This window comes from Coregonus clupeaformis, chromosome 3 (assembly GCF_020615455.1).
Source record: "Coregonus clupeaformis isolate EN_2021a chromosome 3, ASM2061545v1, whole genome shotgun sequence".
NCBI lineage: Eukaryota > Metazoa > Chordata > Actinopteri > Salmoniformes > Salmonidae > Coregonus > Coregonus clupeaformis.
This window is the reverse complement of record NC_059194.1, coordinates 15,478,082-15,550,170: the sequence shown is the minus strand read 5'-3', so window position 1 is coordinate 15,550,170 and position 72,089 is coordinate 15,478,082. Positions and strand designations below refer to the sequence as shown.

Below are 72,089 nucleotides of genomic sequence, written 5' to 3'. Positions count from 1 at the left end.
ACTCGTTACCTGTATAAAAGACACCTGGGAGCCAGAAATCTTTCTGATTGGGGGGGGGTGTCAAATACTTATTTCCCTCATTAAAATGCAAATCAATTTATAACATTTTTGACATGTGTTTTTCTGGATTTTGTTGTTGTTATTCTGTCTCTCACTGTTCAAATAAACCTACCATTAAAATTGTAGACTGATCATTTCTTTGTCAGTGGGCAAACTTACAAAACCAGCAGGGGATCAAATGCAATACTTTTTTCCCTCACTGTAAGCACTGTGTGTCAAAACTATACACTAAAGTCAATGGTCAAAATGTATCCTCCAAGAGGCAAACCCAGGACCTTTAGTTCCAAAGGCAGTGACACTATCCATTAAGCTACAAACCTTGTTATAAACACCTCAATTTGACACTCTATTTAACTGAACTGTCTGGTGATGACAGGAAGCTTTCGTTGCACAGTGTTTTTGTTGTTCATTCACTCAGTACTGATTGAATGTATATTTCTCTTGCTTGGTTAAAAATAAATTGTCTAAAACAGTTGATGTGTTGAAAGTTTCATTTATTCAGTTAGGGCATTTATAGAGTTAGCGCTAACCAAGTTAGCAAGCATGGCCTTTTCTTTTGACTGCGCACAGGTTTGGTTGCGCTAGCAAGCAATGATGTTGTTGTTTTAACTGGGTGCACGCGTGCACTTGCACAAAGTGCTACTTATGTGCATGGCAAATTCTGAATTTTGGTAACAGACTGAAAGGTAATTTGACACTGTGTTGATCAGTCAGCACAAATTTGGATTATAATGACAAGAAGACAATTGCATTGAGAGGGGAGGCAGTATACTGAATTAATGCGTAATTTAAGGTCTGTAACGTTAGCTAATGTTAAATTGCTTTGCTTGGATGGTCGAAAAGCAAAGTGTCTGTCTGGTGTGCTAGCTAGCTAACTTTTTCTTAGCAAGGCAATTTTATCAGCCACAGATTGTGTTGTGAGAGGCATGGCTGATCTTGGTCGAGGCTAGCTAGCTAGCAGCTGTTATCGTAAGAGCTGAAATCATGCCCATTGCATGATGTATTATAAATTAGCAGCGTGGCAGTTTTGTGTTGACTATGAACTTTACTTAGCTAGGTAGCTATGCTTTGTGGAAGAATATGGGATATAGCTAGCTAAGTTATTTTCAACATTGATTTGTTACTGGCTGACTAGTTGGCTAGCTAACTGGCTATAACAGGCAAGGACGTTCGCTAGCTTATTTGTTTGTTTGCACAGATGACTTCAGCCTTATATAAAAAATCACTACAGCCCTGTCGATGAGAATGGGGGCGTGCTTAGTCCTCTTTTTTTTCCTGTAGTCCACAATCATCTCCTTTGTATTGGTCACGTTGAGGGAGAGGTTGTTATCCTGGCACCACACGGCCAGGTCTCTGAACTCCTCCCTATAGGCTGTCTCATCATTGTCGGTGATCAGGCGTACCACTGTTGTGTCGTCGGCAAACTTAATGATGGTGTTGGAGTCGTGCCTGGCCATGCAGTCATGGGTGAACAGGAAGTTCTATCTGTGATATAACGTTACGTTAGCTAGTTAGTTAACGTTACAGCTGCTGGCTAGCTAGCTACCTAACGTTAGCTAATCAAAACAGAACCACATTCAGCTCACTAATAACAACCGACACATTTTTCATGTTGGACAATTATCTGTATGCATTTATTGATTAACCTCAGCTTGAGTAGCAACATATACACTAGCTATCTATTGTAGCCTAGGTTTGTCCTCAACCACTTCTTATCATGGCTGTCTGCTGCCTGGCTAGTGCAGGCGGCGAGCTGTTTGTTTTGCTGAGCGACCGAGTTGCTGGCCTGGTTTGATAGAACTCTGAGATTAGGCTGAAAAAATATGTTAGCATTGTCAGAAATGCTACAAAAAGGTAGCACATCATTGTTTCTTAATGGACGGAATTTAATAAAAACTGTTGCACCTACAAACTTCGTAAATCAGGCATTCTTTAAATCCAATGGTCACTTTATGGACGCTATAGTCTCATATTAATCCGACGTCTAGAATTTGAGCTAGGTAGCCACAAGAAATACTCTTAAAACTCAATTGTTGGCCTCCCGAGTGGCGCAGCGGTCTAAGGCGTCACAACAGACCCGGGTTTGATCCCAGGCTGTATCACAACCGGCTGTGACCAGGAGTCCCATAGGGCGGCGCACAATTGGCCCAGCGTCGTCCGGGTTAGGGGAGAGTTTGGCCGGGGGGGCTTTACTTGGCTCATTGCGCTCTAGCGACTCCTCTACACTACATTGGTGCAGCTGGCTTCCGGGTTAAGCGGGCGGGTGTTAAGGAGTGCGGTTTGGCGGTTCATGTTTCGGATGACTCGACCTTCACCTCTCCGGAGCCCATTGGGGAGTTGCAGCGATGAGAAAATATTGAAAAAGGGGGTAAAAAAATATACGAAAAAAACTATTGTCAATTTCTAACGACCCTGTTAAAGAATCCGGTATATGGTTCTCGGTAACGGACGGACGGCTCATGACGAATTTTCATCTAGATTGGTGTCATATTGGCTTAGATATGATGGTAGGGAGATTTGAATTTAACATTGAGCTTCAACCAAACCTATATAGTAGCGTCTATTACATTTACATTTACGTCATTTAGCAGACGCTCTTATCCAGAGCGACTTACAAATTGGTGAATTTACCTTGTAAAAAAAGGTGCCGTTCCCCTCACAGCTCCGTAGGCAAGCACCATGGTCTTGTAGCAGATGCGAGCTTCAACTGGAAGCCAGTGGAGTGTGCGGAGGAGCGGGGTGACGTGAGAGAACTTGGGAAGGTCGAACACCAGACGGGCTGCGGCATTCTGGATGAGTTGTAGGGGTTTAATGGCACAGGCAGGGAGCCCAGCCAACAGCGAGTTGCAGTAATCCAGACGGGAGATGACAAGTGCCTGGATTAGGACCTGTGCCGCTTCCTGTGTAAGGCAGGGTCGTACTCTCCGAATGTTGTAGAGCATGAACCTACAGGAGCGGGTCACCGCCTTGATGTTAGCGGAGAACGACAGGGTGTTGTCCAGGGTCACGCCAAGGCTCTTCGCACTCTGGGAGGAGGACACAACGGAGTTGTCAACCGTGATGGCGAGATCATGGAACGGGCAGTCCTTCCCGGGAGGAAGAGCAGCTCCGTCTTGCCAAGGTTCAGCTTGAGGTGGTGATCCGTCATCCATACTGATATGTCTGCCAGACATGCAGAGATGCGATTCGCCACCTGGTTATCAGAAGGGGGAAAGGAGAAGATTAGTTGTGTGTCGTCTGCGTAGCAATGATAGGAGAGGCCATGTGAGGATATGACAGAGCCAAGTGACTTGGTGTTTTGAGAAGGGGTGCAACTCTCGCTCTCTTGAAGACGGAAGGGACATAGCCAAGGATGAGTTGATCAGCGAGGTGAGGTAAGGGAGAAGGTCACCGGAGATGGTCTGGAGAAGAGAGGAGGGGATAGGGTCAAGCGGGCAGGTTGTTGGGCGGCCGGCCGTCACAAGTCGCAAGATTTTATCTGGAGAGAGAGGGGAGAAAGAAGTCAAAGCATAGGGTAGGGCAGTGTGAGCAGGACCAGCAGTGTAATTTGACTTAACAAACGAGGATCGGATGTCGTTAACCTTCTTTTCAAAATGGTTGACGAAGTCATCCACAGAGAGGGAGGAGTGGGGGGGGGGAGGATTCAGCAGAGAGGAGAAGGTGGCAAAGAGCTTCCTAGGGTTAGAGGCAGATGCTTGGAATTTAGAGTGGTAGAAAGTGGCCTTAGCAGCAGAAACAGATGAAGAAAATGTAGAGAGGAGGGAGTGAAAAGATAATCTACATTACAACATGGCTCTTTTATTGTTGTCTGTCTTATAATTGGATTCCTACATTAAGTCGATTTGATGAGCTTCATTCTCAGGTCATCTAGAAGCAAGAACTGACAGATCCCTAAAATAAAATAAAATATATTTTTCAAGCGATGTTGAGATTGTTCTTGTAATGAAAAGTGCTATATAAAGTAAATGTAAATCTAACCCAGGTTTCAGTTATATGCATTAATTAAAGTCCCAGTGCAGCCAAAATTCAGTTTTTCATATGTTTTATAACATATTGTACAACAGCTGATGAAACTAACACTGTAGACGTGTGATTTTTTTTAATCAGTGTTATTTCCTGATAGATGCTGGTTGAAAATACAATATACACAGGACCTTCTAATCAGCATTTTTGCATGGGCGGGAGTTTTGGCTTTTCATGGTGATGTCCCGGAACCTCCCGAGTGACGCAGTGGTCTAAGGTAGAGCATAGCTGTGCCACTAGAGATCCTGGTTCGAATCCAGGCTCTGTCGTAGCCGGCCGTGACCAGGAAACCCATGGGGCGGCGCACAATTCGTCCAGGGTAGGGGAGGGAATGGCTGGCAGGGATGTAGCTCAGTTGGTAGAGCATGGCGTTTGCAACGCCAGGGTTGTGGGTTCGTTTCCCACGGGGGGCCAGTATGAAAAAATAAAATAATAATAATGTATGCACTCACTAACTGTAAGTCGCTCTGGATAAGAGCGTCTGCTAAATGACTAAAATGTAATGTCGCCATGCGGTAAATTGGATAATAAACCAATAACAAACCTCTCTGCCAATAACAGCTACTTTGCCCCTCCCCACTCAAATCACTCCCAGAAAGTCCTAGCAAAATTCTTGCATGAGAAATAGTTTTTTGTTAAATAGCAATTTTTGCCCATTTTAATGGAAATCTATTACAGAAAGGTACTTAATTGTTACCCAGAAATTATTTGATATTGATATAAAAACGGTTGTATTTGGCCTTTAAGTCTTGTATTGGAGGTGGAAATGGTTTTGGGTCTGTGAGGTAGAAAAATAAGTGTACTTTAGTTGGTGCGTGTCACGGTTTCGGCCGAGGCTGCTCCTCCTCCTGGTTCGGGCAGGCTTCGGCGATCGCCGTCCCCGGAGTACTAGCTGCCACCGCTCTATGTTTCGTCTTTCGATTGCTTTTGTCTGTCTGTATCACCTGTGTCCATTTGTGTGTTGATTGCGTGTCTTATAAGTTCCTTGTTTTGTTCTAGTATGATTGTGTGTTGTTAATTACTGCCACAGTGTCGGAGCTACGTCTTTGCTCCCTGTTTTGTTTTGTGTTTTAGTGTTTATGCGTGTGCGTAATTCTCCCTCGCCTCTTTGTGTTTTTGAGGTCGGAGGTTTTCCTATTATACTTTGGACTATTAAATACTGTTGGACTTAACCTCAGTGTCCTGCGCCTGACTCCTCCACCACATCCACATCGGTTTAGTGACAGTGCGAAGACAAAGTAACTTAATGGTGGTTAGGTTTACAAGAATGTTAACGCTAAAAGATTTACAAAAACCTGTCAGCATGTTCTGTATATCTAGTCTGTTATTATTCTAGGCCAACTTCGAACCTGGTTTCTCTCTGAAGTTCAAAGTGAAGTGATCAATATACAAGGAGTCTTGGCTCAAGGCTACAGCTCTGACAGATCCAATCTGAAAACCCTGAAGTGTTTCAGAACACTATGTGGCACATTTGTCGACATTTTCTATCGCTCTGACTCTTTGCTCCCAACAAGTACAACTTTAAGCATTAAAAGTCCCCTAGAGAGAGACGAGCACTGAAAAGAAAGAGTGCAGACATTGATCTGACTTCGTAACATTATGCAGTTCACAACAGGTCAATGGAATTCCATTAGTTTTTCTCCTCAGTCAATATCCTTCCATCTCAAGAGTGTCTGTGGAATAAGAGAATTTCCTCCAATGGGGTGCTATCTTCAGCCAACCTACAAGCTGTCTTTGGGTCAGAAGTCTGTCCAGAGCTTGGAGCTCTGCCAGCTAAAACCAAATTACTCCCGCACAGCGCTGAATCGCTAAATCAAGCATAATGAGAGGCCTATGCCCAAGTCTGTCAGAGGTTAGTGTGGAAAAATGTAATTGCTTTAGCCTTTTTTTAAAGAGCATTTCAGTGAAGCATAGTTTGGACATCCTATCTTGGATTGTACATTCAATATGTACTGTACATTCTATAGCCTAGAGTACAAGAAATAGACACAAAATGATCCAACCAGCAGTTTTTTATTATTTACCCTCTTTTGAAGCCTTGGGGTCCTAGAATACAGTGAAAGATATTGGTCAGCAGTGCACCATAGCCTACTTTGCATCGTCTGTTAAACAACTTGTTTGAGACATTAAGATACGATCTTGAGTTGCGTTGTTGTTTTCTTCGCATTGTTTCAAACAGGAAAATACAGAAATTGTTAATTTTATTAGAATAACCATAAGGACCCATGTTGAATGATAAACTACAGTGGGGAGAACAAGTATTTGATACACTGCCGATTTTGCAGGTTTTCCTACTTACAAAGCATGTAGAGGTCTGTAATTTTTATCATAGGTACACTTCAACTGTGAGAGACGGAATCTAAAACAAAAATCCAGAAAATCACATTGTATGATTTTTTAATAATTAATTTGCATTTTATTGCATGACATAAGTATTTGATCACCTACCAACCAGTAAGAATTCCGGCTCTCACAGACCTGTTAGTTTTTCTTTAAGAAGCCCTCCTGTTCTCCACTCATTACCTGTATTAACTGCACCTGTTTGAACTCGTTACCTGTATAAAAGACACCTGTCCACACACTCAATCAAACAGACTCCAACCTCTCCACAATGGCCAAGACCAGAGAGCTGTGTAAGGACATCAGGGATAAAATTGTACACCTGCACAAGGCTGGGATGTGCTACAGGACAATAGGCAAGCAGCTTGGTGAGAAGGCAACAACTGTTGATGCAATTAATAGAAAATTGAAGAAGTTCAAGATGACGGTCAATCACCCTTGGTCTGGGGCTCCATGCAAGATCTCACCTCGTGGGGCATCAATGATCATGAGGAAGGTGAGGGATCAGCCCAGAACTACACGGCAGGACCTGGTCAATGACCTGAAGAGAGCTGGGACCACAGTCTCAAAGAAAACCATTAGTAACACACTACACCATCATTGATTAAAATCCTGCAGCGCACGCAAGGTCCCCCTGCTCAAGCCAGCGCATGTCCAGGCCCGTCTGAAGTTTGCCAATGACCATCTGGATGATCCAGAGGAGGAATGGGAGAAGATAATGTGGTCTGATGAGACAAAAATATAGCTTTTTGGTCTAAACTCCACTCGCCGTGTTTGGAGGAAGAAGAAGGAGTACAACCCCAAGAACACCATCCCAACCGTGAAGCATGGAGGTGGAAACATCATTATTTGGGGATGCTTTTCTGCAAAGGGGACAGGACGACTGCACCGTATTGAGGGGAGGATGGATGGGGCCATGTATCGCGAGATCTTAGCCAACAACCTCCTTCCCTCAGTAAGAGCATTGAAGATGGGTCGTGGCTAGGTCTTCCAGCATGACAACAACCCGAAACACACAGCCAGGGCAACTAAGGAGTGGCTCCGTAAGAAGCATCTCAAGGTCCTGGAGTGGCCTAGCCAGTCTCCAGACCTGAACCCAATAGAAAATCTTTGGAGGGAGCTGAAAGTCCCTATTGCCCAGCGACAGCCCCGAAACCTGAAGGATCTGGAGAAGGTCTGTATGGAGGAGTGGGCCAAAATCCCTGCTGCAGTGTGTGCAAACCTGGTCAAGATCTACAGGAAACGTATGATCTCTGTAATTGCAAACAAAGGTTTCTGTACCAAATATTAAGTTCTGCTTTGCTGATGTATCAAATACTTATGTCATGCAATAAAATGCAAATTAATTACTTAAAAATCATACAATGTGATTTTCTGGATTTTTGTTTTAGATTCCGTCTCTCACAGTTGAAGTGTACCTATGATAAAAATTACAGACCTCTACATGCTTTGTAAGTAGGAAAACCTCACTGTATATATACAAGAGTATTTGGACAAATTAGTGGATTTTGCTATTTCATCCACACCCGTTGCTGACAGGTGAATAAAATCGAGGACACAGCCATGCAATCTCCATAGGACAACATTGGCAGTAGAATTGCCTTGCTGAAGAGCTCAGTGACTTTCAGTGTGGCACCGTCATAGAATGCCACCTTTCCAACAAGTAATTTCGTCAGATTTCTGCCCTGCTAGAGCTGCCCCAGTCAACTGTAAGTGATGTTATTGTGAAATGGAAACATCTAGGAGCAACAACTGCTCACCCACAAAGTGGTAGGACACACAAGCTCACAGAACGGGACCGCCGAGTGCTGAAGCGCGTAGCGCATAAATATTGTCTGTCCTCGGTTGCAACACTCACTACCGAGTTCCAAACTGCATCTGGAAGTAACATCAGCACAAGAACTGTTAGTCGGGAACTTCATGAAATGGGTTTCCATGGCCGAGCAGCCGCACACAAGCCTAAGATCACCATGCACAATGCCAAGCATCGGCTGGAGTTGTGTAAAGCTCGCCACCATTGGACTCTGGAGCAGTGGAAACGTGTTCACTGGAGTAATGAGTCACGCTTCACCATCTGGCAGTCTGATGGACGAATCTGGGTTTGGTGCATGCCAGGAGAACGCTACCTGCCCCAATGCAAGTGCCAACTGTAAAGTTCGGTGGAGGAGGAATAATGGTGTAGGGCTGTTTTTCATGGTTCGGGCTAGGCCCCTTAGTTCCAGTGAAGGGGAAATCTTAACGCTACAGCATACAATGACATTCTAGATGATTCTGTGCTTCCAACTTTGTGGCAACAGTTTGGGGAAGGCCCTTTCCTGTTTCAGCATGACAACTCCCCCATGCACAAAACGAGATCCATACAGAAATGGTTTGTCAAGATCGGTGTGGAAGAACTTGACTGGCCTGCACAGAGCCCTGACCTCAACCCCATCAAACACCTTTGGGATGAATTGGAATGCCGACTGCGAGCCAGGCCTAATCGCCCAAAATCAGTGCCGACTTCACTAATGCTCTTGTGGCTGAATGGAAGCAAGTCCCCGCAGCAATGTTCCAACATCTAATGGAAAGCCTTCCCAGAAGAGTGGAGGCTGTTATACCAGCAAATGGGGGACCAACTCCATATTAATGCACATGATTTTGGAATGAGCTGTTTGAAGAGCAGGTGTCCACATACTTTTGGTAATGTAGTGTATAACACTAGGTACTCTACCCTGCACCGTAGAGACTGCTGTCCTATGTACAGTGCATTCGGAAAGTATTCAACTGTGGGACCTTATATAGACAGGTGTGTGCCTTTCCAAATCATGTCCAATCAATTGCATTTACCACAGGTGGACTCCAATCAAGTTGTAGAAACATCTCAAGGATGACCAATGGAAACAGGATGCACCTGAGCTCAATTTCGAGTCTCATAGCAAAGGGTCTGAATACTTATGTAAATAAGGTATTTTTTGTTTTTTATTTGTAATACATTTGCAAGAATTTCTAAAAACCTGTTTTTTTTTTGCTTTGTCATTATATGGTATTGTGTGTAGATTGATGGGGCCATTTTTCTATTTTATCAATTTTAGAATAAGGCTGTAACGTAACAAAATGTGGAAAAAGTAAAGGGGTCTGAATACTTTCCGAATGCACTGTACATAGTCATTGAACAAATTATGTTGACATAATGTCTATTGTTCTGAAATCGCTTCTGTAGTTAGTAACAGATAAGATTAGCATTGCTGCAACATTATTCTGTTGAAATGTAATTTATTCTCGACATAGCTGATCCTATCTAACAACTGCTGTACACACTGCACCTTTTCCTTCTTCTTTACTGTCTATACACACAATGTATTTACAGTATATCCCAGACTTTTTTCTTCTTTTTTGTTTCTTTTTTTGTTTTGGGATTATTTGTGTAATAGTATTGTACTATTAAAAATGTTCTGTACTGCTGGAGCTAGGATCAAAAGCATTTCGCTGCACCTGCTTTAACATCTGCTAATCTGTATATGCAACAAATAAACGTTGATTTGATTTATATCATAAAGGAAACATTTGACAGAACTGGTATTGGGGGGAAGTAGATTGTTTGTTCAGTATTTGTGTCGATTGTTACTGGGCTGACCCTGATAAAGACTAGGATCTCCACCCTGGCTAGTGTTATCTTACTGGACAGAGGGCTTATGTCATTGGACACTCCCAAAGCTTCGTCATCTGGTTTAATAGGCAGGGTTATGGAAACATCAACATTATACATTCTCATTGCAATTTCAAACCTCTCTTTTACAGACGGTCAGAGTCTACCTCTTTTACAACTTACAACCATGGATTGTAGGCTATTCTGTTTGCTGTCTCTGTTTTGATGTTAAAAATCAAATCAGCATTGTGGAAATATGAGGGTCAGTCGTTCCACGAAAAGAGTGCCTTTAGCGTCCCTTTGATATTTTAAGGAGGAATTGTGCAGCAATATTGAATTTTAAAAGGGAATAGGGTGTATTTAATTAAGTGCCTTTTAATGTAGACCACGTGGAGAATTCAATAAATCCTATTTTTTTTAGATGAATAAAGACTTGCTAAAGTGCCAAAATTCTGCAGAATCTCTCCAAGTTTTATTTTGTTGCTTTGACAAAGTCATTTCTGAAGAGCATTATTTATTTAATGTGATTAGGGATTCATTTACTGTACGTCTGTCCCTCATTTTAAGGTCAACCCTGTTACGTGAACTGAACTCAATTCTTAATATGATGAAACTTCTCCTTTTTAAGTATTTCTTTCCAAAATAAACATTGAACATCTAATAATCAAATCATTGTGTAAAAGCAGGTGAGCTAGTTCTACTATTTTTGGCAACTTTCTGGTGTTTTGTGGTGGAAAACTGAGCGGGTCGAGCATAACAAGTCAACCCTGTTACCCATAGATAGACAAGCTAGAACGTTTTTAGCAATTGCATTTTTTGGGTGAGGCTTGCATTCAATTGCACACAACAAGCTTCCATTCCCCCTCACACGAGGGGATTTATGGCTGATTTAAAATGAAATCATCAACTCTGTTGTGGTTAATCCTGTTACTTTATTTAGTACTTAATAGACACGTACTATAGTAAATGTTTTATTTAATCTCTTGATTAAACACATGCTTTTTATGAAGATGAACATTTGCTCTTTAAGACAGAATGTTTTGACTAAGACACACTGAATTGGTGGAACAACCCATGAGTATTCTCATCATTTTTCTATTTTATTTGCTTACACAAAATGTACACCTACTGTACACAAGAACAGATACAAAATGTGCAGATCAAAATATTTCACTTTGGATCCATTACCTAAATATAATTTATTTATTTAATTGTATGGACAATATTAATTTCCTACCATCATATGCATGATTCACTGACAGTATGTGAATCCAAGTCCAACTTTCCACTTTCCTACTTCTTTCTCTCACAGTTCTAGAGTATAAAGAGACTATTTTACATATTACCTTGGCAACTGACTCTTTTATCATTAGTGTAATGAACAGAATTTCCTTAATAATAGTGTCATTCTGTCCTCTACGTTTCGTATGTAAATGTTGCTCCTCCCTGCATTGACAAAGTTAGGGTCTCAGAAAGAGGGATTTTGTTTGTAACTCACACACATACCCCCATATTAACTCACACACATACCCTCATATTAACTCACACATACCCTCATATTAACTCACACGCATACCCCCATATTAACTCACACACATACCCTCATATTAACTCACACATACCCTCATATTAACTCACACACATACCCTCATATTAACTCACACACATACCCTCATATTAACTCACACATACCCCCATATTAACTCACACACATACCCTCATATTAACTCACACACATACCCTCATATTAACTCACACATACCCTCATATTAACTCACACACATACCCCCATATTAACTCACACACATACCCTCATATTAACTCACACATACCCTCATATTAACTCACACACATACCCCCATATTAACTCACACACATACCCTCATATTAACTCACACATACCCTCATATTAACTCACACATACCCTCATATTAACTCACACACATACCCTCATATTAACTCACACACATACCCTCATATTAACTCACACACATACCCTCATATTAACTCACACACATACCCTCATATTAACTCACACACATACCCTCATATTAACTCACACACATACCCTCATATTAACTCACACACATACCCTCATATTAACTCACACACATACCCTCATATTAACTCACACACATACCCCCATATTAACTCACACACATACCCCCATATTAACTCACACACATACCCTCATATTAACTCACACACATACCCTCATATTAACTCACACACATACCCTCATATTAACTCACACACATACCCTCATATTAACTCACACACATACCCTCATATTAACTCACGCACATACCCCCATATTAACTCACGCACATACCCCCATATTAACTCACACACATACCCTCATATTAACTCACACACATACCCCCATATTAACTCACACACATACCCTCATATTAACTCACACATACCCTCATATTAACTCACACACATACCCCCATATTAACTCACACACATACCCTCATATTAACTCACACACATACCCCCATATTAACTCACACACATACCCTCATATTAACTCACACACATACCCTCATATTAACTCACACACATACCCTCATATTAACTCACACACATACCCTCATATTAACTCACACACATACCCTCATATTAACTCACACACATACCCTCATATTAACTCACACACATACCCTCATATTAACTCACACACATACCCCCATATTAACTCACACACATACCCTCATATTAACTCACACACATACCCCCATATTAACTCACACACATACCCTCATATTAACTCACACACATACCCTCATATTAACTCACACACATACCCTCATATTAACTCACACATACCCTCATATTAACTCACACACATACCCTCATATTAACTCACACACATACCCTCATATTAACAAAACATACCCCCATATTAACTCACACACATACCCTCATATTAACTCACACACATACCCTCATATTAACTCACACACATACTCCCATATTAACTCACACACATACCCTCATATTAACTCACACACATACCCTCATATTAACTCACACACATACCCTCATATTAACTCACACACATACCCTCATATTAACAAAACATACCCCCATATTAACTCACACACATACCCTCATATTAACTCACACACATACCCTCATATTAACTCACACACATACCCTCATATTAACAAAACATACCCCCATATTAACTCACACACATACCCTCATATTAACAAAACATACCCCCATATTAACTCACACACATACCCTCATATTAACAAAACATACCCCCATATTAACTCACACACATACCCTCATATTAACAAAACATACTCCCATATTAACTCACACACATACCCTCATATTAACTCACACACATACCCTCATATTAACAAAACATACTCCCATATTAACTCACACACATACCCTCATATTAACAAAACATACTCCCATATTAACTCACACACATACCCTCATATTAACAAAACATACCCCCATATTAACTCACACACATACCCTCATATTAACAAAACATACTCCCATATTAACTCACACACATACCCTCATATTAACAAAACATACTCCCATATTAACTCACACACATACCCTCATATTAACAAAACATACCCCCATATTAATATATTAACATATTAACTCGCAAACAGACCCCCATATTAACATATTAACTCAAACATACCCCCATATTAACTCACAAACATACCCTCATATTAACAAAACATACCCCCATATTAACTCACACACATACCCTCATATTAACAAAACATACTCCCATATTAACTCACACACATACCCTCATATTAACAAAACATACTCCCATATTAACTCGCAAACAGACCCCCATATTAACATATTAACTCAAACATACCCCCATATTAACTCACAAACATACCCCCATATTAACTCACAAACATACCCTCATATTAACTCACACACATACCCTCATATTAACATATTAACTCAAACATACCCCCATATTTAGCTGCTAGGAAGAAGTACCATACTGTGCCTTCAGACAGTATTCATACCCCTTGACTTATTCCACATTTGTTGTGTTACAGCCTGAATTCAAAATGGATTAAATATTTGTTTTTCTCACCTATCTACACACAATACCCCAGAATGACAAAGTGAAAACATGTTTTTCAGAAATATTTGCAAATATATTGAAAATTAAATACAGAAATATCTTATTTACATAAGTATTCAGAACCCTGAGTCAATACCTTGTAGAAGCACCTTTGGCAGCGATTACAGCAATGAGTCTTTCTGGGTAGGTCTTTAAGAGCTTTCAACACCTAGATTGTGGAACATTTAAATGTAATCAATTTTAAATTCAGGCTGTAACACAACAAAATGTGGAAAAAGTAAAGGGGTGTGAATACTTTCTGAAGGCATTCTTAACGTATAATACCAAAGCTTATTGTATAATACCAATGCCTTGATTTTTATTGAATTAGAATTAGATTTACAGTATACAGTTATAATACGTTAAAGATGCTTTTTACAACCCACCACCACTCCTCTACAATGGAAGTTGGCTAGGGTCAACAGCAGCACTCTGGTTGAGAACTACCACTGTGTTAGTGTGTTGGCGGGAGTCTATAAACTTTTTTGGGGGAAGTTGAAAATTGAGTTCATCTTGCTCAACTGTAACTCTCTGCTGTCATATAGATTTATTTGTTTTTGCACCTCTAAAATAAACTTTGAGAAGAACACCTGGTTACAATATGTCTGCAATGAATCTGATGTGAGCCAAACAGTTTGTTGGCGAAGAGTATATTTTTTCATCTTAACATTTCTTGGCAGTGAAATGCTTCATCCATAACCTCATTGCAATTGTATTACCTATACATCTCTTAATATTGTCAATAACCTTTGCTTACCCCTGCAATTATTGTTTAAGATTGCACAGTTATGTCAATTGTTTATATGGAAGAGTGTAGTATATTTAAGCAAAGAAGCTCGAGGGAGTGTCTTATATAGGCCATTATAAACTGGGTAGTTTGAGCCCTGAATGCTGATTGGCTGACAGCCATGGTATATCAGACCATACACCACGGGTACGACAAAATATTTAATTTAACTGCTGTAGTTACATTGGTAACCAGTTTATAATAGCAATAAGGCACCTCGGGGGCTTGTGATATATGGCCAATATTCCACGGCTAAGGGCTGTGTCCAGACACTCCGCGTTTCGTTGTGCATAAGAACAGCCCTGTTGTGGATCTCCAGCCCTGTTGGTGTATGATAGCGGTCCCTGGGCTCTGGGGCTGCATTAGCTGCTGTCTGGTCTGTGAGAGCTGGGTGAGGGGGAGTTGGAGAGTGACTTAATGTCTGTCCACTTCTATTTCCCTCTTCATTTCACACACTGTTGAGTCGGCCCAGTGACTGACTGCTTATGAAGGGCTTGGTTTTTCACCAACACTGCAGCTGCTGGTGCTAGGGTGCTATAAATCCTCCTAGCTGCTTCATTTCACTGTGTATGATCTCTACCCCACCACTTAATTAATAATCTGATGTGTGACCCGTTCTCAGTCATCCGTGTATGATCTCTACCCCGCCATTTATTTAATAATCTGATGTGTGACCTGTACTCAGTCATCCTTATTTCATAATCTGATGTGTGACCCATTCTCAGTCATCCTTATTTAATAATCTGATGTGTGACCCGTTCTCAGTCATCCTTATTTAATAATCTGATGTGTGACCCGTTCTCAGTCATCCTTATTTAATAATCTGATGTGTGACCCGTTCTCAGTCATCCTTATTTAATAATCTGATGTGTGACCCGTTCTCAGTCATCCTTATTTAATAATCTGATGTGTGACCCGTTCTCAGTCATACTTATTTAATAATCTGATGTGTGACCCGTTCTCAGTCATCCTTATTTAATAATCTGATGTGTGACCCGTTCTCAGTCATCCTTATTTAATAATCTGATGTGTGACCCGTTCTCAGTCCTCCGTGTATCTTTCCTTATTAATGTGCCAGTGTGTCTGCCTGCCGCTGTGTGTGTGTCACTGAAATGTCTGTGAAAGAGCATATTTCCCGATTTCCCTGGAAGTGTGTGTGTGTGTGTGTGTTCATGTGAGAGAGAAAGAGAGATACAGAGAGTATACAGAGACTCTCTAAAAGGCTCTTAGCACCTCATCGTCCCCTGTGTGCTCAGCCTTCCAATCAATAGTCCTCCACTATGTCATTATGTATTTAGTCACGAGCACTTTTCAGGTTTCAGACAGAACACATGGTCACCTCGCTCCAAAAAATGCATTGATTTTTGGCCTTGATTTCCCACCAAAGTGGGAGATTTGATAACCCTATGAGAATGTTACTAACAGACTCCATGGTTATCCTGAGTGCATGACGGTTCCAGCAGTCGACCACCATAGATCGCAACCTTGCCAAAGTCGAAATTGTTTGGCTCGACGACAACAACAAAGGACTTTGCCAACGCGGTGAGAGAATGGCAAGGCAAGCTACTTTACATTATCATGCGATGATCGGCATTTACTTCTCAGATCCGGCAGGGTTTTGTTTATTTGTATTACCTGTTGGGAAAATCCATCCAGAACCATACAGGGAAAGGTTTTTTTCAACATCACAAGAGAACCGTACGGTAATGCATTAGGAACATTCACTCCATTGCAGATAGCATAGTAAATCAGATTGTATGTGCATGGAACAACACAGTGGATTGAAACACCACTTTTTCTAGGTCACATGAATAAATATTGTAAATCGCAGTGTTATATTAAGGTTTCTGTCACTCTGTTCCCGTGGAAGAGAGGCCCTTATCGGGATGGAAAACGCCGTAGCCGTTTTGTTTGCAGGGTATAAATCACATTACGTTGGTCATGAAACAAGATAAGCTGTTTTATAAAAATATGAACTGCCTTGACAGGTTCTGACAAGTGGCTGATATTCCATCAAAATATATATTTTTTGCACTCTGAGATATGAGCGGGAAGTAGTGTTGGGACTTTTCCCTAATGATACTGAGAAAATGTCAAGGTCATGATGGTGTTGAACGGTGACATTAATGTGTTCTCCCATCAGAAGGATCTCCAGTTTATTAATTTGAAGACCTTTGGTGTAAATGTGACTTCACAGTGTGAAAATACCCATATATTTACCCAAAGCCTAAGTGGGAGCATATTGGAATGAAAAGGTTTGTGTGTGTGTGTGTGTGTGTATACGTGTGTGTAAGTGTGTACATGTGTGAGTATGTGTGTTTTTTCTGTCCCCTCAGGCAGCATGGCCCCTGTGTTTGTGTTTTCCCTCTCCCAGTGATAAACCACAGTGTTACAGGCCCAGCCTCCTGTGATGGGAGAAGCTCCTTGCAATCGGCTTCTTTAACAGGAGGGAAAGCAGTGTCTGCCCCCGTGATTTGTTATTCAGTGAACCGCGTCGCCAGAGAAATGGATTTACTTCGTGTGCCCTTCGCAGAGAAATGAAGGTCCGCCCCAACCTCGGAGATGCCATTTGCGGCACGGGGCGCGATTGTTAATATGCCGCTGAGAGAAAAGCCGGCAGATAAAATTTGGAATTCCAGTGGTACTGTGATGGGGAGTGGAGATGAAAGGCAGGGTCTCTGGATTATGAAAGCAGAGGGAGTTAGGGAGAGCTCTGTTTAAGTCTTCGGTTTTCTCCTTTCACAGATTCACTGTTCAGTAGTTTAGCAGTGGTTCTACTTCTGCTGTGTGGTAGAACTGAATGTAACCAGACCAGAGTCAGACTGTAAAGCAGGGATCTCCCCCAACTAGAGCAGGTATACATTTTTACATTTTTAGTCATTTAGCAGACACTCTTATCCAGAGCAACTTACAGTTAGTGAGTGCATACATTTTTCATACTGGCCCCCCATGGGAATCGAACCCACAACCGTAGCACTGCAAGCGCCATGCTCTACCAACTGAGCTACAGGAAGTATCTCCAACTCTGGTCTTGGACAGCTACTGGAGACCATGAATAGTTGATGATTTGAAACAGGTGTGTTAGTTCTGGGATAGTCTCTTGTGACATATGAATTGAATAGTTGCCATGTGTGCACACAATATTTGGTTGTTGAGGCCAAGATTAGTGTCGGGATGGAATAAAAGCCTGCCCAGTAGCTCTCCAGGAAAAGGGTCGGAGATCAATGCTGTAGAGAGTCTATATGAGCTATGACTCAATGTAAAGATTGGACTGCTATAAAAGGGGAGGTGTAGTTGTGGTAACCATAGAAACAAAATAACTAGAACGAACATTCCCATTCAAGTCAATGTTCTGTGATAGGTGGAAGCCGTATTGATGGAATAAATGCAGGATATTCGGCATTCTAATAATTATATTTTTATGGTGGTAACCTATGGCCTTTTGAATGAGTGAGGCCTCAAGAATATGATCATAGATACATCCAATAATCATTGAAGCACGGGATGAGGCAATATGTGTTATGACATGAACTGGAACTAAATGGCATTATCATGTAATGGTTCCCTCAACATAAGCAAGCTCACTGTATGTTTTTCAAATGCATTAAATTTGATGTAATAATTTCACAGCTCTGCTCCAAGAGGTTTCAAATTGAAAGGATAATGTTATGCTTGGAAACCCTCACTATCCGTATAGCCTCAAAACCCATCCTTCTCTCACATACCCTGTTGTACATCTCAGTAAAATGACATGGTCTTTTCAGACATGCAACAACAAGCTAGAGAAATGAAGAGCATTTAATTTGTACATTTTCAGGATCATGGTAGTTGGAAAAAGGTGTAGCTTTGGGTATCGACTGTAGTGTACCATTTATAGCTTTTGTGATGCCGCCATGCTGTATCTTTAAGTCTCAAACTTTAACAGTTGACTTTCAAGTATGAAGCACATACCTGCGTTCGATAGAAGGTGGCTACATTTGGAATATTGAGTGGGCTAGTAGTGGTTTGGGCAAGAGTTGGAGCTTGTAATGATCCATGTTAAAAACAGGGCAGGATTAGGCAGATTGATGAGGGAGGCATTTACTGAGCTAAACTGACCAAGACGCACCTCCAACAACACATAACTCATATTATTCTGCCTAAAAACAATAACTTCTCTCACCCAGTGGCATATGGGCTATTTAGGTGAGCGCTGATGCCACCCCATTATAAGCAGTGCCGCAGTGGCGCAAAATATTTAGCTTATCCATGCCCAGTTGCTACGTGCCTCCACCAATGATCCGTCAAAGTAATCTAACATAAATCATGTATCCTACAGGCCTACAATAGAAAGAGTAGTAGCCTACCGTATGTGGTTTTTCTGTAGCCTACAGACTGGAGACCAAATTTATGACAATGTAATGAGACAGACAGTTTTTACATCATACACTTGTCTCTGATCAAATAGCCTAAATCAGGGTTCCCCAACTGGCGGCCCGCAGGCCGATTTTGGGTGGTTTTCCTTTGGCCCCCAAGTTTTCTGAGCAAATAAAAATATATTCTAATATTCTTGTTGGACATGAAAGACTGTAAAAACACCAGGAAATCAGCTCCAAGGGATTTTAATTTTGGAAATCTGTTCCGAAGAATTCCCACGCATAATAGAGATACACGTGATCGTATACAAATGTAAGCAAGTTTTTAAATGATTATGTTTTAGTCAAATATTATATCTGTTTGGGCTTCTTGCAGTCAATTTGCAGTCTACACATGATTTGTAATTGTGTTTCGGCCCCCCGACCATCCGCTCAACAAAAACATCGGCCCACGGATGAATCTAGTTGACAACCCCTGGCCTAAATGGTGTCCTATCAAATAAAAATGCACTTCGATGGAAATATGTATTAGCATGTTAACAAATGCCATATCGTAAAAACAGGACAGGCCAAAATGACATGGACAACATGGAATGAAATTAGGCTACTCACGACTGGTTTCCGGGAGTTTCACTCTGTGCTAGATTATCATGATAATCAGTGATTTCAAGTTTGTATTCGTAAATTCTTTACGAGCAGATCATACCGAAGACGATAATACTTCTGCATAATCACATTGATTCTCATTGCGAATAAGGTCAAGATAACTCCTGATAAACGTGTATTGCTGATATTCAGATCTTAAATACGCAAATGGATTAGTCTTAAGCTTTTGTCAGGAATCAGGACTTGGAAAGCCAATGCAACTGCATGTTTAACGATACCACATTGATGGGCATTAATAAAATGGGCATTAAAAAAAGCATTTTTTTGACTTGCCTAGGGTGGCAGAACGTCCAGGACCGAGCCCGGTTAAAAGTATTTATGTTCTTGGGTTTTAGACATATCCATCTGTGATTCTCAACTTTGTGGTATAGGAGACTACAGAGAAAAGGGAAAATGCAACAAAACCTTTCATGATAGGGCTCCAAATCCATCACCTTGTTCAAAGTTGACAAAACTGTCGATAAGGGCACAAAAATTCAAACTTATTTTCCAGTTTAGTGTGTGTGTGTGTTTGCCACGTTTAATGGTGCTCGCCACAGGCCATCCTTCTTCTTCCAGGGGAAGAGACTCTTCATCCCAGTTTACTCTGAACACCACAGTTCAAAGAAGGCCTCATCCTGGCTTACAAAACCTCACAACAGCCTGGTTCAAATAGGACATTCTTAACGTTTGTCTAACGTTCAGCCAGGGTTAAAAAAGTTTGCCCAACTTCCTGTCACCTATGTAATTCAACTGTAATAGGGTGAATTGGGGTAGTTTTATTGTTTCTCGTCACGTTGAGACAGCAAAAGCGTGGGAAAGAAGATACATTTGTGCCTGTAGCTTACTAAAATCCATAAGCCCTAAATTGACCAACTATGGCATTTTTTTTTCTTCTACAAGAGCTTTATGTCATTATCACCCTGTTGTTGTCCACCTTTATAATGTTAGATTTTAGCGTTGTACAAAACTTCAACAAATATCATTTTGTATGGTAGCTCAAGGCTTCAGCTTCTGAATTCTGATGGAATGCTTCGGAATGTTTGGATCAGACATATCAGTAGGATAAGTATGTCTACTATGACCACATCTAAATATTTATGTCTGTCAAAATGTTGCCAAAATAAGACTTTCCCCTTTTATAAGAAGTTAAACTGAAGGAAGTGTGACTTGTAAATTAACACCACCCAGTGGTAGTAGGGAGTAGTGAACAAACACAAGATCGCCAAACAATGCCACTGTCCAAGTTTCTTTCAAGATGCCACAGCCCATTACAGTGATGAAGTTGAGTGAGTCTACTCAGCCTAACCCCTCTCTCTCTCACTATTCAGCCTACAATCATGGAGAAGGCCTTCAGATATGATCACAGCTTACAGTACATTTCTGTGATGGGTGGACTGGAGGCTATATTTAGTGTACCCATAGGAGTAAAGCAGGAAATAAACGCAGGAAGTTCAGCGTTCAGATTGCCGTGGTCTGGGGGGCTTTGGCACTTCTAGTCATTCTATTTCTATGGTGTTCCATGATGCAACAGGATCCTGAAATATGACCTGTCAGCAGATGTTCTCTGGCCAGATCTGATAGAACACATCCAGAGGCACTTCCAGCCCAGGTGTCTGTGCCCTACAAACGTTCCAGGGCATACTGCCAACCGTGACTTCCTTTGAGACTTCATTTATCACTGTTAAGTCAATGTGTCATTTCACAAATTATTATTGTAATACACTGTACATCCTGCAAATGGCTACTCTCCATCTTATGCCTGTTTATTTAAAATCAAATCTTTAAAACCACATTCCTAACCATTCATTTATATTCTCTAATACCCTCTCCTTCTTAGAGGTGTACATACTACAAATCAAATCAAATCAAATCAAATGTTATTGGCCACATGGTGCAGACATTACAGTGAAATGCTTACTTAAAGCCCTTAACCAACAGTGCATTTATTTTTAACAAAAAAGTAAAAATAAAACAACAACAAAAAAAGTGTTGAGAAAAAAAGAGCAGAAGTAAAATAAAATAACAGTAGGGAGGCTATATATACAGGGGGTACCGGTGCAGAGTCAATGTGCGGGGGCACCGACTAGTTGAGGTAGTTGAAGTAATATGTACATGTGGGCAGAGTTAAAGTGACTATGCATAAATAATTAACAGAGTAGCAGCAGCGTAAAAGGATGGGGAGAGGGGGCAGTGCAAATAGTCCGGGTAGCCATGATTAGCTGTTCAGGAGTCTTATGGCTTGGGGGTAGAAGCTGTTGAGAAGTCTTTTGGACCTAGACTTGGCACTCCGGTACCGCTTGCCGTGCGGTAGCAGAGAGAACAGTCTATGACTAGGGTGGCTGGAGTCTTTGACAATTTTGAGGGCTTTCCTCTTACAGTACAGTAAAGTAAATAGGCCCACCCATAGTGAAACCATTGATTATGTGGATTGAATGTCTGTCCTGCTCTCAGACACTGAGTGGGGATGAACAAAGTTCTCCCTGCTGAAGTTAATGTGGATGGATTGGGACCAGGGTGATGTAGTGGTACTTATACTGTACCCTACAGCAGAGTCTGAGAGCTGGACCACAACACCGTTGGGAGAGGGATGACTAACTCCCCACAGTCTATTTAACATGTGACCAGAGTGGAGGTGGTCAAGCTGGTAAAGACCAGAGTGGAGGTGGTCAAGCTGGTAAAGACCAGAGTGGAGATGGTCAAGCTGGTAAAGACCAGAGTGGAGGTGGTCAGGCTGGTAAAGACCAGAGTGATGGTCAGGCTGGTAAAGACCTGAGTAGAGGTGGTCAGGCTGGTAAAGACCAGAGTGGAGGTGGTCAGGCTGGTAAAGACCAGAGTAGAATGGTCCAGGGGCTATAGAGTTGATCTCAAATGGCACCCTATATTCCCATAGCAGGGCACTATTTTTGACCAGGGTCCATAGAGATCTGTGCACTACAACAGTAATAGGGTGCCATTTGGGACGCATCCTAAGTAATTAACCTGAGCCTCAGACTCCCCGTCAATTATAGCTGATATCTGCTCATTGGGAGCCACTAAAGCTGAGCACTCTCTACTCTCTACTTGACTGTTACTGTAGCAGGTGACTCACCCCACATGAAAAAATTACACAATTTACTATAGAATGGTACATTTCTTACTATAGAATTCTGTAGTAAACTGTAGTATACTGTAGAATACTATACTAGTATCTCAATCATGTGTAGTACTTTCTATAGAATGTTGTAGTATACTGTAGAATACTATAGTAAATACTACAGTAGTATCCGCAAAGAAACACTGTAGTAAATACTACAGTAATATCCGCAAAAAAAATCTACAGTCTGCAAAAATACGACACTTTTTTCAACTATAGTAAATACTACAGTATTTCATTTGCATATACCCTGCCCACTCCCCTCCCCATATCCCAATGTGTAACAACCATAAGAGTAGAAACCTCAATGCGAAGTACAGACCAGATATTGTGTTCCCTATAGGTTATAGAAAATATCTATCAGCAAAAAAAGAAACGTCCCTTTTTCAGGACCCTGTCTTTCAAAGATAATTCGTAAAAATCCAAATTACTTCACAGATCATCATTGTAAAGGGTTTAAACACTGTTTCCCATGCTTGTTCAATTAACCATAAACAATTAATGAACATGCACCTGTGGAACAGTCGTTAAGACACTAACAGCTTACAGATGGTAGGCAATTATGGTCACAGTTATGAAAACTTAGGACACTAAAGAGGTCTTTCCACTGACTCTGAGAAACTCCAAAAGAAAGATGCCCAGGGTCCCTGCTCATCTCGTCCCTGAACGTGCCTTAGGCATGCTGCAAGGAGGCATGAGGACTGCAGATGTGGCCAGGGCAATAAATTGCAATGTCCATACTGTGAGACGCCTAAGACAGCGCTACAGGGAGACAGGACAGACAGCTGATCATCCTCGCAGTGGCAGACCACGTGTAACAACACCTGCACAGGATCGGTACATCCGAACATCACACCTGCGGGACAGGTACAGGATGGCAACAACAACTGCCCGAGTTACACCAGGAACGAACAATCCCTCCATCAGTGCTCAGACTGTCCGCAGTAGGCTGAGAGAGGCTGGACTGAGGGCTTGTAGGCCTGTTGTAAGGCAGGTCCTCACCAGACATCAACAACGTCACCTATGGGCACAAACCCACCGTCGCTGCAGGACTGGCAAAAAGTGCTCTTCACTGACAAGTTGCGGTTTTGTCTCACCAGGGGTGATGGTCAGATTCGCGTTTATCGTCGAAGGAATGAGTGTTACACCGAGGCCTGTACTCTGGATGGGGCGGTGTGTCACAGCATCATCGGACTGAGCTTGCTGTCATTGCAGACAATCTCAACGCTGTGCGTTACAGGGAAGACATCCTCCTCCCTCATGTGGTACCCTTCCTGCAGGTTCATCCTGACATGACCCTCCAGCATGACAAGTCATACTGCTCATTCTGTGCGTGATTTCCTGCAAGACAGGAATGTCAGTGTTCTGCCATGGCCAGCGAATAGCCTGGATCTCAATCCCAATGAGCACGTCTGGGACCTGTTGGATCAGAGGGTGAGGGCTAGGGCCATTCCCCCCAGACATGTCAGGGAACTTGCAGGTGCCTTGGTGGAAGAGTGGGGTAACATCTCACAGCAAGAACTGGCAAATCTGGTGCAGTCCATGAGGAGGAGATGCACTGCTGTACTTAATGCAGCTGGTGGCCACACCAGATAATGACTGTTACTTTTGATTTTGACCCCTCCTTTGTTCAGGGACACATTACTCAATAATTGCTAGTCACATGTCTGTGGAACTTGTTCAGTTTATGTTGTTGAATCTTATTATGTTCATACAAATATTTACACATGTTAAGTTTGCTGAAAAAATAGCCGTTGACAGTGAGAGGACGTTTCTTTTTTGCTACTACAGTTCTCTCTGCAAATGCACTACAGTACATACTACAGTATACTACAATCCTAAAAACACTACATTAGTTACTATAGTATATACTACAGTTTTCTTTTACTACAGTATTTATTCTATAGTTAACTGACTTTAGTCCGCAAAAACATTACAGTGTATATACTACAGTAAAGTCTGCAAAAACCCTACAGTGAATACTATAGTATTTATACCATAGTATACTACAGTATTTTTTCAGGTGGGACAAGTGGATAGTGATGGCTGGATAGGGAAGTGTGTGGGTACATGCAGTGTTTATAGTTGAATAATGTATGAGAGCTTTGTTTGTTTGAGGATTCACAATGCTATAATTTAGTTTTGTATATCTCTCTCTCTGTGCAAATCTGTTGACTGTTTCCCCCTATATAGAGCTGTTTCCCCTATAGAGCTGTTTCCCCCATATAGAGCTGTTTTCCCCTATAGAGCTGTTTTCCCCTATAGAGCTGTTTCCCCCTATAGAGCTGTTTCCCCCTATAGAGCTGTTTCCCCCTATATTTTTCCCCTATAGAGCTGTTTCCCCTATAGAGCTGTTTCCCAGCTCCCCTATAGAGCTGTTTCCCCCTATAGAGCTGTTTCCCCTATAGAGCTGTTTCCCCCTATATAGAGCTGTTTTCCCCTATAGAGCTGTTTCCCCCTATAGAGCTGTTTTCCCCTATAGAGCTGTTTCCCCCTATAGAGCTGTTTCCCCCTATAGAGCTGTTTCCCCCTATAGAGCTGTTTCCCCCTATAGAGCTGTTTTCCCCTATAGAGCTGTTTCCCCCTATATAGAGCTGTTTCCCCCTATAGAGCTGTTTCCCCTATATAGAGCTGTTCAGCTGATTTTGTCTCTGCTTACTTCACTTGAGTAGAAAAAACATGAACTCAAAAGCTGTTTACCAAGTACTGCGTGCAAAGGAGGATATACATGTTTGAAACAGAACAGGGCTTGCTTGCCTCCGAAAAAGCTGTTTTGGGAAGTGGATCTTTTCTTCTTAAGGTTTGGTGATTTGTTTCCCCACTTTTAGAACTCCTAGTTCTAGCTCTACAACTAGTCCCTATTCTCTCTTCTACAGATGGAATCAATTTGACCCAGCCTTCACCAGAGTTTCATTACATTCTAGGCTCAGTCCTGAATACCAGGGGCTGAGGGGTCGGCGTGTCCAAGAAAATCATTTCCTGCAATTCTACAATTCTAATATTTTTTTATATCACACAAAATGACAAGCTACTCTGACTCATTGACATACTGAGATCAATAAGACGAACGACCCATGTCTTAAATGCAACCAATAGCATAGGCCAATGAAAAGTGTGGATACACAGATCTTAGGCCTGCAATATGAGGAGGAAATTATAGTCCACCAACTTTCCACTGGCACTCACTTATCCAAACAGTTTTTTCCCGCAATTATATTTTGAAATATTGCAAAATACCTTTTAGCTGCTGCCTGATGTTCATTGACAGCCACAACTCAACAATCAGCTGTTTTATAGTTGCCGCGCAGGCAACTAGTTGTGGGATTTCCAACTGTTGGCCAATAATGTGACAAAACACAATCTACAGAAATTTTGTAAATAAGCTATTGATCCTCTATGGCTAAAGGATGCTCTCTGGTATAGTATTTTCAATGATTTCATTTATTTCTGTAGAGACAGTAAATGTATTTCAATTTATCTGCAGCACTTCCAGCACCCATTCCTGAGATGCTATGTTTTCTTCCATGCACTGTGCCAAATAATCAACACTTCTTCTTATTAATTCAAATGGATTTTTTGTCAGTAACCCCATATGAGGTTATTGTGTAGGTAGGCCTACTGTTACAATAATATAACAAATAATCGATCAGCAAGTAGCCTACAATTACAATTACAATAAATTCAGTAAGTCAATGAAGCCAATAGGTTGGTGGTTTCAGCTATATTGTTATTGAAACGATGTAGGCTTCATGACATTTTTAATCAATAAGAAAATATGTCAAATTACTTGAATAGCCTATGGGAAAATAGTAAAAAATAGGTGATTGAAATGCATCAGAAAAGTATTGGAAAGTTCAGAAAAACATCAGGGAAGCTCATCAGATAGGCTACAGGCCTAATGTGTTCATTTTTTTCAATTGCTAGACTGATGATCATGAGCACTCACCTCAATTTAGCTAACATTTCCCAGCCTAATTGTAATCAAATATCCAAACGGAGATTCAGTAAATTCTCAAATCTGACATTGATAATTTTCCAATGCTGGCCCAATCAAAACGGAGCTGGAATTATCAGTTGACCACACATGGCAATTGCTTTACATTTATTATAACCAGTGGTGTAGTGCTATTTGTTTAGGTAACCTACCGGAGCACCATTTAAAAAAGTATTATTACGTCATCATGTCTGAATGAAAGTTGGTACCAACATGTAGCCTATTGTATAAAATCATTTTAGAATATACATACAATGCATCATCCAAATTGCACAATTGCCTATGCCTACACATAAGTGTCTCAATTAAAATGTTATATTTTTAAAATCCTAAAACACTAAATTAGGCCTACCTTATTATAAATTAGGCCATCACTGTCAATTGTGAATGATAATTATTCACGTTTTACAGGTGAATGCATGCCAACCATTTGATCCCAATCAGTTCCATGGGAATATGCATTTTGATTTTCTTGAATGATGTTGGCTAAGTAGCCTAACTACTGTTTTAGAGCAGATGGAGTTAAACACAGCAAAAATGCAACATTTCAGCACAATCATCCTAAATTGTCATAAGAAATTACGTGGTGTTTTTGGTATAAGAGTAGCCTAACATTATCTATGCTATTATATTCGGTTTGTTATGTAGATTACTAATTAATTATGATCTTGCAAGACATACCACCATCCCGAGAAGTTGCAGAGTGTGGAAGTGGCACTACACTCCTTGGGTAACTTCAGGAGTTTCAGGTAACCACAGCTCTATGAACTAAGCAGCGCATTCTGTCGACACATTCTTTTTTTTACACCATCGCAGCAGCGCAAAAGATTCGGGGCTGACACAAAATAATTTGGGGCTAAATCCCCGAAAACCAGATCCTGGTGACGTCCCTGCCCAGCATAGCAAGCTTAACATTTTGAATGTATGTACAGTGGGGAAAAAAAGTATTTAGTCAGCCACCAATTGTGCAAGTTCTCCCACTTAAAAAGATGAGAGAGGCCTTTAATTTTCATCATAGGTACACGTCAACTATGACAGACAAAATGAGAAAAGAAAATCCAGAAAATCACATTGTAGGATTTTTAATGAATTTATTTGCAAATTATGGTGGAAAATAAGTATTTGGTCAATAACAAAAGTTTCTCAATACTTTGTTATATACCCTTTGTTGGCAATGACACAGGTCGAACGTTTTCTGTAAGTCTTCACAAGGTTTTCACACAATGTTGCTGGTATTTTGGCCCATTCCTCCATGCAGATCTCCTCTAGAGCAGTGATGTTTTGGGGCTGTCTCTGGGCAACACAGACTTTCAACTCCCTCCAAAGATTTTCTATGGGGTTGAGATCTGGAGACTGGCTAGGCCACTCCAGGACCTTGAAATGCTTCTTACGAAGCCACTCCTTCGTTGCCCGGGCGGTGTGTTTGGGATCATTGTCATGCTGAAAGACCCAGCCACGTTTCATCTTCAATGCCCTTGCTGATGGAAGGAGGTTGTCACTCAAAATCTCACGATACATGGCCCCATTCATTCTTTCCTTTACACGGATCAGTCGTCCTGGTCCCTTTGCAAAAAAACAGCCCCAAAGCATGATGTTTCCACCCCCATGTTTCACAGTAGGTATGGTGTTCTTTGGATGCAACTCAGCATTCTTTGTCCTCCAAACACGACGAGTTGAGTTTTTACCAAAAAGTTCTATTTTGGTTTCATCTGACCATATGACATTCTCCCAATCCTCTTCTGGATCATCCAAATGCACTCTAGCAAACTCCAGACGGGCCTGGACATGTACTGGCTTAAGCAGGGGGACACGTCTTGCACTGCAGGATTTGAGTCCCTGGTGGCGTAGTGTGTTACTGATGGTAGGCTTTGTTACTTTGGTCCCAGCTCTCTGCAGGTCATTCACTAGGTCCCCCCGTGTGGTTCTGGGATTTTTGCTCACCGTTCTTGTGATCATTTTGACCCCACGGGGTGAGATCTTGCGTGGAGCCCCAGATCGAGGGAGATTATCAGTGGTCTTGTATGTCTTCCATTTCCTAATAATTGCTCCCACAGTTGATTTCTTCAAACCAAGCTGCTTACCTATTGCAGATTCAGTCTTCCCAGCCTGGTGCAGGTCTACAATTTTGTTTCTGGTGTCCTTTGACAGCTCTTTGGTCTTGGCCATAGTGGAGTTTGGAGTGTGACTGTTTGAGGTTGTGGACAGGTGTCTTTTATACTGATAACAAGTTCAAACAGGTGCCATTAATACAGGTAACCAGTGGAGGACAGAGGAGCCTCTTAAAGAAGAAGTTACAGGTCTGTGAGAGCCAGAAATCTTGCTTGTTTGTAGGTGACCAAATACTTATTTTCCACCATAATTTGCAAATAAATTCATTAAAAAACCTACAATGAGATTTTCTGGATTTTTCTTTCTCAATTTGTCTGTCATAGTTGACGTGTACCTATGATGAAAATTACAGGCCTCTCTCATCTTTTTAAGTGGGAGAACTTGCACAATTGGTGGCTGACTAAATACTTTTTTCCCCCACTGTATCTATTGTTGCTCAAGTCCCATCTTTTTAAGTGCAGAGAGAGAAAATTAAACTCTGTCATAACAAAACCTTGTACATTTCCTCCAGAGATGCATTTGACATTTTACAGTCTAGACATCTCCTTTTTCTGTCAATTAGCCTACCTTGTTGGTGTTGAAAGCGCACCCTTTTAGCCTTGCAGCTGACTTTCGGGCACCAGATTATAAGATAAACACAAACCATTTAAGGAAAGCTCGCTTGCATTAGCATTAAAGGCCCAATGCAGTCAAAAACATGAATTTCATGTGTTTTATATATATTTTCACACTATGAAGTTGGAATAATACTATGAGATTGTTAAAATTATGATAATGCCCTTTTAGTGTAAGAGCTGTTTGGGTGTTATGGAGTTTTGGCCTGCCTGGTGACATCACCAGGTGGTAAATTAGTTAATAGACCAATAAGAAAGAGAGTTCCAAACCTCTCTGCCAATAACAGCTAGTTTTCAGTTTTCTCCTCCCCACTCAGACCACTCCCAGACAGTCCTAGCACAGTTCTTGCTTGAGAAATGTGTCTTTGCTATTTTTGTTTCTTTTTGACCATTTTAACTGAAAACAATCACAGTAGGTGTTTAATTGTTACCCAGAAATTATTGATATTGAGATAAAAACGGCTGCATCAGACCTTTAAATTCAGCTAGCGCTAACATAAGGCCAAGTGAAATACTCTGCTAAGAGTTAGCATTACAGTGAGATTAGCCTAGATGTTAGCTAGCGCACTGAGGCTAAGTGAGATGCTTGAGCATATTATTTAAATGAGCGCTAACAGTTAGCGTAGATCACACTATCCTGCTAGCAATCAGCAGTAAAGCATTCACCTCATTAGCTTGGCTCTTCCCAGGCACATCTTCCGGGGACTCCGCACCACAGCAGGAGGAATGATTGGGGTTAACAAAGCATAATCTGGGAGACTTCTCTGACTGCGATCTGACCTGAATTCAGGCTCCCTCACTGGCGTGTAGGCTTCTACCACAATGCCCCCACCACCATGATAAATGATGTACTAGGCCCTGCGCTGTATGGTGACGCTTGAGTATTCATGTGTTGTGGGATGAATGTTGAATAGAATGCTAGTCTCCATGTGTTAAGGTTAAGGTCTGTTAGGTTTTCTCACTGTTTAACACAGTGTAACAAGTGGAGGAGGTTCAGTTTGATACACATTGGCTGCAGCTCACTAATCTACATTAACGTCCTCTCACCTTTTCCTTCCCTTCATCTGCAATGATCTGGACACACAGGATAGATGAAAGCAATGAGGTGGACACCACGGTTTTGTCAATCTTGTTCATTACAGATCAGGGCAGATAGATAGACAATTAGAGGAGGCCACATCAGAGTGTTGAGATGCAGCTATTGTTTTTTTTTATGTGGTGGAGTGTTTTTTTATTTGTCCATGGCTAGAGGTCAAGTCTGTTGTCCATGGGTAGAGGTCAAGTCTGTTGTCCATGGCTAGAGGTCAAGTCTGCTGTCCATGGCTAGAGGTCAAGTCTGCTGTCCATGGCTAGAGGTCAAGTCTGTTGTTGTGTAAGAGATGATACCTTAGCTACCCTGAGTCATTCACCCACAGGTTCACTGTGCTTTCAGACAGCTAAATGAGGTATGCATCCGAACACAGGAGTAACATAGTAGCTTTTTACTACTACTTTTTGACAGAGAGGACCCATAATTTCAAACACTGAATCCAGGTACCACTTTACAGTTCAGCAGGATATGGGATATTCCCTCCTGAAGTATGGCCTCCACAACAAGCAACCAAGCCCTGGCACAGGGTAAGTGCACTTTTACCTTCGATCCAATTACCTCAGACCCTCAATCCTAGATGGTTTAATTTGTCCTTTCATGAAAAACCAATCTGAATGCTGAATTCTTTATTGTATGAAACCATGATTACAGTAACGATCTCAGACCTCACAACCATACAAACGATAGCAACAATATATCTTGCAGATATTCACAAAATATTTCCTGCTATGTAGCTAAAGGTCAGAGTAATGCTGCTCCAGCCACCACCACCCACCCCCTCCCTCCAACAGCCTCCGGCCCGCTGTCTACAGATCCCTATCTCCACAGCGTTAATTATTAACGCTGCTGAATCAAATAGTCTTATCAGGGAGATAACCCACTGGCCAGACTCCCTGCCCTCCTGCTTGGTACACACACACACACACACACACACACACACACACACACACACACACACACACACACACACACACACACACACACACATCCAAACTAATATCTCTCTCAGAGAGCAATGGGGAGGGGAATGGAGGGCTTCTGGGCAGCTTGTAAGATAAAAATGATACCTCACCCACCTGTGATACGTCACCTCACTATATCAACTCGAAATAGCAACCTCCAGTTTCCTGTGGAACTTTGCTGTCATTTTCACACTAACCCTTTTACACAAACCAAGACCCAGCAACTTGAGGCACACGTTTAAGAGAAATGTTTACAGTCCAGGTATAATGCGTCATGATGCAGTTGTAATACATTGTAAGTCTTGATCCCCTTTATAATGTCTTATAACCATCTCATTATGATTCGACTAAATAACAGCCAGTTTGAGATAGTTGAAAAAGTGCATTAAGAAACATAATCATAAACTTATCGTAAGCCTCAATTTAGGACATTATAAAGGCTCATACATGCTTATATTTGAGCAATAAGGCCCGTGGAGGTTTGATATATGGCTATTGTTATTATAAACTTCTTACCAACGTAATTGAGAGCATCCTGTCGGGCTGTATCACCGCCTGGTACGGCAACTGCACCGCCCGCAACCGCAGGGCTCTCCAGAGGGTGGTGCAGTCTTCCGAACGCATTACCGGGGGCAAACTACCCGCCCTCCAAGCACCCGATGTCACAGGAAGGCCAAAAAGATCATCAAGGACATCAACCACCCGAGCCACTGCCTGTTCACCCCGATATCATCCAGAAGGCGAGGTCAGTACAGGTGCATCAAAGTTGGGACCGAGAGAATGAAAAACAGCTTCTATCTCAAGGCCATCAGACTGTTAAATAGCCATCACTAGCACATTAGAGGCTGCTGCTGCCTATTGAAATCACTGGCCACTTTAAGAAATGGAACACTAGTCACTTTAAAAATGTTTACATATCTTGCACTACTCATCTGATATGTATTCTATTCTATAATATTCTACTGTATCTTAGTCCGTGCCACTCTGTCATTGCTTGTCCATATATGTATATATTCTTAAATTCCATTCCTTACTAGATTTGTGTGTATTGGGTATATGTTGTGAAATTGTTAGATATTACTTGTTAGATATTACTGCACTGTCGGAGCTAGAAGCACAAGCATTTCGCTACACCCGCAATAACATTGCTAAATACGTGTATATGACAAATAACATTTGATTTGATTTGATTAGAACAGTAATTAAAAAGTACTTTTCTGTCATACCCATGGTATACGGTCTGATATATCATGGCTTTCAGCCAATCAACATTCAGGGCTCGAACCACCCAGTTTAATTAAATCTATAATATAATAATATATTTAATTTAGCAGACACTTTTATCCAAAGCCACAGTCCTTCATGCATACATTTTAAATGTTACTGAAATGTCTTACCTCAATTACACATCCTCCCTACATCAATTTAATTGACAACCAGCCCTTAGCTCACTTGTGGTGAGTCTACAGAGTTGAGCATGTACTCTTAAGAAATCCTTCTGCTGTAACGGAAAGTATCTCTGCATATATCTGTACATTAATCTTCAATTGGTGTATGTCTTTTATCACCTTCATCAAACACATCCAGTGTATCCTGTTGAGTTGTAACAGCCTGATAGTGTGGTATCATGCATAAGCCCTCCACCACCTCACCCCCCTCCACCACCTCACCCCCCTCCACCACCTCACCCGCCTCCACCACCTCACCCCCTCCCAGGCTGAGTAACTGGATATTCTGTATCAGTGACAGGTTCGGAGCACGGTGGTGGGGGGATTCTTGGCACAGGGATGAGGTGGCAGATTGACAGGGAGATGAGGGTGGTGTGTGTCGTGGTGGAGGGAGGACGTGTAGCTCACAGATCACAGATAAGCATCAGTGAGAATATGAGAGGCCAGATGGTAATCCTTTTAGAGGAAGTGAGACTATACCATCGCAAAGGAAACCACAGGAAAGAGGCTGACCTTGTGCACCTGTACTGCTGCTGCTGAGCTTTCGGGTTACACTGCAGACAGACACAGAGACACTGTGGTGTCCTAAAACCGTTCTCATCAAAAACAGGGCCAAAAAAGTTCTAAAGTATCCATACTGAGGCCTGGATTGTACTGTGGGTGGGCAATGGTGTAAAATTTTGCGTTCTACTTATAAGGTAAGCGTTTCTGTAACACCTTCCTGGTTTCTCTTTAAGATGGAGGCATAAACAATAAATCCATTTGATTGGAAGATCAGCCTATTTATGTTTGGTACCTTTATGTAAAAAGTTTACCCAGATTTGTATGTGGGAACTTGTATTTATGGGCTAAATTTAAACCTACAATTCCTTGCTTGGAGGGAATCGCAAGACTTTAATCCCGTTCCTACAAGCAGTTCATATCCGGGCTTGAAATATCTATTCTTCATAAATGGGTGTGAGTTTACGCTCCTGAAATAGACGTAGGCACAGATGGAGAGTTAATCTAATGAGAAAAAAGTAAATGTCATAACACCACCCTTGCACTTTGTAGAGCAGATGTTGAAATGTCACGATGCTCAGGCTTAAATTAAGAGCAATACCTGTTAAGAGAAGGCTTTTGCAGGCTATTTATTTTGAACCCGAATTACTGAATGTTCTGTGTGATGAGAAATATCATCTAAGAAATATATGAGTGGAGAATAAGTCTCTCTGTAGAAAACATGTCTCGCCGGCTTCTGTTTCAGATGGTAAATTGGTTTCACAGATTGTTATTGGTGCTCCACAGTTACTTTCAATGTGCAATTTTGAAACCATGATACTCAGCAATGGGCGGCAGCATGATGAGAATACTGCATATGAAAAGTGATGCAAAAGGTACAAGCACATAGCTGAATTCATTTATACCAGTTCAATCAGACAGTCAAATTAAATCAAATGCCAGGTCAAAAGCAAATAAATCTGTATTTTCAGTTTGAAAACTCATAGTGCATTTATGTATGTTTGTGCAGATGTTTGTTCTCTGAGCTGACACTATTGAGGCCAATCTCTCTAGCCAGACAACAATCGCTTGCAAAAGCCCCTGTCTCTTCACTCAGACTAATTTCTCAGTGAGTGTAGAAGGCCATGGGTGGTATGCTGTATCTGATGCTCATTGTTCACCAACACAGGAAGTCATTTTAGGTTGTTGCAAAGCTAAAATTAGCCAAGTAGACTTCTGGGTAATGCTAGATGAATGATGGTAAGACCACATAAAAAAATAACATAAGTGTATAGTGTAGGTACTAAATGTTACTGGTTACAGAGTATTAACAAGCCTGTCAATCCCTTATTGGGCTTCCTCTACAATTGTAGCCTAAGCATGTTGACAAGGTAGTTTGTCTTTGAGAGTAAGTGCATGGCATCCACTCTCTTCTCTGTTTCTCATTTCAGCATCTCTCTCAGTTGGTGAACATGCAAAAAGCAACAGCAGCAGTAGCCAAAGATAATTGATAGGCTCTAGTCAAGAATAAATGTGGAAACAAAGAGAGCAGGCAGGATTTGAAAACACATAACTCTATTACATCTAAGAGCCTAGTAGCCGAGAACTCCTGAAAGTGTTGCTTGTTTTTTAATGGCTGTTTTTTCCCCTCCGTTTCCAATTTTCTAGTGGGATGTGGATGTAGCATCTCAATCATCTGTACTATACAAGAAAACATGCACTGGTTCATCCCTTCATGGGGATTTGGTTGTGACTGATATTTAGTGACAATAGTCATGCATACTTTATCCTCTGTTTGGTTGATGATTGATGACACACCGCTGGCTATTTCTAGATTTTGCTCTTTAAAAAAAGATGAGTCACTTTTTTATTGTATCAGCTTCACAAAAAGCATATTAGCACATGATGAGGAATTATGAGGAACAGATACTGACCTTTTATTAATTACGGGGAGTGAAGATCAAATAAAACACACAAATTGATTTATTTCTGTCCTAATTGATGAACATCCCAGGTAATGTTTTTTTATGACCAAATCTCTGCAACGCAAATTGAGGTTGCCCAGTGAAGGTCTAACTCGCAACTAGCTACATCTTCTATTTGTTTGTTTTCCCCCTTTAGGTTAGCAACGAAAGTTCAAAAACAAGGCTGTAACGTAGCTGTCATCTGTTCCCCACTCAATTAACTCCATGTCAGAGTTGATTAGGGTTCATTTTGGTGCGGGACTATGCAGGAAGCCAGACTTATTGAGTTATCGGTTGTTTAAAAAAAATGTAAATAAACATTTTTTGTTGTGTTTTTTTTGGGGGGGGGTAGATCAGCTTTAATATTGCAGATAGATTGTGACTTCCATCAATGTAATTGTCTGCATCACTTCCAATCCCCCATATGTTTTTTTTCTTCTCGCAAATATATACAGTATATACATACACATACATATACATATACACATACAGTGGGGAGAACAAGTATTTGATACACTGCAGATTTTGCAGGTTTTCCTACTTACAAAGCATGTAGAGGTCTGTAATTTTTATCATAGGTACACTTCAACTGTGAGAGACAGAATCTAAAATTAAAATCCAAAAAATCACATTGTATGATTTTTAAGTAATTAATTTGCATTTATTGCACGACATAAGTATTTGATCACCTACCAACCAGTAAGAATTCCGGCTCTCACAGACCTGTTAGTTTTTCTTTAAAAAGCCCTCCTGTTCTCCACTCATTACCTGTATTAACTGCACCTGTTTGAACTCGTTACCTGTATAAAAGACACCTGTCCACACACTCAATCAAACAGACTCCAACCTCTCCACAATGGCCAAGACCCGAGAGCTGTGTAAGGACATCAGGGATACAATTGTACACCTGCACAAGGCTGGGATGTGCTACAGGACAATAGGCAAGCAGCTTGGTGAGAAGGCAACAACTGTTGATGCAATTACTAGAAAATTGAAGAAGTTCAAGATGACGGTCAATCACCCTCGGTCTGGGGCTCCATGCAAGATCTCACCTCGTGGGGCATCAATGATCATGAGGAAGGTGAGGGATGAGCCCAGAACTACACGGCAGGACCTGGTCAATGACCTGAAGATAGCTGGGACCACAGTCTCAAAGAAAACCATTAGTAACACACTACGCCGTCATGGATTAAAATCCTGCAGCACACGCAAGGTCCCCCTGCTCAAGCCAGCGCATGTCCAGGCCCGTCTGAAGTTTGCCAATGACCATGTGGATGATCCAGAGGAGGAATGGAAGAAGGTCATGTGGTCTGATGAGACAAAAATAGAGCTTTTTGGTCTAAACTCCACTCGCCGTGTTTGGAGGAAGAAGAAGGATGAGTACAACCCCAAGAACACCATCCCAACCGTGAAGCATGGAGGTGGAAACATCATTCTTTGGGGATGCTTTTCTGCAAAGGGGACAGGACGACTGCACCGTATTGAGGGGAGGATAGATGGGGCCATGTATCGTGAGATCTTGGCCAACAACCTCCTTCCCTCAGTAAGAGCATTGAAGGTGGGTCATGGTTGGGTCTTCAAGCATGACAACAACCCGAAACACACAGCCAGGGCAACTAAGTAGTGGCTCCTTAAGAAGCAGCTCAAGGTCCTGGAGTGGCCTAGCCAGTCTCCAGACCTGAACCCAATAGAAAATCTTTGGAGGGAGCTGAAAGTCCGTATTGCCCAGTGACAGCCCCGAAACCTGAAGGATCTGGAGAAGGTCTGTATGGAGGAGTGGGCCAAAATCCCTGCTGCAGTGTGTGAAAACCTGGTCAAGACCTACAGGAAACGTATGATCTCTGTAATTGCAAACAAAGGTTTCTGTACCAAATATTAAGTTCTGCTTTGCTGATGTATCAAATACTTATGTCATGCAATAAAATGCAAATGAATTACTTAAAAATCATACAATGTGATTTTCTGGATTTTTGTTTTAGATTCCGTCTCTCACAGTTGAAGTGTACCTATGATAAAAATTACAGACCTCTACATGCTTTGTAAGTAGGAAAACCTGCAAAATCGTCAGTGTATCAAATACTTGTTCTCCCCACTGTACATACATTTAAATACATATATATATCCTTTTTAAAAATGTATATCCCGTTATTACTTTCCAACGCCACCACCCCTTCCCTAATTGGAGTAAACTAGTGAACAACAACGCTTAAGCCTCTACTTCCAGCTTATACATACTATATACATTTTATGGACACAGTCAATTTTACAAGAATTATATTTTATTTGTTTTTACTCCTGAACTTCCTCTACCCTCAACCTGTCCATCCAGTTTGCCTCTATATGCCATATCTTTCTAACTGTGCTCTTTCACAAAAGCTCTCAACCTATAACGTATATACTTATTATGGACACAGTATGCTTTACATCAGTTATCTTGTTGTTATTAGTTGTTGTTAGTTGTTATTAGTCCCATCCTTCAGCGCCATTCAACACCTCCCATATATCTCTTAACACCATCCATATTGGATTTCTATTTGCCATATATTTTTCAACTGTACTGTGATGTACAGTGAGGGAATTTTCTATTGGATTAAGGTCTGGAGACTGGCTAGGCCACTCCAGGACCTTAATGTGCTTCTTCTTGAGCCACTCCTTTGTTGCCTTGGCCGTGTGTTTTGGGTCATTGTCATGCTGGAATACCCATCCACGACCCATTTTCAATGCCCTGGCTGAGATAAGGAGGTTCTCACCCAAGATTTGACGGTAAATGCCCCATCCATTGTCCCTTTGATGCGGTGAAGTTGTCGTGTCCCCTTAGCAAAAAAACACCCCCAAAGCATAATGTTTCCACCTCCATGTTTGAGGGTGGGGATGATGTTCTTGGGGTCATAGGCAGCATTCCTCCTCCTCCAAACACGGCAAGTTGAGTTGATGCCAAAGAGATCGATTTTGGTCTCATCTGACCACAACACTTTCACCCAGTTCTCCTCTGAATCATTCAGATGTTCATTGGCAAACTTCAGACGGCCCTGTATATGTGCTTTCTTGAGCAGGGGGACCTTGCGGGCGCTGCAAGATTTCAGTCCTTCACGGCGTAGTGTGTTACCAATTGTTTTCTTAGTGACTATGGTCCCAGCTGCCTTGAGATCATTGACAAGATCCTCCCGTGTAGTTCTGGGCTGATTCCTCACCGTTCTCATGATCATTGCAACTCCACAAGGTGAGATCTTGCATGGAGCCCCAGGCCGAGGGAGATTGACAGTACTTTTGTGTTTCTTCCATTTGCGAATAATCGCACCAACTGTTTTCACCGTCTAACCAAGCTGCTTGGCGATGGTCTTGTAGCCCATTCCAGCCTTGTGTAGGTCTACAATCTTGTCCCTGACATCCTTGGAGAGCTCTTTGGTCTTGGCCATGGTGGAGAGTTTGGAATCTGATTGATTGATTGCGTCTGTGGACAGGTGTCTTTTATACAGGTAACAAGCTGAGATCAGGAGCACCTGGGAGCCAGAAATCTTTCTGATTGAGAGGGGGGTCAAATACTTATTTCCCTAATTAAAATGCAAATCAATTTATAACATTTTTGACATGCATTTTTCTGGATTTGTTTCTTGTTATTCTGTCTCTCACTGTGAAAAAATACCTACCATTAAAATTATAGACTGATCATTTCTTTGTCAGTGGGCAAACGTGCAAAATCAGCAGGGGATCAAATACTTTTTTCCCTCCCTGTATCACAAAAGTTCTGAACCCTTCTATTCTCATTGTTTTTACAGATTGTAAATTGAAAATAAACATTTTTGCTAAAAGTATTATTATCGATCGATTGACTATCTGCGTATCAGTTAAAAAACACTAGGCCATAGAATCGGTACGTCAAAAATCTCTTCCCAACTATTTTGGGTCATTGTCTATTTTGCAATCTATATGGGATGGCTGTCAATCCTTTGGTCCTTAAATGAAACTGGTATACTTTTTTATTTATCACAATTGTCTTTAACCAATTATGTTCTTTAATGCAGGGCCAACAGACCAGTTCCTTACTTTTTCCCCCTTCCACTTTCCTCTTCCATTTTTGCAGTAAGGCTGCAATTATTTGGTTGTAATTTTAAGTAGAGCAGACATTTCCATATATTTTTGTTAGCTGCATGTGTGACATAACTCCACCAGTCCTACCTATGATATCATTTACGAAGATTATACCTTTTTTAAACATTTTTTCAAAAAATAATGTTTTTTTTATCAATTTGTATATTTGAGTTTAACCACGATATTTGTTGCATTATTTGTTCTGTCGTTTCTGGAGGATTAAATTGAAATTGCAACCAACTTTCTATGGCTTGTTTTAGAAATAGTGATATTTTCCTTTTCAAATAACTGAAAGTGAGAGTTTGTCATCTGAATAAAGGGAAAAGGGCCATTCTTGAACATGGGGTGAGACAATCTTACTAATTTGCTAGAGAACCAGTTCGGATTAAGTATAACTTTTGTATGACTGAAGCTTTTAGTGATAGGTCTAATGCTTTAATATTTAATCATTTCTGTCCCCCAAATTCATATTCATTATATAAATAGGCCCATTTAATTTTGTCTGGCTTGCCGTTGCAAATAAAATTGAATATTTTTTTCTCATATAATTTAAAAAACTGTTCGCTAGGCGTAGGCAAGACCATAAGCAAATAGGTAAACTGGGATAATACTAAAGAGTTGATCAGGGTGATTTTTCCACAAATAGACAGGTATTTACCTTTCCATGGTAGCAAGATCTTATATATCTATTGCTAACTTTCTAATACAATTTATTGGAATGAGATCATTTATTTCATTTGGGATATGTATTCCGAGTATATCCACATCACCATCAGACCATTTTATTGGTAAACTACATGATGATGTAAAAGTTGTATTTTTTTGTGATCCAATACGTAATATAATACATTATACATAATTTGGTTGTAATCCAGAAAGGTTAGAAAATGTATCTAGATCCTCTATGAGGCTGTGGAGGGATTCAAGTTTTGGATTTAAAAGAAAACATGAATCATCAGTGTAAAATGACACCTTTGTTTTTAAGCCCTGGATTTCTAATCCCTTGATATTATTGTTGGATCTGATTTTAATAGCTAACATTTCGAAGGCCATAATAAATAGATATGCCAATAGTGGACAACCTTGTTTTACTCCTCTTGACAGTTTAAACTTTCGGAGAATAGCCATTATTTACTATTTTACACCTAGGGTTACTATACATGATTTTAACCCATTTTATAAGAGATTCTCCGAAATTGAAATGCTCGAGGCATTTATATATAAACTCCAGTCGTACTTTATCAAATGCCTTTTCAAAGTCTGCTATGAATAACAGGCCTGGTTTTCCAGATTTTTCATAGTGTTCTATTGTTTCCAGTACTTGCCTTAATTATCTCCAATGTATCGTCCATGTAAAAAACCTGTCTGATTAGAATGAATAATGTCCGACAATACCTTTTCAATTCTATGCACTATATGTTTTGCTAGAATTTTTGCATCACAACACTGAAGTATAAGGGGCCTCCAATTTTTTTCATGGACTGGATCTTTATATTTCCCACTTGTATACTTCAGGTACTTATAATAATATAATAATAAGGTACTAATAAAAAGGTACTTCAGGCGGCAGGTAGCTTAGTGGGTAAGAGCATTGTGCCAGTAACCGAAAGGTTGCTGGTTCTAATCCCCCAGCCGACTAGGTGAAAAATCTGTCGATGTGCCTTAAAGCAAGGCACTTAACCCTAATTGCTCCTGTAAGTCGCTCTGGATAAGAGCGTCTACTAAAATGTAAATGTATCCTGTTTCAGTAATAATTAAATCAGACCTTCTTCTTGAGTGTCCGATAATCGACCGTTTACATAGGAGTGGTTAAAACATGCTAACGGTCCTCTAAGAATATCAATAAAGGTTTGGTATAGCTCGACTGGTATGCCATCCAACCCTGGAGTTTTCCCGGACTTAAAGTCTTTAATTGCATCCAGAAGTTCCTCCTCTGTCCTCTAAGTTCCTCCTCTGTCCTCTAAGGTTTGGTATAGCTCGACTGGTATGCCATCCAACCCTGGAGTTTTCCCGGACTTAAAGTCTTTAATTGCATCCAGAAGTTCCTCCTCTGTAATTTCACCTCCACTTGAGTCTTTCTGTATGGCTGTTAATTTTACATTATCAATAGAACAAAAATCCCTACAATTAGCTTCAGTTAGAGGAGATGGAGGTGACTGAAACGAAAACATATGCTTAAAGTACTTTGCTTCCTCCTTCAAAATATAACTTGGTGAATCATGGGTGACTCCGTCATTTGTAACCAGTTTCAGTAAATTATTTTTGGTAGCATTTCTATGTTGAAGATTAAAAAATAATTTGGTGCATTTTTCCCCATATTCCATCCAGTTTGCTTTATTTTTATAATATATTACACTTGAATAAGTTTCTCCATTTCTTTTTGTTTTTCCTCTAATTTATTCTGAGCCTCTATGTTACAGTTTTTATTGCTATCTATCTGTTCTGTTAGACCTTCTATTTCCTTTGTTAGTATGGACTCTTTTGACCTAAATTGCTTTTGTTTTCGAGGTGAGTACTGAATTGCATGGCCTCTAAAGGCACATTTAAAAGTGTCCCATACAATAAGGGGATTTGATGTACCTATGTTATGTCGGAAAAAAACAGTTATAAATGCCTCTGTCCTAGTTAAAAACAAGTTAACATCCAACAGGCTTTGATTAAATGTCCAATATCCTCGCCCACGTGGAAATTCAGTAAGAGTAATGTATATGCCAATTATATGATGGTCCGACCGCATTCTGTCCCCTATCAACACTTTTTAAACTTTTGGTGCCAACGAGAATGACATAAGAAAGAAGTCAAGATGTCACGGTTTCGGCCGAGGCTGCTCCTCCTCCTTGTTCGGGCAGGCTTCGGCGGTCGTCGTCCCCGGAGTACTAGCTATCACTGTTTGATGTTTTCGATGTCTGTTGGTTTTGTCTGATTGTGTACACCTGTGTCCTGTTTAGTTGATTATGTCCTCTATAAGTTTCCTGTTTGGTTAGTCTTGTGTTGTGTGTTATTGTTCGCCTGTCATCAGGTCGGCTCGTTGTTTGTTTGTTGTTTTCCTGTCGTCGCACTGTACTGTTTTCGTGCGCCTTGGAATACTAGCCTTTTGCGCATTGTTGCGCATCGTTCGCCTCTTGTTTGTTTTGAGGCCAGTGTTTTGTATATTTTTGGTCGTGTTCAGTAAAGTATTGGACTGAGCTTCTGTGTCTGCGTTTGACTCCTTCACCACATCTACATCAGCCGTTGTGACACAAGACGACTAGCTTGTTGATACCAAACGTGACTGGAAATCTCTAAGCAATGTCATCCCTAACTTTCTTGTTAACTGGAAAGCAAATGCCCTGACATTTATGTGAGTCCTATGCAAAATATGCCAGTGAAATATTTACCGTAAGACCCGTAGTTGATGTTTGTTTTGTTTTTATTTGTTTGCACACTCCTCTGAGTTGTTTTGAAAATGCCTATTTGTTAATAAATCATGTAAAGGATTTGCAGTGCTTTGCTCATGCATGTGTTATAGTAATTATTACCCCACCGAGAAAAAAAGAAGCAAATATCACAAATGTATATATTTGTTTATATTGTTGAATTATAACATTTAATGCTAGTACACTACCAGTCAAAAGTTTGGACACACCTACTTATTCAAGGGTTTTTCTTTATTTTTACTATTTTCTACATTGTAGAATAATAGTGAAGACATCAAAACTATGAAATAACACATATGGAATCATGTAGTAACCAGTATTAAACAAATAAAAATATATTTTATATTTGAGATTCTTCAAATAGCCACCCTTGATGACAGCTTTGCACATTCTTGGCATTCTCTCAACCAACTTCATGAGGTAGTCACCTGGAAAGCATTTCAATTAACAGGTGTGCCTTCTTAAAAGTTAATTTGTGGAATTTATTTCCTTCTTAATGCGTTTGAGCCAATCAGTTGTGTTGTGACAAGGTAGGGGGGGGGTATACAGAAGATAGCCCTATTTGGTAAAAGACCAAGTCCATATTATGGCAAGAACAGCTCAAATAAGCAAAGAGAAGCGACAGTCCATCACTATTTTAAGACATGAAGGTCAGTCAATACGGAACATTTCAAGAACTTTGAACGTTTCTTCAAGTGCAGTAGCAAAAACCATCAAGCTATATGATGAAACTGGCTCTCATGACCGCCACAGGAATGGAAGACCCAGAGTTACCTCTGCTGCAGAGGATAAGTTCATTAGAGATAACCGCACCTCAGAAATTGCAGCCCAAATAAATGCTTCACAGAGTTCAAGTAACAGACACATCTCAACATCAACTGTTCAGAGGAGAATGTGTGAATCAGGCCATCATGGTCGAATTGCTGCAAAGAAACCACTACTAAAGGAAACCAATAAGAAGAAGAGACTTGCTTGGGCCAAGAAACACGAGCAATGGACATTAGACCGGTGGAAATGTGTCCTTTGGTCTGGAGTCCAAATTGGAGATTTTTGGTTCCAACCGCCGTGGCTTTGTGAGACGCGTTGTGGGTGAACGGATGATATCCGCATGTGTAGTTCCCACCGTAAAGCATGAGGAGGAGGTGTTATGGTGTGGGGGTGCTTTGCTGGTGACACTGTCTGTGATCTATTTAGAATTCAAGGCATACTTAATCAGCATGGCTACCACAGCATTCTGCAGCGATACGCCATCCCATCTGGTTTGGGCTTAGTGTGACTATCATTTGTTTTTCAACAGGACAATGACCCAACACACCTCCAGGCTGTGTAAGAGCTATTTTACCAAGAAGGAGAGTGATGGAGTGCTGCTTCAGATGACCTGGCCTCCACAATCCCCCGACCTCAACCCAGTTGAGATGGTTAGGGATGAGTTGGACCGCAGAGTGAAGGAAAAGCAGCCAACAAGTGCTCAGCATATGTGGGAACTTCTTCAAGACTGTTGGAAAAGCATTCCAGGTGAAGCTAGTTGAGAGAATGCCAAGAGTGTGCAAAGCTGTCATCAAGGCAAAGGGTGGCTATTTGAAGAATCTCAAATATAAAATATATTTTGATTTAACACTTTTTTGGTTCCATATGTGTTATTTCATAGTTTTGAGGTCTTCACTATTATTTACATTTACATTTTAGTCATTTAGCAGACGCTCTTATCCAGATTCTACAATGTAGAAAATAGTAAAAATAAAGAAAATCTCTGGAATGAGTAGGTGTGTCCAAACTTTTGACTGGTACTGTACGTCTAATAATATAATCTCCATTTGAACATTAATATTTACATTTTACATTTACGTCATTTAGCAGACGCTCTTATCCAGAGCGACTTACAAATTGGTGCATTCACCTTATAGCCAGTGGGATAACCACTTTACACAAATTTTTTTTTTTGGTGGGGTAAGGGGGGTTAGAAGGATTACTTTATCCTATCCCAGGTGTTCCTTAAAGAGGTGGGGTTTCAAATGTCTCCGGAAGGTGGTGAGTGACTCCGCTGTCCTGGCGTCGTGAGGGAGCTTGTTCCACCATTGGGGTGCCAGAGCAGCGAACAGTTTTGACTGGGCTGAGCGGGAACTGTGCTTCAGCAGAGGTAGGGGAGCCAGCAGGCCAGAGGTGGATGAATGCAATGCCCTCGTTTGGGTGTAGGGACTGATCAGAGCCTGAAGGTACGGAGGTGCCGTTCACCTCACAGCTCCGTAGGCAAGCACCATGGTCTTGTAGCAGATGTGAGCTTCAACTGGAAGCCAGTGTAGTGTGCGGAGGAGCGGGGTGACGTGAGAGAACTTGGGAAGGTTGAACACCAGACGGGCTGCAGCATTCTGGATGAGTTGTAGGGGTTTAATGGCACAGGCAGGGAGCCCAGCCAACAGTGAGTTGCAGTAATCCAGACGGGAGATGAAAAGTGCCTGGATTAGGACCTGTTCCGCTTCCTGTGTAAGGCAGGGTCGTACTCTCCGAATGTTGTAGAGCATGAACCTACAGGATCGGGTCACCGCCTTGATGTTAGCGGAGAACGACAGGGTGTTGTCCAGGGTCACGCCAAGGCTCTTCGCACTCTGGGAGGAGGACACAACGGAGTTGTCAACCGTGATGGCGAGATCATGGAATGGGCAGTCCTTCCGCGGGAGGTAGAGCAGCTCCGTCTTGCCAAGGTTCAGCTTGAGGTGGTGATCCGTCATCCATACTGATATGTCTGCCAGACATGCAGAGATGCGATTCGCCACCTGGTTATCAGAAGGGGGAAAGGAGAAGATTAGTTGTGTGTCGTCTGCGTAGCAATGATAGGAGAGGCCATGTGAGGATATAACAGAGCCAAGTGACTTGGTGTATAGCGAGAATAGGAGAGGGCCTAGAACTGAGCCCTGGGGGACACCAGTGGTGAGAGCACGTGGTACGGAGACAGCTTCTCGCCACGCCACTTGGTAGGAGCGACCGGTCAGGTAGGACGCAATCCAAGAGTGAGCCGCGCCGGAGATGCCCAGCTCGGAGAGGGTGGAGAGGAGGATCTGATGGTTTACAGTATCAAAGGCAGCAGACAGGTCTAGAAGGACAAGAGCAGAGGAGAGAGAGTTAGCTTTAGCAGTGCGGAGAGCCTCCGTGACACAGAGAAGAGCAGTCTCAGTTGAATGACCAGTCTTGAAACCTGACTGGTTTGGATCAAGAAGGTCATTCTGAGAGAGATAGCAAGAGAGTTGGCTAAAGACGGCACGCTCAATAGTTTTGGAGAGAAAAGAAAGAAGGGATGCTGGTCTGTAGTTGTTGACATCAGAGGGATCACAAAAAATATATATTTGTGTTCTCAGAAACGGTCGTACCAGCCATTGTGTCACCTATTCTATTCCATCAGGAGCCCCACTTCAAGGTGCTCATGCTAATTTCTCAACTTGTCAAACCGCTCACACACAATAGGGCAGAGAGTCTGTAATCTGGTATTCATACAGAGAATAAAGATATGTGAATGTAAGGTGGTATGAAACAAGCATGAGGCCAATGAAAGTCCTCTTACAAACATTTAAAAAACTCAGTCTACGTCCCAAATGGCACCCTATTCCCTGTATAGTGCGGGTGCCATTTGGGACAGACCCACAATACTTCTGCATGTGCTCAGTGGATGAAAGGCTCCAAGGACGTGCTGTTTTGGAATGTGCAGCCTTAGGTTAAATGCCAAGCTAATTATGTTTTTTTTTTTTGTGTTTGGCCTCATCGTTTGCTGAAGAGAGAGACCAGCTATGAGTCTGCTGTGATTATGGTGAGTAATGGGTGACCTGTTGGTTCCACTTGTACCTGGGAGGACGGTTTTAGAGCTCGCAACCCTTCCTGTTATTAGGGCTGCAGTCCAAACACGTTCATTTTACCCCCTCAGCCCTCACGTAAGCGACTTTCCCTCGGGGGAATCCACATCGAAACCGGATGCAGTTTGATTGCCATCTTAAGTGGAGGTCAAATTCACAAACGTTGCCCCCTCGGCCCTCGATTTAGCTCGAGGGAGCAAGTGAAATACTTTGATCACTAGTGGGGTTGATATGACCCACAATTCAATACAAATTGTAGTCACGTGTCAAACTCCGGTGGCCGCAATGTGTCAAATTTAATCAACACGACTGCATTTTCGGCATTTGAGACAAAATTATGACGCAAGTTTGCTAAAAAAATGTATAGATGACATTGATTTTAGCGTTGGCAAATGGGAATGACGCTCAAATTGGCTTAGTCTCGTAGTGAGGCACCTATAAAACGTAGCTAGCTTCGTAAATTTTTTTGGGGGAAATCTGAAATAAATGACCAAACTATAAAACTAGCTAGCAAGCTATGGTTAACTTTAGCTAGCTACCTGACAGGAGTGCTAGCTATGTTAGATACATTAATTTACATTTTAGTCATTTAGCAGACGCTCTTATCCAGAGTGACTTACAGTTAGTGAGTGCATACATTTTCATACTGACCCCCGTGGGAAACGAACCCACAACCCTGGCGTTGCAAGCGCCATGCTCTACCAACTGAGCTACACGGGGCCCTAATAGCTTTAGGTTTTTTGTTTTTAAGCTCAAATTCAAGACTTCGATCAAGGACATTGCCTCTCTGATCATCCCTCTTCCTCGCTTGGGCAAGGGATATTTGAGCACAGGAGAACAGAACGGCTCATAATAATGTCCGGAATGGATCAAATGGAATGGCATCAAACACCTGGAAACCATGTGTTTGATGTATTTGATACCATTCCACTAACTCCGCTCCAGTCATTACCACGAGCCCGTTCTCCCCAATTAAGGTGCCACCAACCTCCTGTGCATTTGAGGTACACTCGGATGTGACAATGTAAAACATAATTCAAGAGCTGAGGGTTTAGGGCTGAGGGCTGTCTACTTTGCGTTTGGACTGCAGCCTTTACTGATATGCCCTCAGCGAGGTACGACATTCAACAACTTTTGAGAGTGAATTCGGAAAGTATTCAGACCCCTTGACTTTTTCCACATTTTCTTACGTCACAGCCTTATTATAAAATGGATTAAATTGTTTTTTCCCCTCATCAATCTACACACAATACCCCATAATGACAAAGAAAAAATGTTTTTTTAGAAATTGTTGAACATTTATGAAACATTTTAAACGGAAATATCACATTTACTCAGTACTTTGTTGAAGCACCTTTGGCAGCAATTACAGCCTTGAGTCTACTTGGGTATGACGCTACAAGCTTGGGACACCTGTATTTGGGGAGTTTCTCCCATTCTTCTCTGCAGATCCTCTCAAGTTCTGTCAGGCTGGATGGGGAGCATCGCTGCACAGCTATTTTCAGGTCTCTCCAGAGATGTTCGATCGGGTTCAAGTCCAGGCTCTGGCTGGGCCACTCAAGGACTTTCAGAGACTTTTCCTGAAGCCATTCCTGCGTTGTCTTGGCTGTGTGCTTAGGGTCGTTGTCCTGTTGGAAGGTGAACCTTCCCCAGTCTGAGGTCCTGAGCGCTCTGGAGCAGGTTTTCATCAAAGATCTCTCTGTACTTTGCTCTGTTCATCTTTCCCTCGATCCTGACTAGTCTCCCAGTTCCTGCCGCTGAAAAACATCCCCACAGCATGATACTGTCACCACCATGCTTCACCATAGGGATGGTGCCAGGTTTCCTCCAGACGTGACGCTTGGCATTCAGGCTAAAGAGTTCAATATTGGTTTCATCAGACCAGAGAATCTTGTTTCTCATGGTCTGAGAGTCCTTTAGGTGCCTTTTGGCAAAATCCAAGCGGGCTGTCATGTGCCATTTACTGAGAAGTGGCTTCTTCAACACCATAGTGCCCTCAAAGCTCATCACTAAGCTAAGGATCCTGGGACTAAACACCTCCCTCTGCAACTGGATCCTGGACTTCCTGACGGGCCGCCCCCAGGTGGTAAGGGTAGGTAACAACACATCTGCCACGCTGATCCTCAACACGGGGGCCCCTCAGGGGTGCGTGCTCAGTCCCCTCCTGTACTCCCTGTTCACCCATGACTGCATGGCCAGGCACGACTCCAACACCATCATTAAGTTTGCCGACGACACAACAGTGGTAGGCCTGATCACCGACAACGATGAGACAGCCTATAGGCAGGAGGTCAGAGACCGTGTGGTGCCAGGATAACAACCTCTCCTTCAACGTGACCAAGACAAAGGAGATGATTGTGGACTACAGGAAAAAAAAGAGGACTGAGCACGCCCCCATTCTCATCGACGGGGCTGTAGTGGAACAGGTTGAGAGCTTCAAGTTCCTTGGTGTCCACATCACCAACGAACTATCATGGTCCAAACACACCAAGACAGTCATGAAGAGGGCACAACAAAGCCTATTCCCCCTCAGAAGACTGAAAAGATTTGGCATGGGTCCTCAGATCCTCAAAAAGTTCTACAGCTGCACTATCGAGAGCATCCTGACTGGTTGCATCACCGCCTGGTATGGCAACTGCTCGGCCTCCAACCGCAAATACGATTTTTCAATTTTTTATTTGTAATACATTTACAAAAAAATCTAAAAACCTGTTATCGCTTTGTCATTATGGGTATTGTGTGTAGATTGATTGATTATTTAATCAATTTTAACATAACAAAATGCACTGTATAGTGTAACTTCCCTTATGCATCTCTTCTTTCCTGTCAGTCAGTCTGTCTGTCTGTGTGCCTGTCTAGTCTCATTTCATTTCACACATTTATAAAACATATCACTGTATTGTCGGTCAAGGGCTCTCAAATTCTGTTAATATCCTTTGCCCTCCAACCCTCCACCACCCCACGCTGCCAGTTCCACCATCTGTCACATTGTGGCTTGTTTGTACAAAGTGGGTGAAGTGAGCGTAAGGCATTAATGTGGTGGGCCGAGTTTCTCCTTCTTGTCAAAACATGGCCCAACACCAGCACTCACACCACAGTACACTCAGTTACAGTAAATTAATAATGACGTTTCTGAGACATTGCTGATTAGAATGCAAAGGTGTGACAGATTTCAGGGGAAATATCCTGACGGTACTTTTATGTGGAGCTAATGATGACTTTAATATACACCAGACAAAAAACAAACTCTTAGGTAACGAGTCAACAGTTTCAACAGTTTCATCAGTTGTCAGAGCAGCTTACCGATCACTGCACCTGTACACAGCCCATCTGTAATTAGCCCACCCAACTACCTCATCCCCATAGTTATTTACATTGCTCATTTGCACCCCAGTATTTTTATTTGCACATCATCTTCTGCACATCTATCACTCCAGTGTTAATACTAAATTGTAATTATTTTGCACTATGGCCTATTTATTGCCTCACCTCCATAACTTACTACATTTGCACACACTGTATATAGATTTTCTATTGTGTTTTTGACTGTACGTTTTGTTTACCCCATATGTAACTCTGTGTTGTTGTTGTTTTTATCACACTGCTTTGCTTTATCTTGGCCAGGTTACAGTTGTAAATGAGAACTTGTTCTCAACTGGCTTACCTGGTTAAATAAATGCGAAATAAAATACAAATAAAATTAAAAAACAGTTTCATGCAGTTTGTGTGAACTCTACAGTGTGTGTGAATCTCACATTGAAGTAGCTCCTTCTCGTTCTACACAGGAACCTTGGAAGAGAGGCAACAAGACCAAACAGAGATATGGTCGCTATAGTAATGTGGAGGAGGATAGGTATCATGTCCCTGACAACCATGAAGAAGAATTCTTGGTGCACATCCATCCTGCCAGATCCCATGAGTCAGACAGAGACTATGCAGGTAGGAACTATAGTCCCTGACAATCTATTAGATAGAATTATGGCATTGAGAGGTCAAAAGTAAAAGTTGCTCCTCCATCTTGGATGAAAGGTATTAGCTATCCACACATGACAAATGCAAAATACCTATAATTAACATACTGTATATCTATAATTAAACTTAAAATGTAATATGTAAAAAAAATTGTGTATTTTACTTCCAATTTCACTTTGAAGTCTATTTTACGAGACATTCTAAGACATTCAAGCACAAAGTAGATTTAGACTAGACAAGAAGCTCCATTGTGCACCAGTCTAATTGAAAGGAAGAAAAGAAAGTGTGGGGAAGAACAAGTGAGACAGAAAGCAGAGCTGTAAGTGAGATCTCATGCTGCTGAGAGAGGCCTGTGAGTGGATCTCTAGAGCCATCTGTAGGCCAATCAAATCCACACTGTAGGAGAGATACAATTATCCTGAAAAGAAGGGGGAGAGAATAGCATGAGTAGTGTGAGTAAACTCCTCATGGATTATGGCTGATCTGTAGTAATACCACGATCAGGGGCCCCAGGGGCCCCACAGCTGCTCTGTAGTCATACCACAGTCAGGGGCCCCGCAGCTGCTCTGTAGTAATACAACAGTCAGGGGCCACACATCTGCTCTGTGGTAATACCACAGTCAGGGGCCACACATCTGCTCTGTGGTAATACCACAGTCAGGGGCCCCACAGCTGCTCTCTAGTAATATTACAGTCAGGGGCCCCACAGCTGCTCTGTAGTCATACCACAGTCATGGGCCACACAGCTACTCTGTAGTAATACCACAGTCAGGGGCCACACAGCTGCTCTGTAGTAATACCACAGTCAGGGGCCCCACAACTGCTCTGTAGTAATATTACAGATAGGGTCTGACAACTGCTATGTAGTCATACCACAGTCAGGGGCCCCACAACTGCTCTGTAGTAATATTACAGTCAGGGGCCCCACAGCTGCTCTGTAGTAATATGACAGATAGGGGCTCACAGCTGCTCTGTAGTCATACCACAGTCACGGGCCCCACAGCTGCTCTACTTTTGGCTGTGTTACTATGGATACAGTAAGAGTTGTTTTATTGTGTAGGGGGAATAGCACACTATACTTGCATCTGCTGGTACAACTTGAAATTGCCATATCAACCAAAACTATTGAGATTAATAATAATGATATTCTTTCTTTTAAAGATAGGGACATTTCCAGATCCTCCTACGCTCAGAGTATCAGCTCCACTTCAAGTGTACGTGATTTTCCTCAGTTCCTCTTTTACATCACACAATTTGCCAGTTTACATCCAGTCCACGAGAGTTTAAACCCCATTGTTCAATGATTATATTAATGTTTATTGCCATGTTTTGTCATGCTTGTAGGGCAGCCCTATCATACCCCCACGAAATCCCAGAAGAGGACTCCCTTGTACTCCTCCAGGTAACTAAAACCCAAACTGAGGCTTATGACGTCTACACAGTTTTATTCACAATCAATTACTGATTGAAGCACAAATAAGCGTTGGTAGAGAGTTCCAATATGGACAGTCCTTGGTCATGTTTCAAGTTTGGTCAATGGATGCATGGCGTTGTTTTGAATAGGAAATACCGGACCTGCTGTCAACCGCCAACTGAAACCAGGAAAATCAAGGAGGACCCAGTTAGGTAATAATCACCATACAGACAATACAGTCACCTCAGTAATCATTGGTGATAATAACATCATCCTTTAACATCAGTTTTGATTGGGATAATTGATAATCGGTGCATGCAGAACATGACTTCACTTATTCCAATTCATAAACATGATGATGTCAAGATGATGATATAGCACAACAAAGGAAATCAAGTTCAAGAGATGTTGTTTTACAGATGACAGAACACAAGTCATGGAGTCTACAGAACAGGTAAATGTTTTACTCAGTGAAAAAATTATACTATTCAATATTCCAAACAAACGCTCTGGCAAGGATCAAGAGGCTAGCACTTAAGATTTACAAACAAAAACATGATACTGGTTTCTCTTTTCTTTAAAATATTCCAAACTGGAAAAGAGTGCCAAATGTAAAATATATTCCTCTTGATATTCCTCTTTTCCAGAACATGCTACTCCCACCAAGGTAATAGTACCTATAGTCCCTTTACAAATGTAATGACGCTGGTATCAGCATCATGTTTGTAAGTCCAGTATGTTCATTTGAATACTGTTTGGTTCCAGGTCTACACCCTCCTTACCTAAGAACCTAATAATCAAGCTGGCTGGGCTGGACCTCCAGAGGCCCTGCAGGAGAGAGTGAGTGTTTTTTCCATCTAACTAACACCATGGGGACAATAAGGGGACACTAATGCATTGTTATATGGACTATTAGGGCCACCTCTTGGTTGAATGTGATTCCACCATGACCCATCTCAGAAATTATGTGCATCTATAGTTATATTTCCAATTAAAAGATGTCATGAGATTTGAAGAGTATTGTAAAATTGGTCCATCTCTTTTTCCCTCCAGCAGACAGAGAGGACAACAACATGTAAGTGGTCAAATCACATATTGTATGCCTAAATTTAACTTTGGGTGAATCTATCTACATGGATGCAGTGTTAGCGGTCCATAAAACGTTATTGCTAAAACTGAGTAACAAGTAAATGAATAGCTACTAATGTTTGCTTCATGTTAATCACTAATAATGTATGCTTCATATTCATTATAGGTGGAATGCAATACACCCTCAAAAGGTGAGTACTATTTAAATTCCATATTAAAGAAACCAAATGTTCTAAGGTTGTAATTATAATAATATCAATTTCAACATATTTTAGGTCATTGTTCGGGGAGAGAGCGAACTATCCAAAGCCAAAGATATTCATTGGACCTTGAATTTCAACTCAACACAGACATAAGGTACATGGGAGGAATTTTTGTGAAGTTCTTTAAAACCACTGCAGTAGTTCATTAGTATTTTTCAATGTTTATGATAACACATTATTTGATTCTTGAATTAGGTTACAACAAAGGCACAATACCCCAGGTAAATAAGACCTTGCCATCTAAACATTTTGTATAGTTTTAATTGCATTGATCTCCAATTTACCTATAGAAAATAAACTACTTTGTCGAGTATGATAAATGCAATTTAAAGGCTGTCTTTTTTTATGGAATGTAGAAGAGTCCTCAGTGAAGCGCCAACAACACCATGAGTGGCCTCAAACCAAAGATGATGTGGAGCAGCATGACTTTGTCCCCAAGGAAAGACCTTGTCAGGTATGCTGCCTGAATACACCAGGCACATCTCCAAATGAGGGATGTCCACCAAACCAAACAGGACAATGATGTGCTTGAAAATTACTTGGAAGTAATGAAAGAACCAAAACTATGACAGGAAATGCAAATGTACTGTAGCCTACATGATTGGCCCATTTATGAAATTACAATTAGCTTAATTTTTTTCCAGACGTACAATGAACAAGACTGGTACATAGGAGCTTGCGATCGAGCAGAGGCTGAACATGCCTTACACCTGGTGAATAAGGTTTGCAATGTGAGGTGTTATTTAAGCAATGAAGCCCGAGGGGGTGTGGTATATGGCCAATATACCACAGATGTCAGCCAATCAGCATTCAGGGCTTGAACCACCCAGTTTATAATACAGTGAGGGAAAAAAGTATTTGATCCCGTGCTGATTTTGTACGTTTGCCCACTGACAAAGAAATGATCAGTCTATAATTTTTATGGTAGGTTTATTTGAACAGTGAGAGACAGAATAACAACAAAGAAATCCAGAAAAACGCATGTCAAAAATATTATAAATTGATTTGCATTTTAATGAGGGAAATAAGTATTTGACCCCTCTGCAAAACATGACTTAGTACTTGGTAGTAAGGGTTTTGCCACCAAGTACTAAGTCATGTTTTGCAGAGGGGTCAACTGCTAAGAGTTAGAACAGTCCCAACAGCAGAGTTACAAGGTGTTTCTTTAAGTATTAATGGATGTGATCCTAGTGAGCACTGTATATTTTATATGAAATGATTACATCCTGCTTATGAATGTGTTATAACTGTGTTATAAAGTCCTTGTATATGTACCCTTTAAAGAAAGTGTTACCCAAATGTCTCCCTAACAGGATGGGGCATTTTTGGTGCGGAATTGCTCAAGGAACACGGACAGCGAACCCTTCGTCTTAGCAGTGTTTCATGACAAGAGAGTTTTCAATGTTAAAATCCGGTTCATTGATAGCACCTCCAAGTACGCCCTTGGGACTGGGCAAAGTGCCAATGATGTGAGTAGACAAGTAAGAAGGAGTACTTTGCTTTAGTAGAATTTACTTTAACTTTACTTGAGTACATTTTACTTTACATTAACGCTGATATCCGCCATGGGCGAAACAGCGCCACTGGACGCCACAGGCAGCTTTGTCATTGTTTTTGTTTTGAGGAAATGAGCCTCCAGCATCACGGTAAAAAAAACATGGTAGGAGGCCTATATACCCTGCTGTTCTACCGCACGTGCGGAACTGTGTTCCTTGTTTTGAAGTAACGTCTTTGTTGTTGTAATACGGCAAACGGACGTGGCAGTTTCACCGGTATGGATTGCAGCTTTAAGTATCACACCAAGCGTATCCTTACATGGCTTTCATTCATGTTTTATTTTCTCCCTAGATGTTTGATACTGTGGCAGACATCGTCAAATTCCACACCATATTCCCCGTAGTCCTGATCAACGGGAGGAACCAATCAGCTAGCAAATATCATGGGAACTGTGTGTTGACATACCCAATCACAAAAGAGGTTGTCAACCAACTGTTGGAATGAAAGGCCTACTGTGCCCATGCAATAACAATCACATTTTGTCTGAGTTGATCCACTGGATTTGTCTGGATTTATCTGTTTTATAATGTGCTATATTTGATTATAAATTGTCACATTTTGCTCTATACTCTGTACATAGACTCACCATTGGCTTGCATCTGAGTACATGTACTGTATAGACACTGCATTGACATTATGTAAACTTGCCTAAATAAAAGGTTTTAAGGAAGCATTGAGACTGACCTATAAATTATTTTTTATGTTGCAAAAGTAGAACAGATAATTCAAGTATAAATAAAGGAGTCACTGCTAATACAGACCAGGGAGGCAATTTCTCTGAGACACACTTCTGTGTGAAGAACAAATCAATAGATATCTAACAAAGATTAATTCATGAATACCAACAGCAACAACAGAGTAGTTTCCTCCTTTTCAGAGGTTCCTCTAAGAGTCCTACTGACTATGAATTTGCAGCGCTCTCTCAAACACGAAGATGAGCTTAGAGATGAACTACTCTGTGATTCTACTGGTTCTCACTGGAGCAGTTTATACCTCAGCACAATGTAACAGCTTGATTAAGTTACCTTTCTAAATATTATTCAACATTTCATTATCTTGGGTCATTTTACTATTAGTGTCCAGAGGGGTATAACCGAATCCCAGAATTCTTCAGAATCTCTGCAGGAGTTCTGCACATGTGAGCATAAAAGGGTGCACAATGGAATTAGAGTTTCCTAATGGGAATGTCCTATAGAGCAGGGTATCCCAAACTCGGTCCTCGGGTGCATGGTTTTGCCCTAGCACTACACAGCTGATTCAAATATTCTAAGCTTGATGATGTGTTGGTTATTTGAATCAGCTGTGTTGTGCCCAGGACCGAGTTTGAGAAACCTTGCTATAGAGCACTAAACCCCTTTGCTTCATAAAGCATTATAAAGTCTGGTCATACAGTGAGGGAAAGAAGTATTTGATCCCCTGCTGATTTTGTACGTTTGCCCACTGACAAAGAAATGATCAGTCTATAATTTTTATGGTAGGTTTATTTGAACAGTGAGAGACAGAATAACAACAAAAAAATCCAGAAAAACGCATGTCAATAATGTTATCAATTGATTTGCATTTTAATGAGGGAAATAAGTATTTGACCCCTCTGCAAAACATGACTTAGTACTCGGTGGCAAAACCCTTGTTGGCAATCAAAGAGGTCAGACGTTTCTTGTAGTTGGCCACCAGGTTTGCACACATCTCAGGAGGGATTTTGTCCCACTCCTCTTTGCAGATATTCTCCAAGTCATTAAGGTTTCGAGGCTAACGTTTGGCAACTCGAACCTTCAGCTCCCTCCACAGATTTTCTATGGGATTAAGGTCTGGAGACTGGCTAGGCCACTCCAGGACCTTAATGTGCTTCTTCTTGAGCCACTCCTTTGTTGCCTTGGCCGTGTGTTTTGGGTCATTGTCATGCTGGAATACCCATCCACGACCCATTTTCAATGCCCTGGCTGAGGGAAGGAGGTTCTCATCCAAGATTTGACGGTACATGGCCCCCTTTGATGCTGTGAAGTTGTCCTGTCCCCTTAGCAGAAAAACACCCCCAAAGCATAATGTTTCCACCTCCATGGCGTTCTTGGGGTCATAGGCAGCATTCCTCCTCCTCCAAACACGGCGAGTTGAGTTGATGCCAAATAGCTCGATTTTGGTCTCATCTGACCACAACACTTTCACAGAGTTCTCCTCTGAATCATTCAGATGTTCATTGGCAAACTTCAGACGGCCCTGTATACAGTGGGGGAAAAAAGTATTTAGTCAGCCACCAATTGTGCAAGTTCTCCCACTTAAAAAGATGAGAGAGGCCTGTCATTTTCATCATAGGTACACGTCAACTATGACAGACAAATTGAGAAAAAAATATCCTGAAAATCACATTGTAGGATTTTTAATGAATTTATTTGCAAATTATGGTGGAAAATAAGTATTTGGTCACCTACAAACAAGCAAGATTTCTGGCTCTCACATACCTGTAACTTCTTCTTTAAGAGGCTCCTCTGTCCTCCACTCGTTACCTGTATTAATGGCACCTGTTTGAACTTGTTATCAGTATAAAAGACACCTGTCCACAACCTCAAACAGTCACACTCCAAGCTCCACTATGGCCAAGACCAAAGAGCTGTCAAAGGACACCAGAAACAAAATTGTAGACCTGCACCAGGCTGGGAAGACTGAATCTGCAATAGGTAAGCAGTTTGGTTTGAAGAAATCAACTGTGGGCGCAATTATTAGGAAATGGAAGACATACAAAACCACTGATAATCTCCCTCGATCTGGGGCTCCACGCAAGATCTCACCCCGTGGGGTCAAAATGACCACGAGAACGGTGAGCAAAAATCCCAGAACCACACGGGGGGACCTAGTGAATGACCTGCAGAGAGCTGGGACCAAAGTAACAAAGCCTACCATCAGTAGCACACAAAGCCGCCAGGGACTCAAATCCTGCAGTGCCAGACATGTCCCCCTGCTTAAGCCAGTACATGTCCAGGCCCGTCTGAAATTTGCTAGAGTGCATTTGGATGATCCAGAAGAGGATTGGGAGAATGTCATATGGTCAGATGAAACCAAAATATAACTTTTTGGTAAAAACTCAACTCGTTGTGTTTGGAGGACAAAGAATGCTGAGTTGCATCCAAAGAACACCATACCTACTGTGAAGCATGGGGGTGGAAACATCATGCTTTGGGGCTGTTTTTCTGCAACGGGACCAGGACGACTGATCCGTGTAAAGGAAAGAATGAATGGGGCCATGTATCGTGAGATTTTGAGTGAAAACCTCATTCCATCAGCAAGGGCATTGAAGATGAAACGTGGCTGAGTCTTTCAGCATGACAATGATCCCAAACACACCGCCCGGGCAACGAAGGAGTGGCTTCGTAAGAAGTATTTCAAGGTCCTGGAGCGGCCTAGCCAGTCTCCAGATCTCAACCCCATAGAAAATCTTTGGAGGGAGTTGAAAGTCCGTGTTGCCCAGCGACAGCCCCAAAACATCACTGCTCTAGAGGAGATCTGCATGGAGGAATGGGCCAAAATACCAGCAACAGTGTGTGAAAACCTTGTGAAGACTTACAGAAAAGCGTTTGACCTGTGTCATTGCCAACAAAGGGTATATAACAAAGTATTGAGAAACTTTTGTTATTGACCAAATACTTATTTTCCACCATAATTTGCAAATAAATTCATTAAAAATCCTACAATGTGATTTTCTGGATTATTTTTTTCTCATTTTGTCTGTCATAGTTGACGTGTACCTATAATGAAAATTACAGGCCTCTCTCATCTTTTTAAGTGGGAGAACTTGCACAATTGGTGGCTGACTAAATACTTTTTTTCCCCACTGTATGTGCTTTCTTGAGCAGGGGGACCTTGCGGGCGCTGCAGGATTTCAGTCCTTCACGGCGTAGTGTGTTACCAATTGTTTTCTTGGTGACTATGGTCCCAGCTGCCTTGAGATCATTGACAAGATCCTCCCGTGTAGTTCTGGGTTGATTCCTCACCGTTCTCATAATCATTGCAACTCCACAAGGTGAGATCTTGCATGGAGCCCCAGGCTGAAGGAGATTGACAGTTATTTGGTGTTTCTTCCATTTGCGAATAATCGCACCAACTGTTGTCACCTTCTCACCAAGCTGCTTGGCAATGGTCTTGTAGCCCATTCCAGCCTTGTGTAGGTCTACAATCTTGTCCCTGACATCCTTGGAGAGCTCTTTGGTCTTGGCCATGGTGGAGAGTTTGGAATCTGATTGATTGATTGCTTCTGTGGACAGGTGTCTTTTATATAGGTAACAAGGGGAGATTAGGAGCACTCCCTTTCAGAGTGTGCTCCTAATCTCAGCTCAATACCTGCATAAAAGACACCTGGGAGCCAGAAATCTTTCGATTGAGAGGGGGTCAAATACTTATTTCCCTCATTAAAATGCAAATCAATTTATAACATTTTTTACATGCGTTTTTCACGATTTATTTGTTGTTATTCTGTCTATCACTGTTCAAATAAACCTACCATTAAAATTATAGACTGATCATTTCTTTGTCAGTGGTCAAATGCACAAAATCAGCAGGGGATCAAATACTTTTTTCCCTCACTGTAACACACCTGCTTCTACAAAGATTGTTATCAGGACCTTAAAGGTCCTGCACAGTCATCCTATTTCCCAGCTAAAATTGTATTTTACGTGACTAAAACATCACCTATAAAAAAAGACATTATGATTAAAATGCTCAGAATTTTTGAAAAGTGGGCGAGAAGCTAATAGCCTGAGTGGGCGGGAAGCTCGCCTTGACTGACAGTTCTTAGCACCAGTAGACTAGCTAGCTATGTAAACAACACCCTGCGAACATTTGATGATGGTTAAGGCTTATCTAAGGGCTCTTTAAATCCGTATTGTGGAAATTCACGGTGAACGCTGCAGATGTCGGCTCAATTGGAAATGTACTTTAGATTTCTAGCATTCTATCTGCAACACTTCAGCGACACATATTTAATAGAGCCCTAAATTTGGTAAGAGAATAAGATGTTATTGTTTGTGTATTTAAATGAGCGGCTAAATGTGACTATCCCACAATAAGCCAATAGTATCTGGCTTTCTGTATTCACATTTTTGACACAAAGGAGAAAGCCAGTAATTTTCTGATCTAACTTTATCTATGTACCAGCAACAGTCATTTTTCATACGTTGGTCATCCTACTTTGAAATGGTTTTATCCAAATATCATCCAATTTGATGAAAACATGATTTTGACTGTTCAGGACCTTTAACTGGCATCCCCCCTCTCTTCCCATCCCGGCATGATGAACCACACCACCAAGTTTCAGTGGTACGACTGTTGGGAGTGGCCCACCTGTCTGCCATTCTACTTGGGGGTGTATGTGTTCAGCTGCCTCCTGGATCTGGTCACCAACAGCTGGTACCTGTGGCTGGTCGCCGGCACCCCACTGGTCCAGGTCACCCAGGAGATCTCTCGCCCTCAACCTGGCCGTAATGGAGCTCCTCTTCTGCCTCCTCTCGCCTCTAACCATCTTCAACATCCTCTACATCAAAAGCTGGGCCATCTTCCAATTCTAGAGCTACACGTTCGGCTTGGTCACCCTCTTCTCCAGGGCTTTATCTGTGTACAGCGCTATCTGGTGGGGTCTACCCGTTGGTGTTCCTGAAGTTCAGGCCCCCTGAGGCACAGGGCGGTGTGTGTGGCTCGGGCGTGGATGCTGACCCTCGCCTTCTTTGTTACGATTGGCTTAAAAGGCTCCATGATCTCCCAGAAACCCCAGACCCACTTAATTTGCATACCGCCCCAACAGATCCACAGATGATGCAATCTCTATTGCACTCCACACTGCCCTTTCCCACCTGGACAAGAGGAACACCTACGTGAGAATGCTATTCAATGACTACAGCTCAGCGTTCAACACCATAGTGCCCTCAAAGCTCATCACTAAGCTAAGGATCCTGGGACTAAACACCTCCCTCTGCAACTGGATCCTGGACTTCCTGACGGGCCGCTCCCAGGTGGTAAGGGTAGGTAACAACACATCTGCCACGCTGATCCTCAACACAGGGGCCCTTCAGGGGTCCGTGCTCAGTCCCCTCCTGTACTCCCTGTTCACCCATGACTGCATGGCCAGGCACGACTCCAACACCATCATTAAGTTTGCCGACGACACAACAGTGGTAGGCCTGATCACCGACAACGATGAGACAGCCTATAGGGAGGAGGTCAGAGACCTGGCCGTGTGGTGCCAGGATAACAACCTCTCCCTCAACGTGACCAAGACAAAGGAGATGATTGTGGACTACAGGAATAAAAATAGGACTGAGCACGCCCCCATTCTCATCGACGGGGCTGTAGTGGAACAGGTTGAGAGCTTCAAGTTCCTTGGTGTCCACATCACCAACGAAATATCATGGTCCAAACACACCAAGACAATCGTGAAGAGGGCATGACAAAACCTATATAGCCTCCCTACTGTTATTTTATTTTACTTCTGCTATTTTTTTCTCAACACTTTTTTGTTGTTGTTGTTTTATTTTACTTTTTTAAAAAAAAAAATAAATGCATTGTTGGTTAAGGGCTGTAAGTAAGCATTTCACGGTAATGTCTACACCTGTTGTATTTGGCGCATGTGACAAATAAAATGTTATTTGATTTGATTTGCCATTGTTTTCTCAATCACGCTGGCCATCGACTTCTTCTGCTGTGTTTCTGTCTGGGCAGGTCTGCTCCGGGGGCTGGAGTGAAGGAGCGAGAGGGGGGGAAAGAGAAGGGAGGGAACCTGATGAAGAGGAGAGCGTCCCGTTGAGATCATCTTGCTGACCCTGCTAGTCAATTACACTCCTGCCATCATCGGAGCTTTCCTGAAATGTTGTTTCCATCCGTATTCAGTGACAATGATGTGCATCTTGGTTCCCGTCACTTACGTTTTAATGTTTTGGGGAGCTTCACCCAGCCCCTCCTCTACCTTCACAGGGCTGGGAAACTGCCCTTCATCTGGGGGAAAATAGGTATAATAGCCCTACTGAACAAGAAGGGTTGTGTCTGCAGGGTATTACATTTTACATTTAAGTCATTTAGCAGACGCTCTTATCCAGAGCGACTTATAATTTGGTGCATTCAACATAGGATAGCCAGTGGGACAACCATTCCTTTTTTTTATGGGGGGAAGGATTACTGTTATACTATTCCAGGTATTCCTTAAAGAGGTAGGGTTTCAAGTGTCTCTGGAAGGTGGTCAGTGACTCCACTGTCCTGGCATCGTGGGGGAGCTTGTTCCACCATTGGGGTGCCAGAGCAGCGAATAGCTTTGACTGGGCTGAGCGGGAACTGTGCTTCCGTAGGGTATCTGTTGGGTTATCAACCACAGAGCCATACAGTATAACGGCTCTGATCATTCCTTACCATTCCTTTCAATCATGCACTGTAAAACCATGAAACATGTAACATCTTACCTACATTTCAGCACAACTGAACAGGACATTTGATTCAAGGAATATTTTCAAATCGCGTGGTGTTGTTGTTACACTCTCTGAGTGAAGAAAATGTAGGAGGGGCCTCATTATCATATTTCCAAGCATGCTTTGTGCAGGTAGATTATTTTGAAGTTTGTTTTAATATCTATGTTTCCTCATGCACATTGATTGATTAATTGATCTTATACTATACAAAGACAAATAACTTACATTTTTCTAAACTAATCTAATCTAGAAGAGATTGGACTTCTTGCACCCTTTACTGAGATTGTTGATCCAGTTTAGATGGTTTCGGTAGTCTTGCATTTGAAGTACTTCACTCATTCTGAGTGCAGGTCGTGGGTGATAAAATGTTCCAATTGTTGGAAATTCTCTCTCTGGTTGGATTCCAATAGGAATTAGTAAATCACTTCACAAACCAGCATATTATTATTTATTTAAAAAATAATAATACAAAAGAAAACAGCATTTTGTGACTGGCAGGTCTGATCTGGCCCATGAGCCAGGATTTTCAGATCACAATGTCGAGGACAACTAGGCCATAACTAAAGGCCTTATGAAATGTATAAGGTGGTCGGTCATAAAGGGGTTTACTTTTAATTGAAACACATTCACTCAGGCAGCCGGTAAAAGTTTCAGGAATAGATGTTATTGAACGCATCAAGCATTCCTATGTCACTAACAAACACAGTCATGGGTGGGTATCATTCATATTCACTTTAAAGGCATGCTGGGAAATGTGCAGATATGGCTTTACACCCACGCTAGAGTGTTAAAACAATTATTACAACCTAAACGCCTTGTGCCTATTAAATGTATTAATTTGTTTTAAAAGTGTTACAGCGAATAAACATGTTCTGGTGTTTACGATCTAAACACTGTGCGTTTTTTATTGAAATTCTGAATGCCTTGACGCATTAAAAAAATATTACAGAAAAGTGTTTAGATATGCGTTCAGTTATGTAAACACTTCGATTTACAGTGTATAACTGTTGTTAATCACAGGTTTCGTGATTTCTAGTTTCTAGTGAGATTTTAATTGTTATGGTATGTGTGTGCGATAGGTTAAATGTGTTCTTTAAATCAAGCACTGTGTTTTTTAATGACTGAAATCACAACAAATAAATTCCCATCAGTTCTCTTAAACTTGCTAATGTTAGCCAGTGAGAAAGTAGAGTGTTGAGGGCCTAGGAGGGTAAGCACTTTGAGATGTCTTTCTGTTATTAAAAGTGCTATAGAAGTTTAATAAATCACCATTAGGGAGATTTCAGGGTAGTGCACGACAACAAAGTTCTTATTTTTGCAGTTTATTTTTCTTTCATCAGGTGAAGGAATCCATATACAGTATGTCTCTACAGTGAAACCTTAAATAGTACATTGTAAAGATACATTTTTACTTCAGCTATTTGTAACATGTAATAAAGTGCAATACAAGCGTAATGTCTTAAGTCTCTTAGAAGCAGTGAATACAGTGATAAGGTATTTGGTACCTAATTTGAAGTGTGTCCCTCCTGGCCTTGGCCAACTGTTCTTTGACATTGTCAGCTAAATCTAACCATGTTAATCAGTTTTAGAGAAGTCAAAAATGGTGTATCGTATGTAATGGTGTGATGGTTACAAAACAAAAGCCTGGAAACATAACTCTGTTATTAAACACCTTCAAAAGGAGTGGTTTAGTGGCGTCCTGCCAATACCTTACCGGTATGTCTTTCTTCCTTCCCATTCATTCAATGTCCTCATTGTTATGCCCAAGCACTGTTCTAACTTATTCTATTGTGAACTGCTCTGACAGACCAGCTTGACCAGCATCTGACCAGCATGGACCAGTTTGAAATGTATGCTGATCTATGCTGGGGGTTTTTCAGCAGGGACGGATCAGCTCCCAGAGAGATATTATCACCTATGGCTGTAAATATTGAGGCGGCTTATTCTAATGCTTACCCTATAATGCACCATATCAAGATTTGGCACATCATTGCACACGTTAGGCTACACATCATGAAATATATTGAGGCAAATATATGACAGTAGACAAATAGCAAAATAAAACTACATTGAATGAACATCAAATTGATTTCAATATGATTTAAATATATAGGCCTATACTGTACTGCCCTACCAAGCAAAAAGGCAGCAACTGCTCATAGTGTGGAACTGAGATAAATGGCTTTTATTTACCTTGGTTTCACAGTTATCTTATGCAGTTAATGCCAAAACACAATACAATAGAGGCAGAATACTTGTCCACATTATTAAGCATGTATTTAATGTAGCAAAAATGACATTAACTCATTTTCGACTAAATGAGCAGTTACTGCCTTTTTGCTTGGTAGGACAGTATAAGTAGGCCATTTATCTTTTAATGCAGTCATCTCCGTTTTTATTTAAAGCATATTTTTATCCTTCGCTTATTTGTAGCAATTGCAAAGACATTGGCAACTTTGTATTTGTAGTCGACTTAATTCTGATGTTATCATGGTCAAAGAGATGGATAAACACAATGAATCCAAGATGGCGTAGTACATATTTCCCTATCAGACTTTTCATCCTTCTACAAAATATACTTTCCTGCAACCCGCCTCACTCAATGTGGAAGGGATTCTATTATTGACTTACCTTTTATCTAGAATCTCCAGTTGAAACTAGCTAGCCAGCTAACTAGCTACTTGCTATTAGCCACAGTTAGCGGTATTTCACCCAGAACATTGTCACGGTTTCGGCCGAGGCTGCTCCTCCTCCTTGTTCGGGCAGGTTTCGGCGGTCGTCGTCCCCGGAGTACTAGCTGCTACCGATCTATGTTTCATGTTCGTTTGGTTTTGTCTTGATGTTGTACACCTGTGTCTAGTTAGTCCTCGTTAGTGTCCTATTTAGTTCTCGTTGTGTGTGTTTGGTGTTGTGTGTGACTGCTCTTCTGTTTTGGTGTTCTGAGCTACGTACTTCCCTCCGTTGTTTGGAGAGGTTTCCGCACATGTTAGTGCGCCTTTTGTTTGACGCCTGTGTGCGCCGTTATTTCGCCTCCGGGCTTATTGTGCTCGTTTACTACGTGAATATTTCACTAAAGTCTTTTGGACTTAGCTTCTGCGTCCTGCGCTTGATTCCTGCACCACACCCACCTTCAGCACCCCTTGACAAACATTGGATTTTTTTTCTGCAGGATTAATTTAATCACTGGATATTAATCACCGGATCGCAACTAGCTAGCCGCAACCGAATGGATGTTGCTGTCTGGCTAATCACCACTGCCCCCGATGCAAGCACCAGTTAGCCTCGAGCTAGCCTAGATCCAGGCTCATATCTACCTCTAGGTCTACAGGACGGGAGTAGCCAGCTAACTAGCTACTTGCTATCAGCTACCGTTAGCGGTTTTTCACCATTGTCCGTGGCCTGCACCACTCACCAGCCAGCTCTAGTCTGGACTATTTCGGCCAGTCTGCACAGCGTGCTATCGACCCAGAACATATCAGTTTTTTCTGCCGGAATCACTGAATCACTGGACCTTTAACTTCGGATTCATCGCTACCAGCTAGCTGCAACAAAATGGACGCTGTGGTCTGGCTAATCATCCTGAGCTAGGCCCATCTCCCGGCTATCTACTTCTCTGTCAACCGGACGGGACCACCTAGTGTTGACACGGAGCCCCGCCGATCCTACACGACTGGTCTGCCGACGAAATCGTCTGATGTGGTTACGACGTCGACCACGAAGATTCCATCTGCTAGCCCCGCCCGCTAGCACACGCTAGCCGTGGGCCTCTTACTCGCTAGTGCTTTAGCAGCCTCCGAACTATCCTATTGCTGTTCACCGGACCTTATGATAACTCAGCTATACAGCTGATGTCTGCTGGACTGTTCCTTTTTACGGTACTACATCCTGTTTATGTTTAGCCTCAGCCCAAACATGGTTAGCTTATTGTTGTTTCGGTTATTTCTAATTGTACTATTTCACTGTAGATCCCCCAGCCCAGCTAAACCTGCCTTAGATAGCTCCTTTGTCCCACCCCCATACACGCGGAGACCGACTCAATTGGTGCCTCCAGTGATGCTATCTCTTTCATTGTTACCCAACGCTTAGGTTTACCTCCACTTTACTCATATCCTTCCATATCCTTGTCTGTACATAATGCCCTGAATCTTTTCTACAACACCCGGAAATCTGCCCCCTTTATTCTCTGTACCCAACGCACTAGAAGACCAGTTCTTAAAGCCTTTAGCCGTATCCTTATTCTAGTCCTCCTCTGTTCCTCTGGTGATGTAGAGGCTAATCCAGGCCCTGCAGCCCTCAGTATCACTCCTACTCCCCAGGCGCTATCATTTGCTGACTTCTGTAATCGCAAAAGTCTTGGTTTCTTGCACGTAAATATCAGAAGTCTACTTCCTAAGTTTGAGTTATTCACTGCGTTAGCACACTCCGCCAACCCTGATGTTCTAGCAGTGTCTGAATCCTGGCTCAGGAAGGCCACCAAAAATTCTGAAATTTCCATCCCCAACTATAACATTTTCCGTCTAGATAGAACTGCCAAAGGGGGTGGAGTTGCAATCTACTGTAGAGATAGCCTGCAGAGCTCTATCATATTATCCAGGTCTGTGCCCAAACAGTTTGAGCTTCTACTTCTAAAAATCCACCTTTCTAGAAATAAGTCTCTCACTGTTGCCGCTTGCTACAGACCCCCCTCAGCCCCCAGCTGTGCCCTGGACACCATATGTGAATTGATTGCCCCCATTTATCCTCAGAGTTCGTACTGCCTGGTGACCTAAATTGGGATATGCTTAATACCCCGGCCATCCTACAATCCAAACTAGATGCCCTCAATCTCACGCAAATTATCAACGAACCTACCAGGTAAAACCCCTAAATCCGTAAACATGGGTACCCTCATAGATATCATCCTGACTAACATACCCTCTAAATACACCTCAGCTGTCTTCAACCAGGATCTCAGCGATCACTGCCTTATTGCCTGCGTCCGTACCTGGGTCCGCGGTCAAACGACCACCCCTCATCACTGTCAAACGCTCCCTAAAACACTTTAGCGAGCAGGCCTTCCTAATTGACCTGGCCCAGGTATCCTGGATGGATATAGATCTCATTCCGTCAGTAGAGGATGCCTGGTTGTTCCTTAAAAGTAATTTCCTCTCAATCTTAAATAAACATGCCCCATTCAAAAATACAGAACTAAGAACCGATATAGCCCCTGGTTCTCTCAGACTTGACTGCCCTTGACCAGCACAAAAAACATCCTGTGGCGTACTGCATTAGCATCAAATAGCCCCCGCGATATGCAACTTTTCAGGGAAGTTAGGAACCAATATACACAAGCAGTCAGGAAAGCAAAGGCTAACTTTTTTCAAACAGAAATTTGCATCCTGTAGCACTAACTCCAAAACGTTTTGGGACACTGTAAAGTCCATGGAGAATAAGAGCACTTCCTCCCAGTTGCCCACTGCACTGAGGCTAGGAAACACTATCACCACCGATAAATCTACAATAATCGAGAATTTCAACAAGCATTTTGCTACGGCTGGCCATGCTTTCCATCTGGCTACCACTCCCCCGGCCACCAACTCTGCACCCTCCGCTGCAACTTGCCCATGCCCCCCCCGCTTCTCCTTCACACAAATTCAGACAGCTGATGTTCTGAAAGAGCTGCAAAATCTGGACCCACAAATCAGCTGGGCTAGACAATCTGGACCCTTTCTTTCTAAAACTAGCCGCCGAAATTGTCGCAACCCCTATTACTAGTCTGTTCAACCTCTCTTTCATAACGCTCTGAGATCCCCAGAGATTGAAAGCTGCTGCGGTCATCCCCCTCTTCAAAGGGGGTGACACTCTAGATTCAAACTGCTACAGACCTATATCCATCCTGCCCTGCCTTTCGAAAGTATTTGAAAGCCAAGTTAACAAACAGATCACCGACCATTTCGAATACCACCGCATCTTCTCCGCTATGCAATCCGGTTTCCGAGCTGGTCATGGGTGCACTTCAGCCACGCTCAAGGTCCTAAACGATATTATAACTGCGATTGATAATAGACAGTACTGTGCAGCCGTCTTCATCGACCTGGCCAAGGCTTTCGACTCTGTCAACCACTGCATTCTTATTGGCAGACTAAATAGCCTTGGTTTCTCAAATGACTGCCTCGCCTGGTTCACCAACTACTTCTCAGATAGAGTTCAGTGTGTCAAATCGGGAGGGCCTGTTGTCTGGACCCATGGCAGTCTCTATGGGGGTGCCACAGGGTTCAATTCTTGGGCCGACACTTTTCTCCCGTGTATATCAATGATGTCGCTCTTTCTGCTGGTGACTCTCAGATCCACCTCTACGCAGACGACACCATTTTGTATACATCTGGCCCTTCATTGGACACTGTGTTAACAAACCTCCAAACGAGCTTCAATGCCATACAACACTCCTTCAGTAGCCTCCAACTGCTCTTAAACACTAGTAAAACTAAATGCATGCTTTTTTATCGAACGCTGCTGGCACCCGCCCACCCGACTAGAATCACCACTCTCGACGGGTCTGACCTAGAGTATGTGGACAACTACAAATACCTAGGTGTCTGGTTAGACTGTAAACTCTCCTTCCAGACTCACATAAAGAATCTCCAATCCAAAGTTAAATCTAGAATCGGCTTCCTATTTCGCAACAAAGCCTCCTTCACTCATGCTGCCAAACATGCCCTCGTAAAACTGACTATCCTACCGATCCTTGACTTCGCGATGTCATTTACAAAATAGCCTCCAACACTCTACTCAGCAAATTGGATGTAGTCTATCACAGTGCCATCCGTTTTGTCTCCAAAGCCCCATACACTACCCACCACTGTGACCTGTACGCTCTTGTTGGCTGGTCCTCACTACATGTTCGTCGTCAAACCCACTGGCTCCAGGCCATCTATAAATCACTGCTAGGCAAATCCCTCGCTTATCTTAGCTCATTGGTCACCATAGCAGCACCCACCCGTAGTCTGCGCTCCAGCAGGTATATCTCACTGGTCATTCCCAAAGCCAACACCTCCTTTGGCCGCCATTCCTTCAAGTTCTCTACTGCCAATGACTAGAACGAATTGCAAAAATCTCTGAAGCTGGAGACTCTTATCTCCCTCACTAACTTTAAGCATCAGTTGTCAGAGCACCTTACCGATCACTGCACCTGTACACAGCCCATCTGAAATTAGCCCACCCAACTACCTCATCCCTATATTGTTATTTATTTTGCTCTTTTGCTCTTTTGCACCCCAGTATCTCTATTTGCACATAATCTCTTGCACATCTAGCATTCCAGTGTTAATACTATTGTAATTATTTTTGCACTATAGCCTATTTATTGCCTTACCTCCATAACTTGCTACATTTGCACACACTGTATATATATTTTCTGTTGTATTTTTGACTTTATGTTTTTTTACCCCATATGTAACTCTGTGTTGTTTTTATCGCACTGCTTTGCTTTATCTTGGCCAGGTCGCAGTTGTAAATGAGAACTTGTTCTCAACTGGCTTACCTGGTTAAATAAAGGTGAAATTAAAAAAAATAATGTCTAGTGGAGATCTTCTGTGTACAAAGTGACGTGGGAGGGCAAAAAAGCATCTAACGACGTACTTAGCTGTTCTACAAGTGGTCTGAGGCAGGCATTAGATTACAAGAGTTTAAGTGCAACGTTAATAACATTGTTTTTGGGAAACAGCTTGGATATTTAACGATATTCCTACTAAGGTTTTAACGATGAACTTAGCCTTTAAATGCTTTTGGGAAACCAGGCCCAGGACTATAGGTGTAATCTGTGTCCAGGTAACCAGTCTTACAACTGTTGGTCAAATATTTTTACTCATGAAGGAAATGGACACCAAAGAATGGCACTAATTATATCTAGAATTCTACTAACTAACAGCTGTGTGCATTCATGTAAAAAAAATGATATATGATATATTGTCCAAATATGACTTGCAACATTGTTTAGTGGAGCACTGTCCATAAAACAGAAGTAACAGGTACTGGTGGAGATGCTGAGTTCTTTGGGGCTTTTAACTCAGTGCCTTATCCCTCTCTCTTAACAGGACGGGTGCTGGAACCAACAAGACCTCCTCTAGCGGTTAAAATTATGGGGGTATGGAGAACAGAAAACAACAATTGTATTCTCGTTGGAGAATGTCTTGAGAAACATTCTGGAGAAACCTAGAACGACTGGAGTTGGCTACATAGAACCAAGCTAATGTTAGCATTCTAATCCAAAAAGTCAGATCCTTTTCTCCAACCACTAGGATCTGTTCTCCAGGCCTTCTGCAGTGGAGAGGATATTTGGTCAAGAAAATGTGTTCCTCTTCAAGTTTCTGGGTTTGCTTGTAGAGAAATGGTCTTCCTGGCCTGTACTATCAGTGCCTAAAGAAAGTCTACACCCCCTTGAACTATTTTTCACATTTTGTTGCGTTACAAAGCGGGATTGAAATAGATTTAATTGTAATAGTTTTTCATTGATCTACACAAAATACTCCATAATGTCAGTGAAAAGAAAATTCTACAAATGAAATAACTAAAATGTAGTATTCATAGGTATTCACCCCCTTTGTTTAGGCAAGCCTAAATTATACTAAAATTATAAACAAAAATATGAACGCAACATGCAACAATTTCAAAGATTTTACTGAGTTTTGTATTTGTATTTATTAGGATCTCCATTAGCTGTTGCGAAGGCAGCAGCTACTCTTCCTGGGGTCCAAACACGGCACTTACATTACATATACAGTTGAAGTCGGAAGTTTACATACACTTAGGTTGGAGTCATTAAAACTTGTTTTTCAACCACTCCACAAATTTCTTGTTAACAAACTATAGTTTTGGCAAGTCGGTTAGGACATCTACTTTGTGCATGACACAAGTCATTTTTCCAACAATTGTTTACAGACAGATTATTTCACTTATAATTCACTGTATCACAATTAAAGTGGGTCAGAAGTTTACATACACATACACAAACTCAGTGCCTCTTTGCTTGACATCATGGGAAAATCAAAAGAAATCAGCCAAGACCTCAGAAAAAAATGGTAGACCTCCACAAGTCTGGTTCATCCTTGGGAGCAATTTCCAAACGCCTGAAGGTACCACGTTCATCTGTACAAACAATAGTACGCAAGTATAAACACCATGGGACCACGCAGCCGTCATACCGCTCAGGAAGGAGACACGTTCTGTCTCCTAGAGATTAACTTACTTTGGTGCGAAAAGTGCAAATCAATCC

General features: G+C 41.7%; 1 protein-coding gene across 4 annotated transcripts; it reads left to right on the top strand.

Annotated features, from left to right (window-relative positions):
• Positions 1-33,891: 33,891 nt before the first annotated feature.
• Positions 33,892-56,073, top strand: LOC121546101 (cytokine-dependent hematopoietic cell linker). Of its 4 annotated transcripts, none has more exons than XM_041857135.1 (17): positions 33,892-34,018; positions 47,033-47,065; positions 50,894-51,047; positions 52,242-52,294; positions 52,425-52,482; positions 52,644-52,706; positions 52,914-52,948; positions 53,142-53,161; positions 53,260-53,334; positions 53,551-53,569; positions 53,750-53,774; positions 53,859-53,940; positions 54,042-54,067; positions 54,203-54,300; positions 54,491-54,568; positions 55,160-55,327; positions 55,695-56,073. In XM_041857135.1, the coding sequence occupies exons 2-17, from the start codon at positions 47,063-47,065 to the stop codon at positions 55,845-55,847; spliced, it is 1,110 nt and encodes a 369-aa protein (XP_041713069.1). In that variant the 5' UTR covers positions 33,892-34,018; positions 47,033-47,062; the 3' UTR covers positions 55,848-56,073. The 4 variants fall into 4 exon arrangements, with proteins under 4 accessions (XP_041713069.1, XP_041713077.1, XP_041713087.1 ...); XM_041857143.1 differs by having other exon boundaries at positions 53,548-53,569; positions 54,491-54,559; XM_041857153.1 differs by having other exon boundaries at positions 53,548-53,569; positions 55,160-55,315.
• The last annotated feature ends 16,016 nt before the right edge of the window (positions 56,074-72,089 follow it).

What these genes read in the sequence shown, in the direction of transcription:
- LOC121546101 (XM_041857127.1), top strand. An exon ending in ACTCCCTTGTACTCCTCCAG is followed by an intron (nt 52,483 to 52,643) that starts GTAACTAAAACC and finishes TGTTTTGAATAG; the next exon opens with GAAATACCGGACCTGCTGTC. An exon ending in TCATGGAGTCTACAGAACAG is followed by an intron (nt 52,949 to 53,141) that starts GTAAATGTTTTA and finishes CCTCTTTTCCAG; the next exon opens with AACATGCTACTCCCACCAAG.